The following is a 72,089-nucleotide window of genomic DNA, read 5'->3' on the forward strand; positions in this document are numbered from 1 at the left end:
AGGTGCTCCTCCAGTTGTCCGGAATCAGGGTTGATCCAGCGCTCGAGTTTTCATGATCGACACGGACATCTTATCTGGCGCCTATTGTTCCGAATCATGTCCTCCTTCGCGTCTATCTTGTATCTAGAGATTCGAGTGGAACTCATCGAGAGGACCATGCTTTCCTGCAAATGGTATACATAGAACAGGTAATTAGAACCGCACCAAATGCACACACATGCATGGGCCGTACCTCTCCTCAAGGTATTACATGGAGCGGAAAAATTCGGCATGACCTCTCCTCAAAGTAGGACATATGGGTAGTGCAAAATTTGCCGAAACGGAAATGAATCAACATTTCGGCAAACATCCATGCACCACACCGGCACACATACAAGCGCTTCACCTGCAACAAGCATCCATACACACGACGGCCACACAAGATCTACAAGCATATGCATGTCTCCTCCAAGCATATGTATGTCTCCTCCAACTACTCACCTTCTAGATTCGATACCGAGACGAGACCGCGATCGATGAGTTCGAGAGGAGGAGAGAGTATGGAGAGCCTTCTCCTCAACTCCAATTAAGTATCAACCAAAGTAAGTGCAATAAATACCCAAGCAAGTGAAAAGTAGAGCCAAAATGGTATGAGAGAGAATGGGGGGACGAGCTAGATGGAGGAAGAAGAATGGCTTGTGTAGTGTGGTAGGTGGGAGGTTGGCTCACTTTTGTATATCTGGTTCGCTAATTCTGTGGCGCACCGAACACAATGCGCCACAGAATACCTTATTTCTGTGGCGCACTGCAACCGCGCCACGTAATAGCTTATTTTTGTGGCGCACTGTTGCAGTGCGCCACATAATAGCTTATTTTTGTGGCGCACTGTCGCCGTGCGCCACAGAATAGCTTATTTTTGTGGCGCACTATGGTACGTGCGCCATAGAAATAGTAAAACCAATGATTGGGGGTGACAGCTTGTGGGGCCCACCAAGTTTTTGTGGCGCACGGTTCGCTGGTGCGCCACAAAATTAAGCTATTTTTGTGGCGCACCTTGCCTGGTGCGCCACAAACAAATTTCTGTGGCGCATGTTTCGAGGTGCGCCACAGAACTAAGCTCCGCCTATAAGGGTTTTCCTACTAGTGGCATGCTGAATAGCGGTCTATGTACTTTGTCGTAATGCCCAATTAAATCTCACACTACTCATCATAACATGTATGTGCATGGTCATGCCCTCTTTATTTGTCAATTGCCCAACTGTAATTTGTTCACCCAACATGCTTATTCTTATGGGAGAGACACCACTAGTGAACTGTGGACCCCGGTCCATTCTTTTACATCGAATACAATCTACTGCAATACTCGTTCTACTATTCTCTGCAAACATCATCATCCACACTATACATCTAATCCTTTGTTCTGACAAGCCGGTGAGATTGACAACCTCAGCACATTACGTTGGGACAAAGTATCTTGGTTGTGTTGTGCAGGTTCCACGTTGGCGCCGGAATCCCTGGTGTTGCGCCGCACTACACTCCGCCGCCATCAACCTTCAACGTGCTTCTTGGCTCCTACTGGTTTGATAAACCTTGGTTTCTTACTGAGGGAAAACTTGCCGCTGTACGCATCACACCTTCCTCTTGGGGTTCCCAACGGGCACGTTAACTGCGCGCCAGCATCAGTACTCTTTACTCGTACTGTGGTATATTGTCTCTTATGAACCATTCATATGCTTGCAAGCTATTTAGACGACATTCCACCGAGAGGACCCAGAGTATATCTATCCGTCATCGGGATGGAGAAATCCCACTGTTGATCTATATGCCTCAACTCATACTTTCCAGATACTTAATCCCACCTTTATAACCACCCATTTACGCAGTGGCGTTTGATGTAATCAAAGTACCTTTCCGGTATAAGTGATTTACATGATCTCATGGTCGAAAGGACTAGGTAACTATGTATCGAAAGCTTATAGCAAATAACTTAATGACGTGATCTTATGCTACGCTTAATTGGGTGTGTCCATTACATCATTCATATAATGATATAACCTTGTTATTAATAACATCCAATGTTCATGATTATGAAACTATAATCATCTATTAATCAACAAGCTAGTTAAGAGGCTTTACTAGGGACTCATTGTTGTTTACATAACACACATGTATCAATGTTTCGGTTAATACAATTATAGCATGGTATATAAACATTTATCATAAACACAAATATATATAATAACCACTTTTATTATTGCCTCTTGGGCATATCTCCAATAGTCTCCCACTTGCACTAGAGTCAATAATCTAGATTACATTGTAAGGTACCTAACACCCATGGCATTCTGGTGTTGGTCATGCTTTGCCCTAGGGAGAGTTTTAGTCAACGGATCTGCTACATTCAGATCAGTGTGTACTTTGCAAATCTTTACTTCTCCATCTTCGATGTACTCGTGAATCGAATGATAACACAGCTTGATATGCTTCAGCCTCTTGTGTGACCTTGGTTCTTGTGCATTGGCGATGACACCCATGTTGTCACAGTAGATGACTAGTGGGTCCAATGCACTAGGAACCACACCAAGCTCTACAATGAACCTCTTCATCCATACCGCTTCTGATGAAGCCTCTGAAGCCGCTATGTACTCTGATTCTGTTGAAGACTTCGCCACCGTGCACTGCTTCGAGCTTGCCTAGCTTCGCAAAGACCATTCAATATAAACACGTACCTGCATCGAGACTTAGAGTCATCAGGATCAGTGTTCCAACTTGCATCGGTGTAACTGGTTACAACGAGTTCTTGGTCACCTCCATAACAAAGAAACATATCCTTAGTTCTTTTTAAGTACTTCAGGATATTCTTGACCGCTGTCCATTGTTCCATTTCTGGATCACTTTGATATCTGCTAGTCAAACTAACTGCATGTGCTATATCTGGTCTAGTACATAGCATGGCATACATGATAGAGCCTACTGCTGAGGCATAGGGGATCTGATTCATCCTTTCTCTTTCTTGTGCCGTAGCCGGTCCTTGAGTACAAATAGCGCCGAAAAAAGGGAAGAAACCTACTGGTGCAACTGACCGAACAGGTCGTGGGCGGCGCGGAAGGGCGGCGCAACCGGGAGTGTTTGGCCCGAAAATAGCCGGCAGGTACGCGGCGGAGCCAAGCCCGAGTACGATCCTGCTCTCCCGCGCGGCGAGAACGGAGCCGATGGCGACTACTGCGGCGCTGCGGCGGGACGGCGGCGGGTGGGGTTGGGGTGGTGGCATCGCATTAGGGCAGCAAAGAAGGGGGAAAAGAAGCAAATCGAAGCGGTCGATTTCGCTGTCCCTGACTTGTGGGACTGGGTAACAAATGGAGGACGCTCCGCGCGACCGCCGAGTGTCCGCGGAGACGCAAACCTGGCGCATATTTGGACCAGGTTTGTGTCTACGCGGACGGCCCGGTCATTTTTCGTCGCCCCGCTGGAGCAGACCCCAGACGCATTTCCGGTCACGGCGGACGAAAACGGTCACTCAACGTCCGTTTGCATCGCGCCGCTGGAGATGCCCTTAGGCACTAAAAACAGTTAAGTGTATTCATTTGGCGTTGGACCATGGACACAAAAATAGTCTTGGGATCATGATTATTTGTTTACGCATAGGGATGCTCAAGAGGCCTGACGCATTTTGTTCGGCGAGTGGTGTTGAAATTGGTAGAGCGTGGCGTGCTTGTGTTGATCATGTGTTGCTGAGAAATTTTGCAGAGACAGTTAGAGCATCTCCAACAGGCGCGCTAAATCTTGGCGCTGTAAAAGCGCTTTACAGCGCGCTCTATCCATGTTTTGTGCGTGAGAGCATATTCACCTCCAACAGAAGCTCTAAATCTTGGAGCTGTAAAAATCTGTACCTGTTTTTGCGCGCGACGGATACATCGCGCTCTTTCCGGCGCGGTAGATATAGTGCATTAGGTTGCAAATCAGCACCCGATCATCCTTCTTGCTTCATAGTCAAAACTTCGTATTTTCAAAGCAATAAGAACATACCACTCGCGCGACCATGGCCGCGTCCAGGGACGGCGGCACTCCGCCTCGCTGATCTCCCAGCTCCGGCCTCCTCTGCGTCCACCCCGGCCAGATCCGGAGTCCTCTCGGCCCCTTCTTTCCGCCCATCTCGGAGTCCAGGACCGCCGTCGCCAGGGTCGTCGCAGAGCTTGACATGTGACGGGCTCGGGTTCCACCGCGCTCACGCCGGCCGCCGCGTGCCGCCTCCCACCTCCGTCCGTGGATTCCTCGCGTGGTCAGCCCGGCCACGCTGCTGACGCCCAGCTCTAGCGGCGTTCCCCCGGCCGGCAGTCCGGCACCTTCGCCTGCGTGTCGAGGCTGCCGCGCGCCATCTCCCGGCAAGCTCCCCTGCGCACTCCGGCTCCTCCACGCTCCGCCTCGAGCCACATCGTCGCCCTGCCTCTTCAGGCGAGATGGGCTCGCCCTTGGCCCCCCCTCGCTCGTTGCGGCTGCCTCCAGCTGGGAGGTTTCGCAAGCAGAACAGAGGAGTGGTCGTCCCCAAGCCTGCGACGACAGCCGCTCTAGGCCCAACGCTCGGCGTCAACGCTGCCTCGAGTTCTAAGGCCCATCCCATGGCTGCGTTGGCGGCGGGGGTGGACACTCCAGCGTCGTCCGCCGCCCCTGCTCCGGCTGCAACAACCCTGCTGGCAGGAGTTCATGTGCCGCCTCCGCGTTCGAACGTCGACAAGCTCGTCCCCGTGTCTTCCATACAAGAGCAGCGCCCCCAACACCTCACCGCGCCCTGTTTCGTGGTCCTCTGCTATTGATGACGATGAGTTCGATGATGAGGAAGATCTGTTGGCCCCCTGCACGCCGCCGGCTGCCACCAAGACCTTCGACGCTTCGTCTGACCCTGCCGTGTTGATAGAGGGCCTCGGGTTCTTGTCGCTACCGCCTGCTGCCTCGGGAGGCCCGATCTCTGCGGGGGTGTGCTCTGTCGAGGACCACGATGGTGAGGAGTTTGCTTCACCGTTGGCCTCTTCCAAAGGCACTGTTTCCGACTCGGAGCAGGTGATTGCGGAGCCATGCCGTGGCCTCTCTGCTGCTGCTGCCGCCGCTTTTGATGATGAGGAAGGATGGACCCAGGTGGGTCAGGGCTGCCGTCCCAGCCGGGCGCCATTGTCTCCGCTTCGTGAAGGTCTCGACCGTAGCCTCGCCTTCAAGCGCTGGGCTCGAGGGAGGTGTTTTCGGTGCCTTGAGCGTGGACACCAGGTCAGCTCATGTCGTGGGTCATTCAGATGCATCCGATGTCGTCGTCCTGGTCATCGGGAGCGTTTCTGCCGTGCACGCTCTCCTGCTGCTCGTTCTCGCTCTCCAGAGGCTCGGGCTCGTTCTCCGGCCGCTCGTGCTCCTTGCCAGCGGAGCCGCTCTCCGTCCGCTCAGCCTCGTCGCCCCTCGTTGCCTCTGAGTTGGGCTGGGGTTTTGGGCCACTCGTCGTTGCGTCCTATGGTGCAGCCGTGTTGCAAGGATTCAATCTCTTCCGTGGAGTCCCAGTTTGCCCTGCTACGCATGGAGGTCCTTCAGAAGTTTGAGTTGCTTCGCTCTGAGATTCAGGACGCTCTTGCCAAGCTTCAGGTTGCGTCGGTTGTGCCTCTACCACCTGAGATACAGACTGGTTCTGTTGATGAGGGGTTCGAGTGCTGCTTTGGAGAATTTTCTCCCCGTGCTCTACATGCGTCGTCGTCTGTCCTTACGACGATTGTCGCCACCGAGGTTGTGGCTCCAGTTGTGGAGAACTTGCCTGAGTTGCAGGATCATTGTGGGGAATCATCTGTGGTGCTTCCGGTTGAGCTAGGCCTTTTGGAGCCTTTGGCGGTGGACATCGCGCCATCCCCATCTCCGTCTGAGTCCTGCGAGTTGCCCTCCTCTGTGGATAGTGGAGGTCCGTCCATCCGGTTGCCCCTCTTCGACCGTGAAGCTACGTTGGCACGTATTGAACATGCGGTCTTCGTGAAAAAGCTTGGTGGCTTGCTCGCTTGCTTGGAGGCAACTAGCCCTGGATCTGGCGAGGCGATTGCTTGCCTCATAGCTGAGGAGGCTTCTACCGGCAAAATCAAAAAGGTGAAAAAGGCTCTTAGGAGCATAGGCAAGAAGGGTGGTGCCATTGGTAAGGCGCCTGCGACTGCTTAACAACAGCTGCGTGGTCCTAGGGTAGTCGTGAGCCTGCGGTTGCTTAGCTAGAGTGGGGTTGTCGCTTCGTGAGTTGCTGGTCTTAGGTGTTGCCCTTTGTGGTTGTGTTGCCTCATGTTGTTGGTGTTTGTTGTATGGTTTTCGCCCGATTTCTTCCATTAATAAACCGGGCACTTCCTTCTTAATAAATGGTTGGGGCAAAGCTTTTGCCCCACAGTTCAAAAAAAAAAACTTCGTATTTTAAAAAATAAATTGATCTAATTTGCAACTAAATAATGCTTCCCCCGGCTTACGGAGATAACCGATTGCCACCCTTTGCTAGTGCTTTCGTGTTGTCATCTCTCATCCATCTCTATAGATTTCTTTTCTCGATAAAGTCCATCTCTATAGATGCATGCAATTATGCAAATGATGTCTCCCTCAAGCTACCATGAACGCAGATGATGGAGCATGTTTAATGCCCGGTCATAATTTTATTGAATCCAAAGATTTATTGTAGTATGTATGTAGTCTTTAGTTACGCTTGTTCAGTTTCTATCCAATGCAATTATGTGTTGTTGAAATCTTTGTGTGATGTTAGTGTGTGGGGTGCATGTTGAAGCTAATCAGCTTTCATACGACCTACTTTTATAGTATGTCTCTTCTACCAAATGATTTGTTGTCATGGTGGAAGTTAAGTTCTGTATAGGTTTGAAATCGCAGTTTCCAAGCATGAACTCTATCAACTTCTGAAATGACGTGACACCTATAAAATCTCAGTCTGCTCTTTCATAATTCATATTGTGAACTGTTGTTGGCGCATGGCTAGATCTCGACTTCAATAAGTTTCATAAATAGGATTTTAGAAATAGTTCAATTTCCTTGGCATTCAGGAGAAATCCTGTGTAAAACATGCCTAGAGCTCTTATTCACACCCAAAATGCTACCATATTAATGCATGATACCCACTCACTTATTAATGCTACCATGTCAATATAATGTTACTTATTCATGCATGATACCTACATCCTTACTTTTTTCGATAAGGGGAGAGACCCCAGCCTCTGCATCAATTGATGCATACGGCCTCTTTATTAAACTTATTTAAAAGGTCTGAGTTACAATCTTAAACCAATTCATGGATCACATAAAGTTTCCACATGGATCAGCCATCTAAAAATAAAGAGTAGAACAAGCCTTACACACTTGCATAAAGGAGAACAATGTTGCATTGCATCGACTTGCACCATTTGCTGCCACTCTGCCCTTGTGTCTTTTTCTTGTGTGTGAAAGCTGGCCTTGCGTATATCTTTATGTGATCTCAGCCTCCATTTCATAGTTGCCGCCGAGGTACTCTCATATCTTTTTGTACTTTACGCTCCTCATTGATCAGGGCATGATAATGACCATTCCTTCAACACAAACAGAGCTCCTATTTCTCAAAACAGGCTTTCTTCCCGCTTTATAAATAAAGCAACAAATATAGTTCTAGTTAACCATGTGAAGAAGTAACTATTCTTGAAATGTGTTATTTCCTCCACCATTTCAACCAGGTGGCTGTTCATAATTTTCAGTTGTACGAAATTTCACTAACTCTGAATCTTCGGCTGTTCGATGATGCATCATCTAGGCATTGCGGATCGCCAACAGCCTCCTCATTAGGCAGTTCAACTCCACCTTGGTCGGCCTCGCCAACCTGCCCTTGCCATTCATTGTCGTTTGCATCACAACATTGATATGGTAGCATTAGGAAGCAAAAGGGAACAATGGTGGTTTTAGATGAGACTTAAGTGTCATCACACAAAGATTACATGAAAATAGCTGGAAGGTGTAAAACAGGTGAGTGCGTATCATGCATGAATACGTAACCAATCCAACAAGAATGGCACCAAGTGCCGCATAGTATAGAGTGCATATTATTGGAGGACCGGTGATCAAATACTTTTCATGGTAGGCGAAGATACGGATGAAAATGGTTCACATCTCTAAGGTCAGTACTCACTAATGAAAGCAATAGGAGGTAGTACATGTGTGAGAAGTGAAAAGGAGCAGCAATCATGTACTTGTTGAAAATTGATTTGATTTCCCCTATGCAAGTACTCTGTTGGATTGATTTTATCTCGAAGGGATAAGTACACTTACAACGCCAACACTCTATTGGATTGATTTTATCTCGTTGCGTTTGAAACTTTGAATGCAGAAACAACATACCTCAAGGAATAGATGAAGTAACTATTTGACATAGGCATCCCCAATGGGCCTGCCGAAGATAGTACCCGGGGTTTACTGAAGGCCCACTACCCGAAGAATAAGAAGATTCGGAAGCCCAAGATATTATTAAGGAAAGCTAGAGTTGTAATAGGAAGCATTATTTGTAATCTTGCGGGATGAGTTAGAAACCATCCCGGACTCTGTAACTTGTACAACACGAATCCCTCGGCTCCACCTCCTATATAAGGGGGAGCCGAGGGACAAAGAAAGCATCGAATCATTGTCTCTCAAACCCTAATTTTCATAATCGTCGAGTACTTTTCGGCTGAAACCTTCGAGATCTACTTGCCCTCTACTTCCAACTAAACCCTAGTCTACAACCCGTAGGCATTGACAAGTTAATACCTTGTCACTATTCACACCCAAAATCAAGTTGAGACTCATTTCTAACAAAAAAAATACTTGTAAATAGTAGGATATCGCAATTACAACTTACCAAAACATTTGTTTTTGGGAAAACACAATACATAATCACAAATTTATATATAGTTAATATATTAAGATGGACGCGCCGTAGGAACTCATCCCTTCTGGCGTGTCTCAAGATTCTTATCTCCATCATGCGTTCTCCACATCCTCCTCTTTTGTAATCGGGGTATTTTAAAAGTAGACATGCCGAAGAAATATTGTTAGAGAGTATCAGTTCGCCATTGGAGAAATACTATTAGGAAATTACCGCCGAAAAATTATGTACTGTCGAAAAACTACTTGCATCGAAAACTAATGTTGGGGTTGGAGAGTTGTGTAAAAAACTTCTCTCATGCGACGTTGAAGAAAGGCTGTTAAGAAATTCCGTCCACTAATTCCGTACCCTCGAAAAATTACTGTGAAGCCAATCCTTTTCCTCTGCCACGTCATCGAAACACACCAACCTCCCCAAACCCCTTCCCTCCTCCCACACAACCCCATGCCATGGCCTTAGCCACCGCCGCCGCGTCGCCGGCGACCGCCTCTACATCTCTCCCGCCTCTCACGCCGCTCCTGCAGTGCCACTTACCACGCAGCCGCCGGAAAGCCGCAACCTTTGCCTTCGCCCGGCGCTTCCGCGGCGCAAACCCTAGCCCCTTCCGCTCCGGCAGCAAGGTCGCCGCTCCCGCCCCCGTCCCCACCCCCGTCCTCGCCCCCGGAGACGACCTGGGAGCCCTAGAGGCAGAGCTCTGGCGTCTCCGCCGCCGCGTAGAGCTGCGCTTCCAGCGCCTCGCCGCGGAGGCCGACGAGGCCTACAGCGACCTCCGCTCCTCCGTCCGCGACGTCGGCGGGGACCGCGTGGTCCTCACCTTCCGCCGCTCGTCGCTACGCTTCGCCGCCTCCGCCCTGCTCTGGTCTCTCGCCCTCTCCGCCGCGGCGTGGGCGCTGCTGGGGCTGGTCTTCCGGGCCTGGCGCCAGCTATGGGGCCGGAGCTGGTGGGATGGGCCGGAAGGCGAACCTGTGGTGACGAAAAGGGACCGGAGCTTGGGAGGGAAGGAGGTGGTGGTTGCTAAGTCGTCGCCTGTGCTGCCTCCGGCCAGCCGCGTCCAGGAGCCAGCAAGGAAGGTCAGGAGGAGGGAACCACAGGCAAGGCTCCCAGAATGGTGGCCGGAGATGGGGACGGAGGTGGTGGAGCTGGGCCAGGAAGCGGAAAAGTGGACGAGATTGGCCAATAGATTGGTCCGAGGTGAATGCCTGTAAATTTCTGAAACTGATTTGTTTGGTTTCCTGTTTACATATAAAGCCAATACGAATATTGAACCTAACCAGATTGCATAGAAAATAAGCTTATCAATCAAAAAAGAGGATTATCATGAACATCCTGATTCATTTATTCTTTTCGTAAATAGTACAAGTGTATATCATTTGGAATGCCAGTAACACCGTTTATTGTTCTGATCATTACTTCCATTTGAAATCGAATTTCATAGCTCTGTCGAAAAAAAAGAAATCGAATTTCATAGAACCCCGACTTCAGGGGATCTTATGTCGGTTTACCTCAACAACTTACTACTTGTCAGGCCATGAAAATCTATAAAAACAGGTTCAACTTGTCACTTCTCGTGTTTCAATAACAAAAATTCACGACCAAGTCATGTTGTAGTACTAAGAACTGGTGCTCTAACTTTGCTTTAAGTTTCCTCTCACATGTATATGTACTTTTTTCTTTTGTCACTAGCATGTGTGAGATTTGGTTGAATTTTTGTTTGAGTCATAGTTACCAGATTTGCTGGATAAGATACTGACCCCGATCTGGAAATCCGGATTGGGGTTTGAAATTCCGTTTGCTGCCAATTCACTCCCTGGTTCGTTCAAGAAAAACGAACCAGGTCAAGCCACACACTTTACCATGCCACATCTGCCACCAGTCCACTTAAACCCACGCTGTGACGAGAAGCAAGGAATGACCAAGAAATAGGAGGTAATAGAGTAGGTGTAGGTGCACTAGTGCCTGCAACTTCAGTTTGGGAGGAGCTGCGGCTCTAGGTTCAGAGGAACAGCTGCTTGTTGAGAGGTGGAAGAGAGAGTGGTGGCTGCTGTCTTAGGTCAGAGAGGAAGAGGCATAAGAGGGAGGTGGCTGTTTGTTGGGCTGGACTGACCCAGCCACCCATGCCTCATTTTTTCCTTTTTGTTAATGCATACATGCAACTATTTTGTCTTCATTCTGGTAGTCCAAACTGCAAATATGAATCTTGAGATTGAGGCTGCTCATGAGACAATCAAACTACGTCTTATCGTACTTTGGTTACCACTTTCTTTTTCATGACATGACGGGGTGCAAAGTGCTAGATAACTAATAGTCTAATTGTGTTGTCCTCTTTCTTTGGCAGGTAATGTAGGGCATCTAATAATACCCCTGAGAACTTTCACAGTGCTTCATTTCTCATATCTTTAAATTTTTCCATGTTCCAGCAATCATTGACAATAGGATTGCGGGCAGGGATTATAGATATGATGATGCAATTCAAGTTAGTCTTTCTACCTGTTAACATTATGGCATTATTAACTTTCCAATTTTTATCACCTCCTTTCCTTGAATTTTAGGCTGGCATGTTCTTATTGTTATATAGTTTCTGTAGTAGGCAAGGGTCAGCATTTTTTATGGAAAAGTAGGTCAACATTCAGAGACATAACCTAAATTTGTGTCCTGATAAGATGGCCTGGTCCTGTAGATTATGTTCTAACTGTTTAATATTGCAATGTTATGGATTTCAATCCCTTCCGTTGGATTGCATTGTTAGCATCTATTTCTTGCTAGATCTTATTCCCAGTTGGTTGACCGGCTTCAAATTTTGAGCTTTAAAAGCCAATCCCGGAAGAATCTAGTCTTACAGTTCTGGTAGAAGTTAAGAGATGGTGAAGCTACCTATACAAATGCACATCCAGCTTGTCTGGCTCTGGCTTTAACATTGGTGGAACCTGTAGAGTTTGATATGCCAGCTTCAGCTTGTCTCCAGAAGCTAGAAGCCGGGAGCTGCAGCCTGGCATATATGCATGTAATTGCAGGAAAAATAACCCTAGCATAGCTTCTTGGTCTATTCTCTTTGAAAAGATATCTCTTTCTCCTCTCCTTTAGGATGAAAGAGGAGGTTGCAGCTCCTCTCTAAGGCTGGCTGGATCAGCTTCCTTAGTCTCTTTTTTCTGGTTCTTCCTTCCGTTCCCTATTCACTGTACTGTACAGGCATTTCTGAAATACCTTATTGCAAATATTATTTTCCAATGATTTAAGATTTATCTGTGTCAGATAAGTTCTCCAGTCTTTTGTGCATCAGAAATATTGTTGGAACAAATAAGGTTAGAGTTTCCAACATGCCTTTTTACGGTTGCTTAACCATGCCTTGTTTTTTTTTTAATGCAGCTAAGGCAGTTGTGCAAAATATCAGGTGTTAACGTCTCATTTGACACAGAGAATGCGCGTGATTCTTTCTATAGGGCAACAACAGGCTTTGTTCTTGATGATTGCAGCAGGTGTGTTTTGTTTCAGCTCAACTTTTTTGGGTTTCACATCACATAACTATCTGCTATAGAAGAACTTGTAGTTTTACTTATTTTTTCTTAAATAGTTATTTTACTTTTATCGCCTACATGATCTGCATGGTTCTGATATTTTCCTTTGTACTAAAGAACAGCAGAAGACATGGGAGTGGCACAAATCAATGGAGAGAATCCAAGAAATTTTCTCGCTGGTCTTGCTATTAGTATTGGGCTGGATAAGTTCCGTGCTGCCACACTTATTTGTGCATCAGTTGCTGCTCGCACTCGAGCATGCCTCTTGCAATGCTGGGTATGGATTTACCTAGGGTTTTAGACATGTCTATGATCTTACATATGTATCAGTCATGTTGATTATATCTATACATTTCCCGCAGGCTTTAGAGATTCAGGGAAAAAGAACAGAGGCACTAGATGAGCTTGTGAAGATTTGTAGAATTCATAATGTATTCCCTCCAGAAGAACATTCGGTATGTATTTTGCTTTTTAGCTTGCCAATTTGTTTTCCAGTGCTACTATTTTCTTCTTTCAATCCATTTCATTCCTTGGCTTCTTAAGAGTTGTGAACTTGTGATTCATCGGTCCGCATTGTGTTGTGCAAGTGGCCTACATTGTGCTATATGTTTTGACAACATGTAAATCCAAGGGAACAACTGTAGTAACTCTGAGACCAAGTTAAACTTTTTTCATGTGAGCTGAGGAAGAAAGCCCAGTTGAGTTGCCATGTTTTTCCATGGTTTGTCCTGCTGGGTCTATGGTAGGCTGTAGTGTGACCTTGAGGCCTTAAACAAGTCCCCCTTAGCATGAATATTAGGTTTCATGATCACTGGTGGCATGATATTATTTCCACCGGTAATATTTGGTTTGGGCTAACTTGCTTTCACGAAAATAAATGCTATTTGCTGATCACTACTCTCTTGTACTATGCATGTAACCTGAATTAAAAAACCCTAGGACTCAATTCTTGTGGCATGTTGCAATGTTGTTACGGCAAATTTATCCTCCTATTGGTGAGAAAAAACATGAGTCATGCAAGCTCCTTTTTCTTGTCTCCTGCAGGCAGAAATGGAAATGGTTGCTGGTGGACTAAAAAAGAACTTGGAAGTTTCAGAGAGGGTTCACCTTCTATCTCTATACAGGAGTGTTTGTACTGCTGGTAATGTCAAAACCGCTGCAGAAGCTCTTGGCCTGGTAAGTAGTACTTGCCATGACCTGAGATATACTTTGCAACAAAAATCAGTATGTTACCTTGTTTGTGAAAATTGCACATCTAAATAGTTGAATACTAAGTCCGTTAGCATAGTCTGTTTTGAGAATATCAGAGTTCAGTGGATGTGGTGATAGTCCAGTGAAATGCTATTCTAGAAACATTAAGCAGATGAATATGCCAAAGGGGCACAGATCCGCAGAGTAATTTCCTTTCACACCAGTATAAGACTTACGACTCTAAGAGGCATGTGCCCCAGTTTAACTCCTAGGGTACCTGTGTATATATGCGAATAAGTTGCCCACATTGACCATTTTTAGTTGAAATGAACCAGAACAAACTAGTGGATTTCAACGGCTCTGTTTGGACATTGCTGTGGCTTTCTCGAAGCAAATTGCAGAATACTCTTGGAATTAGTAGATTTCTGTAAGAGAAAGCAACTGCATACTTGCCCTAGAAGTAAACACTAAAAATGGATAGGTGCAAATTCCTGTTGGAAGAGAGATGAATGTTGAACCCATGAGGCCAGATCCTCAACATTCTAACCAACCAGAGCCTTCAGTTACAACTCTGATTGTAGTTTATCCTTCAAAATAGTTATGTTCTCCATAGAGTCCTACTCGCATATAGCTGGAATGGTATCATTATAGTACTATGATACGCCGTTTATCTAATGGTATTGTCTTCTTGTGCAGAGCTTGCGGGATCAGTGAGAAGACATACACAGTAGAAGCATTCATTTTGGCCATGATTTTTTTTTGTAGTTCCAACTACCTGTCGACGCAACCCAGTAACATTTTAAGGCTTATTCCTGCTAAAATATTCATAACTGAAGCTTCTGGCATCCTCAGTTTTTTCAGAAGTTGCATAATGCTGCTAGCACAAAAACCAGACAAGACAAACCACCAAGAGCATCTAATTTTGATTCACTACGGGGGCAATGAAGATAAATAATGTGAATGTAGGGCATAGCATATAGAGAAGCCCTTTTTACCCAGGTTTTTTTTTCCCGTTTGCACAATTGTATGAAATCGTGTACTCTAGTTAGTTTCCTTTGTTACAGGGGTATAACCCATTGGCAAATTAGATATATTAGGTTCTTTCTGGAACCTACATTTTTTGGATGGTTAAAACCGGTTCATGAGGAGCTCAAGGGTTTTTGGCCTCGGTGTGAGTATCATTTATTTCTGTTGGTGGTGACGCTTCCCCTCATGTTTTTTCATGAACTCCTGGGTATGGGGAACGTTGTCATGGATTGAGAAACGGGAAAAATAATCTTGTAGAGACAACTTTCTCAATCCCCACGAGGCCACGATAGCATCACCCGACCACGTTTTGGCAGCACATGGTGTGCCAGGTGTTCAGTCTACAACGATATGCCAGCCAAAGGAAGATCTTGTGCCTGTGAGGAATAACCGATAATCAAATTCAGTCCTTGGCAAGCCACATGGTGCCGAGATCACTGAACAACACCGTCACCGGCCCCTTAACCTGCACTGCGTCGACGTCCAGGAAGTGGAGTAGAAGATCAAGCTGCTGTTCCGCCGTGTGAGAGAGTGACAGTAGGTCTACCAAGCACTCCTCTCTTTGTTCTTCCAGGCAAAAGGCTATGGGCAGTTTGTCAATCGCGTCCATGCTTGCTGTATCTCGTTGGATGCAGAAAAAGTTTGCACCTCTAGATAGAACTGAGCTTATCATGGGCCACCTTGCAGATAGTAATCTCGGTATCCATCCTGGCACTCTGGCAGCCATCGATCTATCCATTGCTTTATAGGTTGTTAAGAGCCTCTCTAGCCACGTCCCTCAAAGCGGCCTTTAAAGATATTTGGGATGCGCCGGATAAATTTTCGTCCCAGCCGCGTGCTTCAAAGCTTTCTTCCGGCGCGGCCTAATACGGTGTCCGGCGCCCCGAGTCCATCCCGAGTCCACAGGGGACGCTCTAGTCATGCCGGACACAACGAAAAGCGAGGCGAGAAGTGGCGGGACCGACGCGTCAGCGACACATTCAAGTTTAACCTAACCGTCGCCTACCTCGCGATGAAAGTTATTGGCGCGCAGCGACGGTGCAGTTTCCGCAGAGGCGCAACGATGCGGCTCGTCGCGCCTAGCTCTCCATGTCGGTGTTAATGAGCGCCACCGCTCCCCCGCCTCCCTCCGACCTAAAAAAGGGGCGCTCTCGCATCGTCCCTCACACACAAACCCTAGCGGCTCTCTCTCCAACCCTAGCCGCCACCATCTCAAGAGTAATGTTCCTCCTCTCTATTGAAATGAAACTGCAAAAAATAATATTTTAATGTAAAAAAAGTTTGGGGGCCGCGTTTGGAGGACGCGGCTGGGGAGCGGCGTTCCCCAAATGCGGCACAAAGAAAACACGTCCCCCAAACGCTCGACCCGGCGCCGTTTGGGGGCCGCTTTGGGGGATGCAGCTGGAGATGCTCTAACAATTTTATAGCGTCGTGGTAGGAGAAACCAAAGCCACTTCATTTGGTCACATGCAAGTTGAGAGGTATTGTGTTTAACTAAACTAGTTTATTCTTAATCCCCTCTAATCTGTCCAACCATGCTTTGATCCGAGATAAGGTCTAAATAAAAAAGATGCGTATCGATGTTATGATATCATTCCCGTGACCGGTTCCTAGTTTTGGCTAGGGTTTGAAGCTCTATTTCATGTTTCTTTTGGAGCTTTTTTAGACAAATTTTATCAAATTCGTCACACAAGGTCGACCATTTGAAATTTCCTTGGACGGGTAGCTTCATCTCATCATCACACAACCTTCGTGTTCAAAGTTTTCGTTTTTGACATTCGTAGACGAGTAGATCATGAAGGGGAGCCAGCGACTTGTGCCAACGCCTAGGACGGGCGTTGCGGTATCTTGGGAGGGGCGTCCGTAATCATGCCCCACCAGAGTAGTCGAGTTCCTTGAACTACGTTATCAAATATCGTGCCTCGGTATCGTTTATGATCTTGCATGGCGATAATTACATAATATTCGACACAAACACAACATGCTATGGAATAGTTTAGTAGAATAAAACCTGGTTAATTTTTTTTTTTGCTTAGCTTCTTCGTCTTTGACTTCCCTTGTATAATAACACGAATCTGATCTTCTACCATCTTAAGCTGAGGTGATTTCCTTCGAGTGAGCAACGATCTCATTGCCGCTCCTCCTCATCGCCCGCGGCTCTGGTGTCCTGTCCGCGGTGGCTTGTGGGGCCTGTATGGCGTTGTGGCGCACCGGCACTCCGCCGGACTTACAACGTTGCTGCGGGCATGGTTCCCAGAAAAATATAAAGAAATCTGTCCTACCAAATGTGAGGTGTGTAGCTTGTTAGGTAGATTCTCAAGCTCGAGTCAAAACACAAGTCTCTACTACTTAGAAAGAAGGAACGTGTTTCCCTTCTCCCTACTTTTATCATCCCTTCGATCGTCCGCCGTCGCCCACTTGAACTTCGCAGACCTTCGTCTGAGTATCTGGGTCGTGTGGCTCGCACAAAATGGGCTGCCAAACCTGTGCTGCACTGAATAAAAGGAAACTAAAATAAAAAAGGAAATCTGAATAAAAGGAAACCTGATTAAAATCACATTAATCACCTTCTTTTACGAATTAAATCACATTAATCACCTGCCACGGGAAGCTGTCACCATCTTAGACAGGTAATCTGGGATCTAATGCATCCCTGAGGTCTTGTTTACTTCTCTCGTATTTTTCTTCCCAATGGGTATGGGGATGGAAGGGGATTTGGTGTTCACCCAATCCCCTCAAATACCCTTCCCCAAAAATACACTAGTATGATGGAGAGTTTTTGATTTAGGCAAAAAATGTGGGGATGGGAGGGGATGAGAGGGGATATCTCGGGATTATGTCGTTCAAAACCGGAGAAGTAAACGGACTAGTGGGGATTTTCCGGGATACGAAATAATCCCCTCCCATCCTCATAAATACCCTAGAAGTAAACAAGGCCTGATAGGGAAAAACGCACCCGCGGTCCCAATTCTTTAGCCTGCGCGTCAGTTTGATCCCAATTCTATGAAACTGCACATACAAGTCCTAACAGCCTGTTTGGATGCACTGAATTGGGGCATGGAATTGGAATTCGGAGCAAAATAGGCCCAATTCGGTTGTTTGGATGGCTTTAGAATTGAGGCGTGGAAACGTTGGGCAATTCCGAGCGGAGCCCCGCACGCTTAACTTTTCGCCTCGCTCGATTCAGAGGGTCAGACCTCGGAAACGCTCGGAAACGCGTCTGCTCGTACCCCTTCGTTCCAACGCGAGCGAGCATAGGAGCTCGGGCGGTTGTCTTCTCCGCCCGACAGCCTCGCGGAGGGCGGAGGTTCCGGCGGCGGCTCGAGCTCCTGTAAGCCACCCCCGCCCGATTTTCTTGCTCCACTGGTTCCCCGCCCTCGTCTCCGCATCTCGCGCCCCCTCCGAGCCTCTCCCTGTGTTGTCCTCTCCAGCTCCCCTAAACCTAGATGTGACCAGTTGGTTGGGGAACGACGACGGCGGGAGGAACATCAGCGGTAGGGAGAGGCGGGCTGCGGCAGGGGGAACTCCAAGGCGTCCTCTTCCTACCCTCTCCGTGCCTCTCTCCAAATCCACCGTGTGGAGGCAGTGACTTCCTTTTTTTTTTTTGCTCAATGTTTGTTTGATTTTACCTGCAGAATCCGACGAAATAAGCAACAACTCAGTCCAATTAAACTACTATCGACTACTATTCACTTGTGTTATGTGTGTGCTAAGTGAAGAGACATGAACTACCCACTTTATGTTATTTGCTGAGACACAATTATCATCCAAGTTGTAATTTTGGCTGTACTTCAAACCTATTTTGTGTCATGTGTCTTGTAGTTTCCGTCTTATTCCATTTTATTTAATGTTTTATTATGTGTGGAAAATAATATTTATACATTCAAATATACATATGCTATTTTTTAAACATTTGTACATATTTATATGTCCAAACTCAACAAATCATCCAATTCCATGGTTTGTACATCCAAACAGGAATTGGAATTTGGTACAACCCTTTGATTCCGACCAAAAATTCCAAGCACACCCAAACAACAGAATTCGAATTCGAAGCCAATTCATTTCCATCCTGGATTTGGAATTTTCTGTCCAATTCAATTCCACAACCAATTCAGTGCATCCAAACACAGCGTAATTGTTTTCTCTCCCTGATATCATCAATCAAAGTCAAGACCGAGCGTCCCAACGCGTCTTCCCAGTAGGCAGGTCGGCGTGATGGGCTCTCCCAAGATCGCCTCCTCTCGGACTCCGAGGCGGCGACGGTGATCATCCACTCAAAGACCCGCTTCGCCGCCCTTATCGTCCTTCTCCATGCCTCCACGACCGAGCGCCATCTCCTTCTCGAACGCCGTCACATAGGTCGACGAGAAGGGCTCGGTTGGGGCGCCATTGAGCCCATGATCCTACGCCACTTCCTCCTCCAGATTGCTCACGGAAGTTGGCGAGGAGGAGATCGATCGATGCGCCATTGACGCCTCCAGGGCGACGACGACAAAGCCCTGGTGCCGCTAGCGGTCTCGAGCCACGGCATCCCCGGAACTCGCCGTCCCAGGACCTGTGGAGGCGAATTGGTCGGAGGAGCTGATGATGCCACGATCGAGCATGAGGCGTCCGCCTCCGTGCACGTACCAGGTCAGTCCTGGCTTCCATTGTTCCTTGTGCTCGACCATGGAAGTGCCCCCAGATTGGATTCAGACGACTAGAACGGTGCTGCCATCCAGTGAACTACAGGTTGTGTGAATCTCAGTGAATATCCGTGGAAGTCTGATGCATGTTTGGTGTTGTGAATCTCAGTGTTTTCTTCGGAGGACAAAGATAAACTACATGGTGCGGTGGTACAGGTTACACTTCTGTATAACAACTATCTTCTTGGGCAGCTCTACCTCCGTCATGAACTTGGATGTGCAATCTTCCCTTGCTCCATTTGAGGTGAGAATGCTTTCATACAAGATACAACTACACGCTACATTTCAAAACTGAGGGAGTAATAATCAGACTATCTTTGTTGTATACTGAATGCATTTTTTGTAATGCTTGTTTGGAATTCTCGTGGTGGTGTATCTTCCTACCTTGGATTCCTACCATAGTTATACTCCAATCGTTCGGAGAGTTGTATGAATAAAGGAGATGCACTTCTGCCAAGAGTTATATGAATAAATGTTTGGTTAAGATAATATGTTCTCCATTGTACCACAGTTCACAAATATAGCGGAGATTCAAAGGACAGGTTATGATGCCTCCTTGTTGTTTTCACCGGTCATATGCTGCTGTTGTGTGTGTATTTAAGGCGAACAATACACCGTCATACTTTGATTTTTCTTTGGCATTAGTATGTTTCTGAATTTCCTGGCAAGCTTACTTCCTTTGTTACAGATGAGGCAATATAGCTATTGTATTTTCTTGCTTTGTCTGTTTTGCAGTTTTGGTTGATATCTTGGTTTGCTTTCTTCAGGGATGTGAGGTTTCACAGTTGGAGCCGAGAGTTGAGCAGTGGTAGTGAGTAACACAGTACATTGTTTGGTCCTATTTCATTTTTGAATGTTACTAGAGATTGGAAAACCATCCAACTACGACCCTATAGGTATAGCAGTGCACAATGAATTAACCGGGTTGCTTGCCTAATGAAATAGATATTTGTTATCTTGGTTCTGAAATAAACATGAGTGATTGAGATAAATAAGAGTTGAAATAGATATTTGGTAACTGGGTTTCTTGCCTAATGATCGATGCTCACATGTTGACAAATATTGCTTTTTGTTACTGAAATTTGGGTGCAGTATTCAAACAAAGAATTGTGAGTGTTGCATTGCACTATGGTTGCTGATCTGAAAAGTAATATTCGAAAATGCAGCTCCATAAAAATGGTGCAATTTCTAGCAACAAAGATTTTGATTTGTTTTCCCCTTGATTATCCTTTGATTTTTTTTTTCTATAGAATTGCTTATCTAGGCATTAAATAGTTTCCTATCCAAACATACATGGTATGGTTATTGTGTGATGTGACCTAACGCACATTAATCATTCGAAGTTAAAGCAATCCCAATAACTTCACTTCGAAACTCTGGTTTGAATGTTATTAGGACGATGCCACAATTCCAGAGAAAGGTAATAGCTTCTGTTTTTGTTGATGTTTAACTCTCTGGCTACCTTGTCAAAAAAGCTGAGGAAGAAAGGGACTGGAGTTTGTCAGCTGCAGATCTTTTTTAATTTGTTTTCCTTATATAGCTCGAAGTGCCGCTGGTTGAGCCTTGGACACCACCCTTAGCATCTGATTCATAGTTTTAGATTTTCGAATAAACCACCCTTAGAATTTGAGTCTGTTGAAAGGAAAATAACTTAAAGTTGGAATAATTTGTTTTTTATCTTTTGGTTGTTGCTCATTTAATTATTTTTAATTTCAGTAGATGATTCATTCATACTCCGTTGAGCAAGCTCCAATAGTTTACCCTTGCGTAATTTGTAATTCCACTTTTACCCATTCACGATTATGTTTGAATACTTTCAGATGCCTGTCTTAGTTAGCATAAATTAATTATTGGCACGTCTTCCCGTCTGTTATCAAGATTAGTGGTTTTCGCGGTCTAATTTGGCAAGAAAATGAAGGAGGCTGAGTTGGTGATGGCGGCATGGGAGAGTGGCGCTGATAGCGGGAAGCTTCTATGACATCGGAGACGGCGCCGAGCAAGGTATGGAACTGAATTATGAATGTTCTGAACTTAATTTACATTCCTATGTCTCAGACCATGTTTTCATATTACATACATATAAGAATTATATTGCAGAAAAATAGATACAATTCTTTTTTGTGAAACTGATATACATACAATTTAGGGCTTCTAATTGAGAAAGGCTTTGATAAACATTGCCTGTTTTTGGTGCGCATGTGTCCTAAAATGCCACTGTATGAGATAGTACTGCATGGCTCAGGTATCTATCCTGCAAACAATCCATTTTGCTTATTAAGTATGAGATAGTGCATGGCTCAGGTGCCTTTAGTTTTGCACTCCCTGGTGATAACGTAGGGTTCCGGCGTAGGTATACTGATTCGAGTCATGGTTAATTTCTTAATGGATTATGAGTGGGTTATATATACCCGTGGTATCCTGAATCAAAGGCCCCAACGATGCTTTGTACTGTGTATTTTATACCAACAAATTGCATAATTACTAATTGCTATTTTTTTTTTCATTTCATTTATCTTTACAATTTTGCAAAAGTTGGTCCAAAAGATTTGTTAGTTTTTGATATCTAGAATACAGAAACTTGATTCACAAGACTTTCTTCTTCTTCCATAGAAATGATGCTGTATTTGCCTTTTTACAGTGTGTAAACCAGTGTTAAGACAATATACATTGATGCTATGCGAGTATAACGTTAGTTTTACTCTGATATTTTTAGGTTGATGAATTCTTTGTCGTCCAAAGTTTTGTTTTTTCTGCCTGTGCGTTGGCGCGCTGCAAGGCATGGGGACATTATTAACTGGAAGTGGAAGTCTTGTATTAAAATAATCATGTCTAAATTAGCTCAACGCAAACTATATATACTCATGTCGTAGTTCATTGATTTATCTCTTCAATTATCCTCTCCTTCTCCGGTTTTTCTTTTCTTTTCGAGCAGCTAAAAAATTCAAGAAAAGTAAAAGCTTAGTTCAAACTCAATCAGTTGTTGGCTGCTTGTGTGCGGCTATTTTTCTTGCTTTTCCGTTTGACTGAGTTTGACTCTGCATTTGATGTCTGCCAAATACGTACATGTGCATTCTTCATATGATTTTTGATATTTTTTCAGGAAGGAAACGGAACACCAACTTTGCCCAAGTGTATTCTCTATAGCCTTCTGCACTAACCCCGGGGTCTACTGTATGATTATAATGGTTGTGGTGCTCAACATGTGTCAACACCCGGATTTTTAAGTCCAGATGCCTGTTATGCCATACATCGCAATCCCAGGAATATTGTTGTTGCGAGACATAACAGTTGAATATCATAAGTCATCATTCATTACATACCATAGCCGTCTTACAAATAGGGATCACATGCTCCATATTTCACAAATAGTTGATCTATTGATCAACATACACCAAGTTCATAGTTTCATAGCGGAAGCGTAAATAGAAGGGACTCTCTAGTCCACAGGCCAACGTCTGACGTCAGAAGATTTCCTAGTTGTCGTGGGCGTCCTGCTGGTCGTCCTCTTCGTACTGCTGTTCTGCTTCATAATCTGGCCATTTGAATAGCCAGGGACACAGCCGTGAGTACTTTAAAGTACTCGCAAACTAATACTAATGTACAGGCTAACAATTCTAGTAAGGGGTGCTAAGCTCTAGTTTATTTTGCGTAAAGCTAATTTTGTTTCACAAACCTTTTTGTAAACAACTCTTCATGTGCTAACCAACTCAAGTGGGAACATTAGTGTCATTCCCACAACTCTGTTGTGATTCCAAGTCAAGGTCTCCTTTCAAGTTCCAAAAAAAAAATCATAAGTCACCCTTCATCATTCATATTTTTTTGAAAAGTTCTGATGACGGAACAGTATGGCCTTTCCAACTGTCCATAACCGAGGACGCGGCTATTCGAATAGGTTTAACTCTGCAGAGGTTGTACACTTGTGCCACAACAATTGCAATAGCTCGTCAGGTAATCGGCTCGATTTATCGTACGCAGTACGCGAACTACCAATCATAACCTTTCATTTACATACCCTAGTATAGGCATCTCTCCCCATGAGCTTGGCCTCCCAGTGAAGACAGACAGTCAGCCTGGGAACTGCACAGGGCTTGGGCCGGACATTCACCTCATTTCGCATCATATCATATCGTTTTTAGTGTGGTAGAGGCAGCTTTCGGCATAACCCCGATGACGCTTGTTTAGAGGGAACCCATACTAGGACACACAAACTTCCAGTTAAGCCCTACCCAGATTCAGGTATTGTGGGGGTACATGTAAAATTGGAATGGTATCGCATCCGAACCCAACCATCAGTGTTTTTTTTTTTTGTAAAATTCACCAAGTCATTCACCAGTCATATTCACCTTCAAAAGCTCTCAATAGAATGACTCATCATTCCAAGGTTTTCCAAAGTCATTTCACACACACTTGTTCCCATCTAGACTAGTCACTTCCAATTTAGCACTAGCATCTATGTGTGAGGGGTGCTAAGTATTTTGCTTGGCTTCTAGGCTAACTTTGATACTCTTGTACTAATCCAATACTAACCAAGTGAATCATAAATCAAAACGTATTTTGGTAAAACACCAAAATAAAGCTCACAAGGTAAAGCTGTAATATATGATCATAAGCATAAAGTAAAAAGGGTAATGTCTTGCTCATGGTGAGCTTTGCACTTTGCGAGAGTATTATCTTGCTAAGCTTGGGGGAGACTAACTTTACTCCTCTAGTAACCACTTGTACTTTTGACCAAAGTTAACTATAAAGGTAACTCATTTAGAAAACACGTAAGAATTTGTAGAGTAAAAACTTGGGATGGGTTCATATAAGAAAAGGTAAGAAACATGGTGCCTTGCCCCAAAAGGGGCTTTGCACTTTGCAAGAATATTAGCCTGCAATAGGATAGTTTCTATCAGTATTAGCTTGCATAGTATTTTGGCTTGCCTTGGTTGAAGTGAGGGTCCAAGTTCTCTCCTCCTTTCTCCTTGTAGAAGTCCTCCTCTTCCTGATGGTCTCCGGTACTAGCGTCTAAAATACGAATACGGGGTACACCATTATCATACCAAACTTACATACTAAACTAAGCACACACAAGTTTTACACAACTTAAACAAGCATCACACACTACTATTAAGTGGGGGGGAGGTGTTCTTCTTATTTAAGAAAAATAATTTCCTCTCATACTAACTTCGGTGTTACTTTGAATTACTTAGAGGAATAATTTCCTCCCAGTATCTTATTAAGATTTAATTTCTTTCATGAACAATATATGACCTAGGTTGACCAAAGTCAACCTCTTCATACTCATCATGTAAGAAAATGATTTAAATGAGGTTCCATACCTCATACAATTTAATACTAACCAAGTAGGGATTTAATGTCACCAAATATTCAACATGAGATTATATAGATCATGGTCCATACCTCATGTTGGCTACTTGAGACCCAGATTTAAATGAGAGGGAAACCTCTCACATGATTTAACACCTAGTTGTCACTAGGTTAACAACTATCATTGAGGTGACTTCACATCATCAACTATTCATTGATGATTCTAACATTACTTGCACTCACACCAAATATGCTATTCACACAATTACTCTAGTTAGGGTGCAGTGGTTGGGTTGCTTGAGAAAAAAAATAATTTCCTCTCCTTGCATATGTAAGTGATAGTTTCCTTCTAGTGTTTGAGAGATACTTTTCTCTCATTGAAATCTTCTCAAGATTTAATTTCTCAAATAATCCTACATGAAATCATGTTGACTCAAGTCAACCATTCATCATCATTTGAGAAATAGATTTAAATGAGGTAGAGTACCTCATACCATTTAATAACACTACATATGATTTAAATCTCTAGGTAATTCATATATGTGAGTTTGGCCAGGGGTCCAAACATCACATGAATTCATTTGAGACAAGATTTAAATGAAGTATAAGACTTCATATGAATTACTTAATAGTTTTGGACAATATCCACTAGTTAAACTAGCCATATTATCCCCTACTTTAACTAGGGCATGATCATGCAAGGTGACCACACCATTTTATTGCATAAACAATTAGTGTAAGTCAAAAGTGAGCTATTAGAGTTGGAAAAGACTCAATAACTATTTTGGTTGATTTTTAAGAATTATTCTAAGACAGAAAAGTCCCTGTCTTGTTTATTTTGCTACATTAATTCTACAAACAATTTTGAGATGGGCCCAGTGGCATTTGATAGAGAATTTCACTAGCTTTCCAATAGTATAAACATCATCAAATTTGGATAAGCCAAACAGATTCCATTGAATTTTGAAAACAGGGTCAGTATTCAAATTTCTACTAAATTCATTTAACCAGATTTGAAAGATGGGCCGGCGGGAAAATAAACGGGCTCAAGGATTTAAAAACGCCCGGGGGCAGAGTTGGGCCAGCCCAGCAGTGCGTCCAGCGCGCAGCGGGCCAGCTGACAGGGGGAGGTCCACATGTCAGCGACTCAGGCTTACCGAAACGGTATGGAGGATCGTGGGCGGTTGGATTAGAGGCAGATCGTGCGGTCGAGGCGCGTCGTCTCCGTCGAGGGGAGGGCTGGCTGCCGCGGCGGAGGTAGGGGGTCGGCGGCGAGCTGGGACTCCGGCGAGGGTCAGCGGCGGCGCAGGACGGCGTTGTCGACGATGAGGAGTGCGCTGGTACCCGTGGCGTCGCTCGGGGAGGCGTCAATCGACGGCGGCTTCTGCGTCGGCTTGCGGGTCTCCGGCGTGCAATTGGGCGGCGGTGGTTGCTAATTCGAAGTGGAGAGGATGCGAGGAGATCGAGAGGAGGGAGAGGAGCAAGGTTGGTGTGGAGATGGAGGCGCGGGAGACGGTGTATTTATAGGGCGCGAGGTGGCCGTGAGGTGTGCGGCAGGGCGACAGCATCACGGCGGCTCCGGCGAGGGATTCGGTTCGGCGACGTAGGCGCTAGCTAGGTGACGTCGAGGCGGTACTAGGACGCTTGCTAGCTAGGTGGGGGACGGTCTGGTTGGTGCGCGCGACGTCGAGCTCTGGCGTCACGGGCGCGGGATGATGGCGAGTTGGTCGATGGCGACAGGCAGCGCGAGGACACGGGACCGTGTCAGGGGGGTTCTGGTCACGGCGGCGAGGCTCGACGTGCAGCATGGGGGTCCAGGGGAGGCGGCGTTCGTCGGCGTCGCACGCGGCCAGGGTCGGTCCGCGCGTGCACACTTGCGACGCGAGCGGTGTCCTGGACGTTTTGGGCGCGCGTTGTGCGGTCGTTGTCGACAGCGTCCGTGGCCGTGGCGGTGCTAGGCGTGGCTAGGGTGGTGAGGTGGTGCTCGTGGACATGGGGGGCCGAGCTGGGGATGAAGGAGAAGAGAGGGAGCACGGCATGGCCGGCATGCCATTGGCATGGCCATGTACATGCAAGCTAGGCTTGCTCCCTTAGGGTTTCTGTGGGTGGTGAGGCAGAGAGGGGACAAGGGAACAGGGTGGAGAGATTTGGGGCAGGGTAGGGTTGGCTAGGACACTATTTCAAATAGTGTGGTATTGTTCCATAATTGAATTTTGATGTAACTCACCCAATTTGGTTTGAATCAATTGATTTGAGAATTTGAGAATGGGCTGTTTGAATGAGTTGCCAAAGACCAGAGCCAAACATGTGTGGTGGTGAAATTTTGAAATTCAAAGAAAAGCAAAAAGAGACTAAGTGAGATTGTTTCCCCATAATAAAAAGTCTCAACTTTGGATGAACCTAGCTATTGATCCAAGATGATTTTGGCCAGGGGGTCTTTACCAAAGTTGCTCTCCTTGATGTGCTCTTGGATGACATGCAAAGAATTGGGAAAGTTTAGTTTGAAAAACTTGAAATAGAGAGGCTCAAAGTAGGGACCAGAATATAAATGGCAGATTTGACCATTATCACATGTGATCCCCAATTGAGTTTGAAAAACATTTGAATTGTGTTTCTTGGATTCCAATAGTTGTGATAAATGTTTAGTAACATTATACCACTAATGGTGAAGGCCAAAATGATCTAGGGTCAAAATTTATAAAGAATGGCATAAGCCATATGTGAGGGTTTTGTGATTTTCTCACTTTTATTCTTTTATTTTTCTTTGCTTCAATTTGACAAGAGTGAGGTTTAGTTGGTGTTAGATTGAGTTAGGTGAAAGGTTCCAACCATTTTGAGACAGGGTTGGTGCCTAGGTCAAGGTTTGATAAACGGTCCCTATGTGTATGTGAGGGAAAAAAATGGAATTACCCCACTATTGGATTTCTCTCCATTTGATTTGGACTTGTCTTGACTCTAATGTGATTCTTATTAGTTAGAAACATTTTCAAACCATTGAAACTATTCCAAAAGGTCTAGCTCAAAGATTTGTATAAATTGGCCAAAACAAAAGAGAGGGGACATGTCAAATCTTCTTATTCTTGTAAGGTGCTCCCCTTGCTTTACTTGAGCAAGGTTGAGGGTCAATTTAGGGTTAGATGAGGTTCAGAGATGGTTTCACACCATTTGGTTAAGGTAGAAGTGCATAGAACAAGAATTGGTGAAAATGGCTATGTGTCACCTATGCCTCTATGCATATGTGGCATTTGATTTTTAATTGGGCTAGGCTTGACCCAATTGATGTTGTTGAGAGTTGAAATGGTATATAGGAGGGATCCAACCATTCAATTTCAAGTCTTAGGGTCAAGATTCTCAATTTCACAAATTTGATATTTTGATCTCATATGCCTCTATGGCATTATTACTTTCTTTTTGAAATCTTTTGTTTCAATTTGGATTGGGTTGGAGAAGTACTAGATAAGGTTTAAGAAGGTTTTCCAGACCTCTAATAAAGTAGAAAGGCCTAGGGTAAAGTTTTACCAAATAGCCATAGGCACATATGCCTCTATGCATATGTTTGATTTTATTTTGTTTCACTTGAATTGGTTGTTAAGTGCTTTGTTGAGTGTGTTGGGGTATTTCAATTTATCTACTCAAGGTAGATAAGGCAAAGCTCCTCATTTTCAAAAAGTATCCCCAGGCTTGCATATGCCTTTTTCTTTTATTGAGGTTTCTCAAAATAGATCACTTTGAGTTTTGAGAAGGTTAGGGTTTAGGTTTTTTTTTCTTATTTGATTTCTTTCTCTTTTAAATTCATTTGGTTTGTGATCTTCACTTGATCACTTTAGGGTTTTAGGTTTTTATCACATAAGCATAATAACACTCATCATGGCAAAACACAAGTATTAGGTATGAGCACTATGCATAGCACTCTATTTAAGAAAAGTTTTTGTTGGTTCTCATTTTTGGAAAAAGGGAATTCATTTTTGCTTTGTTTTGAAATTTGGGGTGTTACAAACCCTTCCCCCTTAAACAAATCTCGTCCCGAGATTTTAAGAAGAGTTAGGTTCCTAAGAGAGATTGGGTGATAGGATTTAGCAGGAAACATACTTGGCATGTTCTGAGGTGCTTCTTGCGCTTCGGTGGCCGTCATGTTGTAGTAGCGACCGTTGCGGTTGTTCGGGTATTTTGGAGCAAACTTTCTTCTAGTTGCGATACGGCGCTGCTGCTGTGCAGGTGCAGCGGGGTTGGCGGCAATCTTGGCAAGCTTCTTGGGGCATTCATTGGAGTAATGACCCACAGTTCCACATTCATAGCAGGTTACCGTTGACTTGTCTTTTTGTGTAATGGGTACAGCATTGCTTCCAGTCCTTGGGGCATTGTTGACGGCTTTCACCGGGCACTTGCTAGAGTAATGACCAGTAACACCACATTCATAGCAAGTCACATTGGACTTGCCTCTGGGAGCATGGTGAGGTATTGGGATGAGCTGCTCCAGTGATGCTATCTTCACGCGGAGGCGAGCCATGAGGTAGTCCTTCTTGGCGTGCTGATGGCGAAGTGCCTTGCGCTCCATTGCAAAGATGTTGATGGTGTCGGTCATCTTGGCGTGCTCAGTGTGTATCTGATTGGCCTGGGCACGGGAGTTGTTGCGGGTAGGAGGGGCCATCTGAACATTGAAGTAGATGATAAGATAAGAGGGAAACTTCTATGGTTTGTTTGAGTTAAAGTTCAAAAGTTCAAAACTTGAAAACTTGAGTAGTGTTGAGGGGGTAAAAACCAGCAACACTTTTTCATTCATACCAAACATCACACATTACAAATCTAACACACTGTTGGTTTGAAGAACCATTCATTCGTTCTACGATACAAGGGGATCCTGATACAACTCACACCTACTTAAGTGCTGGGGAGGATACTACTCTTCCGGGTGGATTCTTTCTCTTCACGGGTGAGGTGCTTGGCGAGAGGCGAGGGCGTTGTCCAAATCCCTGCGGGTTTTGTACTGCTTGAAGTCCTGAGGTGCTTCATAGGGGTTCATCTTTGGTTGTGGTGGGGGCATGGTCATCGGTCTTCCCATGGAGTCATGTCTTGGGTAGTAGAGGAAACGAGTGTTCTTGATCTTGTCCTCATTTTGTCCACACAGACGGGAAATTGCTTCTTTCATAGCTTTGTCTAGTCCTTCCTTCCAAGTGCTTCCCTTTACAGAAAACCATATGGTTTCCCATACCGGGGCATCAAGCTTCCTTCGTAGATCCGTAGAAACGTCCCACTGAGGTGGTTCTCCTGACTGAGCTTTGAGTGGTATCCCGAAAAACTCGGGATACGGGTGTCCTAGATAGTCCACGAGTTGCTTCAACTCCTTTTCGAACCTTTGTTCGCCTCCGGAACCAAGCTGATAGGACTCCCATTGGTACGTCATCTGTGAGCAAAGAGGAGGAGTAAATTAGAGAAGTAGTCAAGTGTGCAAAATTTTTATGTAGGCTTGCAAAGAAAGTAGAGTATTGATTTCTCATTTTTGCAAAAGATCTCAAGGATAAGAGTAAGAACAAGTTTTCACAAATATTCACTTCATTGGTTTTTGAAACTAAGTTTTTCAGACGTCCATTCTAACTAGGGTCTCCTAAGGTCAAACAATGGCTCTGATACCAACTTGTCAACACCCGGATTTTTAAGTCCAGATGCCTGTTATGCCATACATCGCAATCCCAGGAATATTGTTGTTGCGAGACATAACAGTTGAATATCATAAGTCATCATTCATTACATACCATAGCCGTCTTACAAATAGGGATCACATGCTCCATATTTCACAAATAGTTGATCTATTGATCAACATACACCAAGTTCATAGTTTCATAGCGGAAGCGTAAATAGAAGGGACTCTCTAGTCCACAGGCCAACGTCTGACGTCAGAAGATTTCCTAGTTGTCGTGGGCGTCCTGCTGGTCGTCCTCTTCGTACTGCTGTTCTGCTTCATAATCTGGCCATTTGAATAGCCAGGGACACAGCCGTGAGTACTTTAAAGTACTCGCAAACTAATACTAATGTACAGGCTAACAATTCTAGTAAGGGGTGCTAAGCTCTAGTTTATTTTGTGTAAAGCTAGTTTTGTTTCACAAACCTTTTTGTAAACAACTCTTCATGTGCTAACCAACTCAAGTGGGAACATTAGTGTCATTCCCACAACTCTGTTGTGATTCCAAGTCAAGGTCTCCTTTCAAGTTCCAAAAAAAAAAATCATAAGTCACCCTTCATCATTCATATTTTTTTGAAAAGTTCTGATGACGGAACAGTATGGCCTTTCCAACTGTCCATAACCGAGGACGCGGCTATTCGAATAGGTTTAACTCTGCAGAGGTTGTACACTTGTGCCACAACAATTGCAATAGCTCGTCAGGGGTAACTGGCCCTGATTTATCGTACGCAGTACGCGAACTACCAATCATAACCTTTCATTTACATACCCTAGTATAGGCATCTCTCCCCATGAGCTTGGCCTCCCAGTGAAGACAGATACACTGGGAACTGCACAGGGCTTGGGCCGGACATTCACCTCATTTCGCATCATATCATATCGTTTTTAGTGTGGTAGAGGCAGCTTTCGGCATAACCCCGATGACGCTTGTTTAGAGGGAACCCATACTAGGACACACAAACTTCCAGTTAAGCCCGACCCAGATTCAGGTATTGTGGGGGTACATGTAAAATTGGAATGGTATCGCATCCGAACCCAACCATCAGTGTTTTTTTTTTTTTGTAAAATTCACCAAGTCATTCACCAGTCATATTCACCTTCAAAAGCTCTCAATAGAATGACTCATCATTCCAAGGTTTTCCAAAGTCATTTCACACACACTTGTTCCCATCTAGACTAGTCACTTCCAATTTAGCACTAGCATCTATGTGTGAGGGGTGCTAAGTATTTTGCTTGGCTTCTAGGCTAACTTTGATACTCTTGTACTAATCCAATACTAACCAAGTGAATCATAAATCAAAACGTATTTTGGTAAAACACCAGTAAATAAAGCTGTCAAGGTAAAGCTGGAAGATAGGATCATAAGCATAAAGTAAAAAGGGTAATGTCTTGCTCATGGTGAGCTTTGCACTTTGCGAGAGTATTATCTTGCTAAGCTTGGGGGAGACTAACTTTACTCCTCTAGTAACCACTTGTACTTTTGACCAAAGTTAACTATAAAGGTAACTCATTTAGAAAACACGTAAGAATTTGTAGAGTAAAAACTTGGGATGGGTTCATATAAGAAAAGGTAAGAAACATGGTGCCTTGCCCCAAAAGGGGCTTTGCACTTTGCAAGAATATTAGCCTGCAATAGGATAGTTTCTATCAGTATTAGCTTGCATAGTATTTTGGCTTGCCTTGGTTGAAGTGAGGGTCCAAGTTCTCTCCTCCTTTCTCCTTGTAGAAGTCCTCCTCTTCCTGATGGTCTCCGGTACTAGCGTCTAAAATACGAATACGGGGTACACCATTATCATACCAAACTTACATACTAAACTAAGCACACACAAGTTTTACACAACTTAAACAAGCATCACACACTACTATTAAGTGGGGGGGAGGTGTTCTTCTTATTTAAGAAAAATAATTTCCTCTCATACTAACTTCGGTGTTACTTTGAATTACTTAGAGGAATAATTTCCTCCCAGTATCTTATTAAGATTTAATTTCTTTCATGAACAATATATGACCTAGGTTGACCAAAGTCAACCTCTTCATACTCATCATGTAAGAAAATGATTTAAATGAGGTTCCATACCTCATACAATTTAATACTAACCAAGTAGGGATTTAATGTCACCAAATATTCAACATGAGATTATATAGATCATGGTCCATACCTCATGTTGGCTACTTGAGACCCAGATTTAAATGAGAGGGAAACCTCTCACATGATTTAACACCTAGTTGTCACTAGGTTAACAACTATCATTGAGGTGACTTCACATCATCAACTATTCATTGATGATTCTAACATTACTTGCACTCACACCAAATATGCTATTCACACAATTACTCTAGTTAGGGTGCAGTGGTTGGGTTGCTTGAGAAAAAAAAAAATTTCCTCTCCTTGCATATGTAAGTGATAGTTTCCTTCTAGTGTTTGAGAGATACTTTTCTCTCATTGAAATCTTCTCAAGATTTAATTTCTCAAATAATCCTACATGAAATCATGTTGACTCAAGTCAACCATTCATCATCATTTGAGAAATAGATTTAAATGAGGTAGAGTACCTCATACCATTTAATAACACTACATATGATTTAAATCTCTAGGTAATTCATATAGGTGAGTTTGGCCAGGGGTCCAAACATCACATGAATTCATTTGAGACAAGATTTAAATGAAGTATAAGACTTCATATGAATTACTTAATAGTTTTGGACAATATCCACTAGTTAAACTAGCCATATTATCCCCTACTTTAACTAGGGCATGATCATGCAAGGTGACCACACCATTTTATTGCATAAACAATTAGTGTAAGTCAAAAGTGAGCTATTAGAGTTGGAAAAGACTCAATAACTATTTTGGTTGATTTTTAAGAATTATTCTAAGACAGAAAAGTCCCTGTCTTGTTTATTTTGCTACATTAATTCTACAAACAATTTTGAGATGGGCCCAGTGGCATTTGATAGAGAATTTCACTAGCTTTCCAATAGTATAAACATCATAAAATTTGGATAAGCCAAACAGATTCCATTGAATTTTGAAAACAGGGTCAGTATTCAAATTTCTACTAAATTCATTTAACCAGATTTGAAAGATGGGCCGGCGGGAAAATAAACGGGCTCAAGGATTTAAAAACACCCGGGGGCAGAGTTGGGCCGGCCCAGCAGTGCGTCCAGCGCGCAGCGGGCCAGCTGACAGGGGGAGGTCCACATGTCAGCGACTCAGGCTTACCGAAACGGTATGGAGGATCGTGGGCGGTTGGATTAGAGGCAGATCGTGCGGTCGAGGCGCGTCGTCTCCGTCGAGGGGAGGACTGGCTGCCGCGGCGGAGGTAGGGGGTCGGCGGCGAGCTGGGACTCCGGCGAGGGTCAGCGGCGGCGCAGGACGGCGTTGTCGACGATGAGGAGTGCGCTGGTACCCGTGGCGTCGCTCGGGGAGGCGTCAATCGACGGCGGCTTCTGCGTCGGCTTGCGGGTCTCCGGCGTGCAATTGGGCGGCGGTGGTTGCTAATTCGAAGTGGAGAGGATGCGAGGAGATCGAGAGGAGGGAGAGGAGCAAGGTTGGTGTGGAGATGGAGGCGCGGGAGACGGTGTATTTATAGGGCGCGAGGTGGCCGTGAGGTGTGCGGCAGGGCGACAGCATCGCGGCGGCTCCGGCGAGGGATTCGGTTCGGCGACGTAGGCGCTAGCTAGGTGACGTCGAGGCGGTACTAGGACGCTTGCTAGCTAGGTGGGGGACGGTCTGGTTGGTGCGCGCGACGTCGAGCTCTGGCGGCACGGGCGCGGGATGATGGCGAGTTGGTCGACGGCGACAGGCAGCGCGAGGACATGGGACCGTGTCAGGGGGGTTCTGGTCACGGCGGCGAGGCTCGACGTGCAGCATGGGGGTCCAGGGGAGGCGGCGTTCGTCGGCGTCGCACGCGGCCAGGGTCGGTCCGCGCGTGCACACTTGCGACGCGAGCGGCGTCCTGGACGTTTTGGGCGCGCGTTGTGCGGTTGTTGTCGACAACGTCCATGGCCGTGGCGGTGCTAGGCGTGGCTAGGGTGGTGAGGTGGTGCTCGTGGACATGGGGGGCCGAGCTGGGCATGAAGGAGAAGAGAGGGAGCACGGCATGGCCGGCATGCCATTGGCATGGCCATGTACATGCAAGCTAGGCTTGCTCCCTTAGGGTTTCTGTGGGTGGTGAGGCAGAGAGGGGACAAGGGAACAGGGTGGAGAGATTTGGGGCAGGGTAGGGTTGGCTAGGACACTATTTCAAATAGTGTGGTATTGTTCCATAATTGAATTTTGATGTAACTCACCCAATTTGGTTTGAATCAATTGATTTGAGAATTTGAGAATGGGCTGTTTGAATGAGTTGCCAAAGACCAGAGCCAAACATGTGTGGTGGTGAAATTTTGAAATTCAAAGAAAAGCAAAAAGAGACTAAGTGAGATTGTTTCCCCATAATAAAAAGTCTCAACTTTGGATGAACCTAGCTATTGATCCAAGATGATTTTGGCCAGGGGGTCTTTACCAAAGTTGCTCTCCTTGATGTGCTCTTGGATGACATGCAAAGAATTGGGAAAGTTTAGTTTGAAAAACTTGAAATAGAGAGGCTCAAAGTAGGGACCAGAATATAAATGGCAGATTTGACCATTATCACATGTGATCCCCAATTGAGTTTGAAAAACATTTGAATTGTGTTTCTTGGATTCCAATAGTTGTGATAAATGTTTAGTAACATTATACCACTAATGGTGAAGGCCACAATGATCTAGGGTCAAAATTTATAAAGAATGGCATAAGCCATATGTGAGGGTTTTGTGATTTTCTCACTTTTATTCTTTTATTTTTCTTTGCTTCAATTTGACAAGAGTGAGGTTTAGTTGGTGTTAGATTGAGTTAGGTGAAAGGTTCCAACCATTTTGAGACAGGGTTGGTGCCTAGGTCAAGGTTTGATAAACGGTCCCTATGTGTATGTGAGGGAAAAAAATGGAATTACCCCACTATTGGATTTCTCTCCATTTGATTTGGACTTGTCTTGACTCTAATGTGATTCTTATTAGTTAGAAACATTTTCAAACCATTGAAACTATTCCAAAAGGTCTAGCTCAAAGATTTGTATAAATTGGCCAAAACAAAAGAGAGGGGACATGTCAAATCTTCTTATTCTTGTAAGGTGCTCCCTTGCTTTACTTGAGCAAGGTTGAGGGTCAATTTAGGGTTAGATGAGGTTCAGAGATGGTTTCACACCATTTGGTTAAGGTAGAAGTGCATAGAACAAGAATTGGTGAAAATGGCTATGTGTCACCTATGCCTCTATGCATATGTGGCATTTGATTTTTAATTGGGCTAGGCTTGACCCAATTGATGTTGTTGAGAGTTGAAATGGTATATAGGAGGGATCCAACCATTCAATTTCAAGTCTTAGGGTCAAGATTCTCAATTTCACAAATTTGATATTTTGATCTCATATGCCTCTATGGCATTATTACTTTCTTTTTGAAATCTTTTGTTTCAATTTGGATTGGGTTGGAGAAGTACTAGATAAGGTTTAAGAAGGTTTTCCAGACCTCTAATAAAGTAGAAAGGCCTAGGGTAAAGTTTTACCAAATAGCCATAGGCACATATGCCTCTATGCATATGTTTGATTTTATTTTGTTTCACTTGAATTGGTTGTTAAGTGCTTTGTTGAGTGTGTTGGGGTATTTCAATTTATCTACTCAAGGTAGATAAGGCAAAGCTCCTCATTTTCAAAAAGTATCCCCAGGCTTGCATATGCCTTTTTCTTTTATTGAGGTTTCTCAAAATAGATCACTTTGAGTTTTGAGAAGGTTAGGGTTTAGGTTTTTTTTTCTTATTTGATTTCTTTCTCTTTTAAATTCATTTGGTTTGTGATCTTCACTTGATCACTTTAGGGTTTTAGGTTTTTATCACATAAGCATAATAACACTCATCATGGCAAAACACAAGTATTAGGTATGAGCACTATGCATAGGACTCTATTTAAGAAAAGTTTTTGTTGGTTCTCATTTTTAGAAAAAGGGAATTCATTTTTGCTTTGTTTTGAAATTTGGGGTGTTACAACATGGCCATTAAATTAAAACAAAGCCCCAACTCTTGCAGCTAGGGTGGGGCGCGAGGGTGCGGATGGGCGGCGGCGTCGGCCGGATCTGGGCCAGGGGGGCCGATCTGGATCTGGCTGCCATGCTCAGCACCTGCCCAGAGGTTGCTATGCCATCCCACGGGGGGATCTGCTGGCACGCTGGGCCGGCGACATGGAGGGCTGTGTCTGTCGGAGTGCCGTTCACCTGCGGTCTACTGGCCTCGGCCATCTTCGGGGGTGTCTCGAGTCCTGTCAAGGTGGTGCCTTTCTCCGCGCGGTGGCAAGATCATGGATGCCGGGGCGGCGGCCCTGGATGGTGGGAACCTTGTGGGTTGGCGGGCGAGCCCGAGGTTCTGGTGCTGGCTGGGGCCATGGACAGGGGGCTGTCATGGTGCTTAGCGGGCTGCGGTTTGTGGGGGCGTGGTGGCTGCCACCTCGGTGGCGTCCCTTGCCATGTTTGGGTGGTGGAGAGATCATGCCGAGAGGAAACTCTTGCCCTGGACCTTCTAGGGCCACGACGGCGGCGTCCATGGACGTCGCTTCCTTCTTGAAGGCGTCGTTCTGGCTTCTCCCTGCCCCCTTTCGTGCTCCGGGTGAAAACCCAAGATCCCCGGATCGGGTGGTGGCGGCACTCCGGTGTCGTGCTCTTCTTGAAGACACCGTCTTGGAGCCCACAACCCGAGGCTCTCCGATGGTTGTGTCGGAGGTGTTTCTTCGGCGATCTTCGGCAAGGCTTGCTCCGTGCCCCTTCCCTTGTCGAGCTCCCTTGGCGTTGTTGTTCGGTTTGTGAGCAACGAGGGTTGGCCCCCGGTGGTGGTCGGGTTCCGGTGACGTTTCTGCGATGAAGGAGTTCTGTTGAGGCGCGCGTGAAAATGGCTCGCTCTCGAGTGAGATCCGGCCCGACATTGTAGACTCCAGCTCTTCTCCGAGCCTCGTAGGCGCTTTGGCTGAGCTCGTTGATCACGCTTCCGGTTGTAGCTTCTTCGGTAGTTCGTGTGGGTGTGTGGTGTCGTTCTGTAAGTCGGGTTCAGCACTTTGTATCGTTTTCGCCGTTGGTGGCTTTGTTAATTCAAAGTTGGGCACTTGAGTGCCTTTTATCTAAAAATAATAATTCTTGCAGCTATGGTAAAGTGAGTCCTTCAGGCATTTTACAGGAAAAGCACATACTTTCCTGATTTTAGATTTTGGGAAAATAGTAGGCGTGGTAATTGGTAAAATGCTACAGTTTGTGAGTCTGACAGAGTTGCAAATAAAAATATCCATCAGTCTTGTGCCATGTTCTAAAATCACTGGCATATTGTGTCGGAACTTGCATGTGCATTTATCAGCCATGCTTGCCACCGCGATGTCGTAATCCTCTTGCAGTAGCACAAATTTTATTTTCTTCGTTTAACTACTATTAGAATTTAGGTTTTTTTTCCTGTTCAAGACAAAGACCGGTAGCATCATGCGAATAATTGCTTATTTTGTTTTGAGATGAATAATTGCTTATGAATCAGGCTATTTTTCTGTTCAGCAGTTCTGTGGCTTTCAACCAGGATTCTCCTTCATCCAAGCTCTATAGTGAACTGGTTTAGTTGGTACATGCAGCTCATTGTATGTAGTTCGTTCAACATTTGGTTGGTCACTGTATGTAGAACCTACCGACCTTGGCTGCACCTTCTCCCATCAGCATAAGTATATTTATTCATATCTATGTGAGAATAAAATGCTTCCTGTGGGAGTCGTTATCTTGTGTATGAACTTCTGTTACCGACTTGTTATTGGGCTAAGTGATCCTATTTTTCTTTAAGTATCACAGTTCATGTAGTCTTAATAATGCCAATAAATTGATAGATTTACAATAGAAATTAAATAGAAATTAAAATGTTCCTTTCCTTTATGTGATAACCTTGATCCCGATAATTCTTTTGGAATGACAATAGAACTTAAAAGGTTTCTTTCCTTTATGCGATGATTCTTTCCATTCAATTCATGCCAGCTTAAAGTGAAGCATGTATGACTACAAATAATTAGGAAACAAGCAAGTACCATTCTGCAAGTATTCTCTTTTGAAATTGTCCCCGGCATGCAATAAAGCATTCTTGTAACTTGATTTTGGATAGAGAAGGAATATGACATGTCGTTGCAAGGTTGGGATAAAGAGGTGTGAGGTGAAAACTGATTACATTTGTGAAATAAAATCCAGATGGTACATTTATGCACCGCACCCGTGGCAACGCACGGGTATTTGTACTAGTATACTTAGAAGGCAAAGTCCAAAGAAAATCAAAATTAAGACTAACCAACCACCAGCCCCTCCACACACAGAGTTCAGATTGACGAGAATTTTAGTATGAACTGAGCTCGCCGTAATATAACTTGAGCTCGACCTGTTTATGACCCTAGACATGGCTGCCTCAATGTAGATTAATTAGTCTCGTTCCGGAAAAAAGGGCACACATGCGCACAATTTGATCTTCCAATAATAGTCCAAAAAAGCTAATGTCAGCCAGTTGCCTTCCTCGTGCCGACGTGGCACACCACACACCACTTTTCTTCTCTTCCTGCGTTTTGTTTCCTACTAGCCGCTCGTTGGCTGCCTCTCGCTGATGCTCCTCCGCATGCTGCAATTTTCGCAATGCAGAGACCATCGTTGCTACTCACTGGCCACATGTACTGCAGATCTCCCCACAAGATCTTACAGGTTGCACATGGTGATGGCTAGCTAGAGAGCTCGCCACAGATGCCATGGTAGAGCTCGCCATGGACACCATCGACGACACCCTCCCCCCATACATTGTCAAACCTGGAGAGGACGATGAGTCATAGCTTCAACTCAGTTGTCTCCCACAGACCTCAGCATGGCGGCGACGACTCGATGCATCCATGGTCGATACTCAATAGCACGGGTAGTGTTTCCTAGGAATACCGGAGGTCGCAAAGCTTGTTTCAAAATGCTACAAGTGCCTATCTTTTTTGTTATGTAAGTATGAGTAAAATGCTGCAATGATTTTTGGCCATACGTTAGAAGAGAATTCTCAAATGTTGCATTTGTGTTTCCGTGATGTGTTGATGTTTTTGTTGCAAATGACGTCATACCTTCCCACATATGCTGCAATCCAATAGGAATTTGTTGCATACATTAATTTTTGGTGCAACCTTTCACAAGTTTAGAGACGATAGGGTGAAAATGTTGCAAGCAATGTTACATACGCATGTAAAACATGTGCTCAGGGGTTTTAAGTAAATCGGACGGCTGGCCAGCTGGATTTTCTCCACGAGGGGCCATAATAGTGTGTCATTTATTTCTCGCCTGATTTCCTTGGGACGTAATTAATTCATTCCCTCAATACATTGCTCAAAACTGGAAAGGGCACGATCACGCCCATCCTCATCATCCCCTGTTCTGGGATTGACCACCGGGTACAGGTAGCACTATTTGCTGATCTGACACAAGATGGGACGGGCTTGAGTAGGACTTGCTAATTTCGATTCTTGCCATATATCACCACAATCCTCCCTATAAACGGCCAAGCTGCAGTGATCGATCCAAACCAATGGCGTGCGGATACGGTGCGGCTCGCGACGTGATCATGCGCCTGATACCTCTCCTTCTCCTCATCGTGGCCTCTCTATCTACGGTTACGAGTAAGCAAGCAGCAAAAGCTGCCACCAGCCATGGATCTTCCTCTATTTCTTTTTTGACTGTAGATCTTCCTCTATTTCTCTTGTATGGAGTTGTGAATTGCTAACGCGTGGTTTCCGTTGTGGTTTTGCGTTGGTACGCAGGGTCGGCATGGGTGGGCGACTACGCGTCCAACCACGGGTGCGGGGAGACGTTCGTGGAGGAGCTGTGCGACCCGGGTGAGACGGCGGCGAACCGCGCCTGCAGCGACGCGTGCCACTACAACGGATGCCGCGGCGGCCGGTGCGTCTACCTCGGCTCCGGCGGCATCGGCACCGCCCGGGGATGCCACTGCGGACGCTAGCTACCTGCTAGGCTAGGTGGGACATCGATCGATATGATGTGTTGTTTGAATTTCAGATATGTCTAGAACTTACAGAGGATGCTTTGGCAAATTTCATGCATGTTTGTTAATTTACACCATTTTCCTAGCTATACAAGTGTGATCGATCGATACCTTCAGCATGCATAGTCTTGATGGGAATGTGCGGATGCATGAGATCTTTTTCATTAACTGCAGATATTCGATGAGCATATATGGAAAACATTACTTCTTGTATGCGCTGTCTGACATGCACAAAGAAGGATGGTAGGAAGTATGACCATTTATTTTGGCAAGGAAAGATATCTATTTTTGTTGCTCGCACACGTCGATAAAAGGCAGGAAATCTCTACTTGCTTAAAAAGAAGGAACTGGTTCCGTCGTCGTTCCACCTCCCAATAAGTTAAAACTTTCGTCGAGCCCTCGTCGATGCTTCCGCTCGCCCTCACCGCCTACATGGGCCATGCTCCCAACACCACATCTCGTCGGCCAACATCACCGGATTGGCACGACTAGGCATCACAAATCCCTCTCCTAACCGATAGCATCCGCCTCTCCTAACCGATAGCATCTACACACTACGCCGCTCATTCAATCCCCATTTAACCAAGGCTCTCCCGCATGTACGTTTCCTGGACACTCAAATTCCACCAACAAATATGGAAGGGGAAATCGTTGCCAAGATCACGCACAGTAAATCGCATGGGAGAAATCACGTGCCAAAAAATCGTTTTTCGCCTACTAGAACTCACGCACCAAGATTAAAATTGCCGCCTATCCAATGGGATATAAGGTGTTCCGATGTTACCCTTGAGCTGCCCCAGACATACACCTGCTTTATTCTTCTAGAAGATACCAATTATCAAGCTAACGCCATGTCGACTCAATACAAGCTCGATCGCCGAGGCCCAAAGACGGTGATTGCACCATCAACAGTTCATACACCCATCATGCAGGTTTCTCCAATCAACAAGCAACCTCGATATCCTAACAACAATGTGTACCTTTCTATAGCAATATGTTAGGATTTTTGTTTCTAAAATTTATGCCATTATGGAATGGTAAATAAGTTGCATAAGCATATGCCATTGTGAGTATTTAATATTCATATTAGCTGTAAATGCTTCCTGATAGTTACATACAATGCATGTGCAAGACGGTTGTGACCGACAGAACAAAGTGTTGGTACACTAACGTACAAAGACAACGAGTGTGAAGCCAACATCCCGCAAGCTGTTAAGGATTTGGCTAAGTTCCTACGGATACATTATTTCATTTGAAGTTGTAGGTTCATTTATTTGGAGCATGACCTAAATGTTTCAAGTTCATAGGGATATGTGTGAAAATTTTGTTATATTGCTAGTTTTCAGCTTGATTTGTATATTTTGACCAGCTCGCTTTATTTATATTTGGCACCTTTATTTAGTTGTTTTAGTGTACTTGTGAAAGAACAAGATGTCTCCTAGAGGGAAGGGGTGAATATGCGGTTTTAAAAATAATAATGGGTTTGGCTTTTAAGAATATGGAATTAACTAACATTTATTTTAAAAGCATAAAATCCAAATAGGATAGGATCAACTAAGTGCACCAACAACAACTAGAGGTAAGCAAGATAGACACAAGATATAAAGCACAAAGGCTATCACAAGGAAGTAAACTAGGGTATAGAGATAATCGAGGCACGCCAAGACGAAGATGTATTTCCATGTTCCCTCACACGAAGTGAGGTACGTCATGTTGGAGAGATGCGGGTGACCACGAAGATCTCCTGAACGCCATGAAGGATCACCTTCTTCTCCATCCAATTTCCACGAAGGACAAAGGACCTTTTCTTATGTATAGGTTTTCCTCCATTCCGAACATGGAAATCTCCACAATCACTTCACAAGGTCCACGAAGGAGAAGCCGGAACCTCTTCACAATCTTCCACAAAGAGGTTACTGGAACACCAACCGACAACCCAACTGAAATGGCACCCTACAAGAGTAACAAGCTCACGGTCTCTCACTCAAACAAATCATAATGGAGGCCTCAACACTATGCAAGGATGCAAAGTAATAACTCCAAGAAAAGTGCTCAAATCCTTCTCTCTCAAATCCTACCAAAGCAACAAATGATATGGAGAAACTAGAGAGGAAAAACAATGGTCTAGATCTAGATCCTAACAATTCCCACACTTAGAAGAGGAATGGATTGGTGAAGGTTGTAGATATAGATCTCTTGTTTTAAAGACCTCATAAAGATGCAATAATCATATAAGGGAAGAGAGAGGAAGAAAACTCAAGGGGTTCAACAATGGTGCTAAAAAAACATGCTCAAGAACCCTAGCTAAGCAATGGGGAAGAAAAATCCTCTTATAGGAAAAGCAAATATGACCATTGGGACAAAAAAATGAGCAGTACAATCAAGATTGGCAAAAATTCCGGTTCGCTAGTCTCCACGCCGGAATGATTAGCGTACAAACAGGCGTCCTCGGTGAGAAGGGATTAACTTATCAATGCCTACGGATCGTAGACTAGGGTTTAGTTGGAAGTAGAGGGTCAGTAGATCTCGAGGGTTTCAGCCGAAAAGTACTCGACGATTAAGAAACAAGGGTTCTGTTGACAATGGATTCAATCCTCTCTTTGTCCCTCGACTCCCCCTTATATAAGAGGCGGAGCCGAGGGTACCGTGTTACACAAGATTACAGATTCCGGGAGACTCTCTGAGTTCAACCCGTAAAGTTACAAACTCTATATTTCCTAATACAACTCTATCTTTCCTTAAAACTAATTGGGCTTCCGAAACTTCATATTCTTCATCTTGTGGGCCTTCAGTAAACCCCGGGTACTATCTTCGGCAGGCCAATTGGGGATGCCTATGTCAGTAGCCCCCGAGATTTTGCTTGAATCGTAGATTCAGGAAAATCTCCAACTTTATAATCATCAGTTAATTTCTTCGAATTAACATATTTCTTTAAATAAACAGTCATATATTGTACAGGGATAATGGTAATTGGGGCTAGTTTATCTGACGGATCAGGTACTAGTTAACTGCTCTAGTGGCAATCCGCAAAAACCTACTTCAAGATCACGTCCCTGGACATGATCTCGGGATACTGGCGTAACTCGACATGTGTCGCTTAAGGTCTTACCGTATGCCGAGTTCCAGTCATGTTTTATCGGGTACCAAACGCGTCTGTTAGGATTTTTCTTCATATTTGTTGATACGGAAAAAAAGTAGCAAACCGACGTCAGAGACGGTGCTACGCTGCTCAGGACGGATCCGAGGGCTTACCTTCGCAGAGTTTTGCGGCATTCAGAGATTATTCGCAACTATGGCGCTCTGAGAATATATTGTCGAGTGCTTTTTCGGCTGTTGGAATAGCACATTTTATCCAGTCAATGGATGACTTGTCTTATCCTCCCGATGGGAGTATATGAAGAGTTATTTGTATAACTCGAAATATGCTCATCGAACTTTTTTTTATAACTTCATCGAGATACGCGAACAGCGTTCCCGATGGGAGTAGCCCCCCGAGGCTACAGCCAAGGACTTGTACTTGGTTGTAAGCTCAACATATTTACGCCTCTTGTCGCTATATTATCATCTCTCTTTTTTTTTATTTCTCTCGGGTGCGCAACTAGCGCTCCCGATGGGAGTAGCCCCCGAGGCTATGGACGATGCTTGCATTTGATCATAGGCTCTCGCCTTTTCTTTCTTGCCACACCCAAAATTTCTTTTTCAAGAGTGGCTCCCGAGCATTTGATCAAAAACTTGTATTTGACCAAAGGCTCCCGAAATTATCATCACTTGTATTCTTTGACCGGTCTTCATATCCGCACTGTCGAGAATTTCCTCTGTCAAAGTGACATCAATGCTGACGTTAGTCACGACCTCTATATCTGAAAAACACAAGCTCTGTCCTGTCACTGACTGGTGGACCCAAAATCTGCGGCAGTTTGACACGTTGCGCAAGTGGGGGGCACACGTCCTCCACTTTTTCTGGCACGCGCGATGTAGCGCCTGTCCAGTTCCATCCTCGTGAAAATACAATTTTACCCCTTAAGACACGTGTAACCCATCAAGTTCATTGCCGCTCCATCCAACGGTGCGTCGATTCGCATGCTTCCTATAAAGGGTCGTCTTCCTCCTCTGTTCGCTGCTTCGCCACGCTGCACCTCTGTTCTCTCTCCAAAAATCCCCCATTGCGCCCAACACCTCCCGAGCTCAACCACACTCTCACTCACGCCTACGCCATTGTTGATGCAACCACGCGCAAGACTCGCAAGGCACAACACTCTTGAATCGAAGATGGCGGCGCAAGATCTGGGAACGGCGGAGTGGGAAAGATCCAAGATTTCCAATCAGGACATCAACCTGATGAAGAAACTTGGGCTGATGAAGAAGAAGAACGCGCTGCGCTTCCCCAGCGAGGAGAGCTACCCGACGCCTCCTATGGAATATCGGGTTAGTTTCGTTGACCATCTCATCCGCGGCCTTTCTGCTCCTATCCATGATTTCCTCCGTGGTCTTCTCTTTGTGTATGGGTTGCAGCTTCATCAGCTGACTCCCAACTCCATCCTCCATGTCTCTATTTTCATCACTCTTTGTGAATGCTTCCTTGGAGTTCATCCTTATTGGGCTCTGTGGAAACGCATCTTCTGCCTCCGCCGCAATGGCTCCCACAACATCGCCTACAACATAGGGTGGCGCCCTGATGTCGAATATTTTGACGTCAAATTTCCCGACTCCATCCAAGGGTGGCGCAAAAGATGGTTGTACATCCACGAGGAGTGTCCCGACTCGGTGGAGTAAAATATCGCTCCCTTCGACGGGGGTGCTAATACGTCTCCGATGTATCGATAATTTCTTATGTTCCATGCCACATTATTGATGATATCTACATGTTTTATGCATACTTTATGTCATATTTATGCATTTTCCGGCACTAACCTATTAACGAGATGCCGAAGAGCCGATTCTTGTCATTGTTTTTGGTTTCAGAAATCCTAGTAAGGAAATATTCTCGGAATTGGACGAAATCAACGCCCAGGGGCCTATTTTGCCACGAAGCTTCCAGAAGACCGAAGGGAAGACGAAGTGGGGCCACGGGGTGCCGCCACACTAGGGCGGCGCGGCCCAGGGGGGCCCGCGCGGCCCTAACGTGTGGGGCCCCCGTGTGGCCCCCTGACCTGCCCTTCCACCTACATATAGCCTTCGTCGCGAAACCCCCAGTACCGAGAGCCACGATACGGAAAACCTTCCAGAGACGCCGCCGCCGCCAATCCCATCTCGGGGGATTCAGGAGATCGCCTCCGGCACCCTGCCAGAGAGGGGAATCATCTCCCGGAGGACTCTACACCGCCATGATCGCCTCCGGAGTGATGAGTGAGTAGTTCACCCCTGGACTATGGGTCCATAGCAGTAGCTAGATGGTCGTCTTCTCCTCATTATGCTTCATTGTCGGGTCTTGTGAGCTGCCTAACATGATCAAGATCATCTATCTGTAATGCTATATGTTGTGTTTGTTGGGATCCGATGGATAGAGAATACTATGTTATGTTGATTATCAATCTATTACCTATGTGTTGTTTATGATCTTGCATGCTCTCCGTTATTAGTAGAGGCTCTGGCCAAGTTTTTACTCTTAACTCCAAGAGGGAGTATTTATGCTCGATAGTGGGTTCATGCCTCCATTAAATCTGGGACAGTGACAGAAAGTTCTAAGGTTGTGGATGTGCTGTTGCCACTAGGGATAAAACATTGATGCTATGTTCGAGGATGTAGTTATTGATTACATTACGCACCATACTTAATGCAATTGTCTGTTGCTTGCAACTTAATACTGGAAGGGGTTCGGATGATAACCTGAAGGTGGACTTTTTAGGCATAGATGCATGCTGGATAGCGGTCTATGTACTTTGTCGTAATGCCCAATTAAATCTCACAATACTCATCATATCATGTATGTGCATTGTCATGCCCTCTCTATTTGTCAATTGCCCAACTGTAATTTGTTCACCCAACATGCTATTTATCTTATGGGAGAGACACCACTAGTGAACTGTGGACCCCGGTCCATTCTTTTAATCGAATACAATCTACTGCAATACTTGTTCTACTGTTTTCTGCAAACAATCATCATCCACACTATACATCTAATCCTTTGTTACAGCAAGCCGGTGAGATTGACAACCTCACTGTTTCGTTGGGGCAAAGTACTTTGGTTGTGTTGTGCAGGTTCCACGTTGGCGCCGGAATCCCTGGTGTTGCGCCGCACTACATCTCGCCGCCATCAACCTTCAACGTGCTTCTTGGCTCCTACTGGTTCGATAAACCTTGGTTTCTTACTGAGGGAAAACTTGCTGCTGTACGCATCACACCTTCCTCTTGGGGTTCCCAACGGACGCGTGATGTACGCGTATCAAGCTCTTTTTCTGGCGCCGTTGCCGGGGAGATCAAGACACGCTGCAAGGGGAGTCTCCACATCCCAATCTCTTTACTTTGTTTTTGTCTTGCTTTATTTTATTTACTATTTTGTTTGCTGCACTAAATCAAAATACAAAAAAATTAGTTGCTAGCTTTACTATATTTACTGTCTTGTTTGCCATATTAAAAACACAAAAAAATTAGTTACTCGCATTTACTTTATCTAGTTTGCTTTATTTACTATTGCTAAAATAGGTACTCCTGAAAATACTAAGTTGTGTGACTTCACAACCACAAATAATAATGATTTCTTATGCACACCTATTGCTCCACCTGCTACTACAGCGGACTTTGAAATTAAACCTGCTTTACTAAATCTTGTTATGCGAGAGCAATTTTCTGGTGTTAGTTCTGATGATGCTGCTGCACATCTCAATAATTTTGTTGAATTATGTGAAATGCAAAAGTATAAGGATGTAGATGGTGACATTATAAAATTAAAATTGTTCCCTTTCTCACTAAGAGGAAGAGCTAAAGATTGGTTGCTATCTCTGCCTAAGAATAGTATTGATTCATGGACTAAATGCAAGGATGCTTTTATTGGTAGATATTATCCCCCTGCTAAAATTATATCTTTGAGGAGTAGCATAATGAATTTTAAACAATTAGATACTGAGCATGTTGCGCAAGCATGGGAAAGAATGAAATCTTTGGTTAAAAATTGCCCAACACATGGACTGACTACTTGGATGATCATCCAAACCTTTTATGCAGGACTGAATTTTTCTTCACGGAACCTATTGGATTCAGCTGCTGGAGGTACCTTTATGTCCATCACTCTTGGTGAAGCAACAAAGCTTCTTGATAATATGATGATTAATTACTCTGAATGGCACACGGAAAGGGCTCCACAAGGTAAGAAGGTAAATTCTGTCGAAGAAACCTCTTCCTTGAGTGATAAGATTGATGCTATTATGACTATGCTTGTGAATGATAGGACAAATATTGATCCTAATAATGTTCCGTTAGCTTCATTAGTTTCTCAAGAAGAACATGTTGATGTAAACTACATTAAAAATAATAATTTCAACAACAATGCTTATCGGAACAATTCTAGTAACAACTATAGGCCATATCCTTATAATAATGGCAACGGCTATGGTAATTCTTATGGGAATTCTTACAACAATAATAGGAACACACCCCCTGGACTTGAAGCTATGCTTAAAGAATTTATTAGTACACAAACTGCTTTTAACAAATCTGTTGAAGAAAAGCTTGGGAAAATTGATATACTTGCTTCTAAAGTCGATAGTCTTGCTGTTGATGTTGATCTTTTGAAATCGAAAGTTATGCCTCATGATAATCATAATAATAAAATTGTTACTACAGCAAATTCCATCCAAGTTAGAATTAATGAGAATATAAGATTGATGGCCGAATTGCGAGCTAGGTGGGAGAAAGAAGAAAATGAGAAAGAAGATAATATAGCTAAAGTTTGGACTATTACCACCACTAGTAATGCTAATGCTACACATGTTGCTGCACCTCCTACTATTAATGGTAAAATAATTGGTGTTGGCAATGTTTCCACTTCTAATGCAAAGCGCGAAAAACTGCCTGAAACTGCTAAAACTCGAAATCGCTGTGATAAAACTGCTGATTTTTTTTCCAACATTGGGGACAATGATCCCATTGCTTTAGATCATAATGGTTTGGATTTTGATGATTGCCACATCTCTGAAGTTATAAAGTTCTTACAAAAACTTGCTAAGAGTCCTAATGCTAGTGCTATAAATTTGGCTTTCACGAAACATATTACAAATGCTCTCATAAAAGCTAGAGAAGAGAAACTAAATCGCGAAACTTCTATTCCTAGGAAGCTTGAGGATGGTTGGGAGCCCATCATTAAGATGAAGGTCAATAACTTTGATTGTAATGATTTATGTGATCTTGGTGCAAGTATTTCCGTTATGCCTAGAAAGATCTATAATATGCTTGACTTGCCACCATTGAAAAATTGTTATTTGGATGTTAATCTTGCTGATAACTCTACAAAGAAACCTTTGGGGAGAGTTGATAATGTTCACATTACCGTTAACAATAACCTTGTCCCCGTTGATTTTGTTGTCTTGGATATTGAATGCAATGCATCTTGTCCCATTATATTGGGAAGACCTTTTCTTCGAACTGTTGGTGCTATCATTGATATGAAGGAAGGTAATATTAAATATCAATTTCCTCTCAAGAAAGGTATGGAACACTTCCCTAGAAAGATAATGAAGTTACCTTTTGATTCTATTATTAGAACAAATTATGATGTTGACGCTTCGTCTCTTGATGTTACTTGATACACACTTTCTGCGGCTAGCTGAAAGGCGTTAAAGAAAAGCGCTTATGGGAGACAACCCATGTTTTTACTACAGTAATTTTATTTTATATTTGAGTCTTGGAAGTTGTTACTACTGTAGCAACCTCTCCTTATCTTAGTTTTGTGTATTGTTGTGCCAAGTAAAGTCGTTGATAGTAAGGTTCATACTAGATTTGGATTACTGTGCAGAAACAGATTTCTTTGCTGTCACGAATCTGGGACTAATTCTCTGTAGGTAACTCAGAAAATTATGCCAATTTACGTGAGTGATCCTCAGATATGTACGCAACTTTCATTCAATTTGAGAATTTTCATTTGAGCAAGTCTGGTGCCTCCATAAAATTCGTCTTTACGAACTGTTCTGTTTTGACAGATTCTGTCTTTTATTTCGCATTGCCTGTTTTGCTATGCTTGATGGATTTTTCGATTCCATTGACTTTCAGTAGCTTTGTGCAATGTCCAGAAGTGTTAAGAATGATCATGTCACCTCTGAACATGTAAATTTTAATTGTGCGCTAACCCTCTAATGAGTTGTTTTGAGTTTGGTGTGGAGGAAGTTTTCAAGGATCAAGAGAGGAAGATGATACAACATGATCAAGGAGAGTGAAAGCTCTAAGCTTGGGGATGCCCCGGTGGTTCACCCCTGCATATATCAAGAAGACTCAAGCGTCTAAGCTTGGGGATGCCCAAGGCATCCCCTTCTTCATCGACAACATTATCAGGTTCCTCTAGTGAAACTATATTTTTATTCCATCACATCTTATGTACTTTGCTTGGAGCGTCGGTTTGTTTTTGTTTTTGTTTTGTTTGAATAAAATGGATCCTAGCATTCTTTGTGTGGGAGAGAGACATGCTCCGCTGTTGCATATGGACAAGTATGTCCTTAGGCTTTACTCATAATATTCATGGCGAAAGTTTCTTCTTCGTTAAATTGTTATATGGTTGGAATCGGGAAATGCTACATGTAGTAATTGCTAAAATGTCTTGGATAATGTGATACTTGGCAATTGTTGTGCTCATGTTTAAGCTCTTGCATCATATACTTTGCACCTATTAATGAAGAAATACATAGAGCTTGCTAAAATTTGGTTTGCATATTTGGTCTCTCTAAAGTCTAGATAATTTCTAGTATTGAGTTTGAACAACAAGGAAGATGGTGTAGAGTCTTATAATGTTTACAATATGTCTTTTATGTGAGTTTTGTTGCACCGCTTCATCCTTGTGTTTGTTTCAAATAAACCTTGCTAGCCTAAACCTTGTATCGAGAGGGAATACTTCTCATGCATCCAAAATCCTTGAGCCAACCACTATGCCATTTGTGTCCACCATACCTACCTACTACATGGTATTTCTCCGCCATTCCAAAGTAAATTGCTTGAGTGCTACCTTTAAAATTTCCATTCTTTATCTTTACAATATATAGCTCATGGGACAAATAGCCTAAAAACTATTGTGGTATTGAATATGTACTTATGCACTTTATCTCTTATATATTAAGTTGCTTGTTGTGCGATAACCATGTTCCTGGGGACGCCATCAACTACTCTTTGTTGAATATCATGTGAGTTGCTATGCATGTCCGTCTTGTCTGAAGTAAGGGAGATTTACCACTAAAATAGTTAGAGCATGCATAATGTTAGAGAAGAACATTGGGCCGCTAACTAAAGCCATGATCCATGGTGGAAGTTTCAGTTTTGGACAAATATCCTCAATCTCATATGAGAAAATTAACTGTTGTTGAATGCTTATGCATAAAAGAGGAGTCCATTATCTGTTGTCTATGTTGTCCCGGTATGGATGTCTAAGTTGAGAATAATCAATAGCGAGAAATCCAATGCGAGCTTTCTCCTTAGACCTTTGTACATGCGGCATAGAGGTACCCCTTTGTGACACTTGGTTAAAACATGTGCATTGCGGTGATAATCCAGGTAATCCGAGCTAATTAGGACAAGGTGCGGGCACTATTAGTATACTATGCACGAGGCTTGCAACTTGTAGGATATAATTTACATAACACATATGCTTTATTACTACCGTTGACAAAATTGTTTCTTGTTTTCAAAATAAAAGCTCTAGCACAAATACAGCAATCGATGCTTCCCTCTGCGAAGGGCCATTCTTTTAATTTTATTGTTGAGTCAGTTCACCTATCTCTCTCCACCTCAAGAAGCAAACACTTGTGTGAACTGTGCATTGATTCTTACATACTTGCATATTGCACTTGTTATATTACTTTACATTGACAACTATCCATGAGATATACATGTTACAAGTTGAAAGCAACCGCTGAAACTTAATCTTCCTTTGTGTTGCTTCAATGCCTTTACTATGAATTATTGCTTTATGAGTTAACTCTTATGTAAGACTTATTGATTTTTGTCTTGAAGTACTATTCATGAAAAGTCTTTGCTATATGATTCATTTGTTTACTCATGTCATTTACATTGTTTGGATCGCTGCATTCATTACATATGCTTACAATAGTATGATCAAGGTTATGATGGCATGTCACTCCAGAAATTATCTTTGTTATCGTTTACCTGCTCGGGACGAGCAGAAACTAAGCTTGGGGATGCTGATACGTCTCCGACGTATCGATAATTTCTTATGTTCCATGCCACATTATTGATGATATCTACATGTTTTATGCATACTTTATGTCATATTTATGCATTTTCCGGCACTAACCTATTAACGAGATGCCGAAGAGCCAGTTGCTGTTTTCTGCTGTTTTTGGTTTCAGAAATCCTAGTAAGGAAATATTCTCGGAATTGGACGAAATCAACGCCCAGGGGCCTATTTTGCCACGAAGCTTCCAGAAGACCGAAGGGAAGACGAAGTGGGGCCACGGGGCGCCGCCACACTAGGGCGGCGCGGCCCAGGGGGGGCCCGCGCGGCCCTAACGTGTGGGGCCCCCGTGTGGCCCCCTGACCTGCCCTTCCGCCTACATATAGCCTTCGTCGCGAAACCCCCAGTACCGAGAGCCACGATACGGAAAACCTTCCAGAGACGCCGCCGCCGCCAATCCCATCTCGGGGGATTCAGGAGATCGCCTCCGGCACCCTGCCGGAGAGGGGAATCATCTCCCGGAGGACTCTACACCGCCATGGTCGCCTCCGGAGTGATGAGTGAGTAGTTCACCCCTGGACTATGGGTCCATAGCAGTAGCTAGATGGTCGTCTTCTCCTCATTATGCTTCATTGTCGGGTCTTGTGAGCTGCCTAACATGATCAAGATCATCTATCTATAATGCTATATGTTGTGTTTGTTGGGATCCGATGGATAGAGAATACTATGTTATGTTGATTATCAATCTATTACCTATGTGTTGTTTATGATCTTGCATGCTCTCCGTTATTAGTAGAGGCTCTGGCCAAGTTTTTACTCTTAACTCCAAGAGGGAGTATTTATGCTCGATAGTGGGTTCATGCCTCCATTAAATCTGGGACGGTGATGTAAAGTTCTAAGGTTGTGGATGTGCTGTTGCCACTAGGGATAAAACATTGATGCTATGTCCGAGGATGTAGTTATTGATTACATTACGCACCATACTTAATGCAATTGTCTGTTGCTTGCAACTTAATACTGGAAGGGGTTCGGATGATATCCTGAAGGTGGACTTTTTAGGCATAGATGCATGCTGGATAGCGGTCTATGTACTTTGTCGTAATGCCCAATTAAATCTCACAATACTCATCATATCATGTATGTGCATTGTCATGCCCTCTCTATTTTTCAATTGCCCAACTGTAATTTTTTCACCCAACATGCTATTTATCTTATGGGAGAGACACCACTAGTGAACTGTGGACCCTGGTCCATTCTTTTAATCGAATACAATCTACTACAATACTTGTTCTACTGTTTTCTGCAAACAGTCATCATCCATACTATACATCTAATCCTTTGTTACAGCAAGCCGGTGAGATTGACAACCTCACTATTTCGTTGGGGCAAAGTACTTTGGTTGTGTTGTGCAGGTTCCACGTTGGCGCCGGAATCCCTGGTGTTGCACCGCACTACATCTCGCCGCCATCAACCTTCAACGTGCTTCTTGGCTCCTACTGGTTCGATAAACCTTGGTTTCTTACTGAGGGAAAACTTGATGCTGTACGCATCACACCTTTCTCTTGGGGTTCCCAACGGACGCGTGTTGTACGCGTATCAGGTGCCGAAATTCTTCGCCGCCGATCCTGGGACGCAGTGGCCACCGAAGAAGAGAAAACGGCGACAGAGGCTCTAATGTCCCGTACCCGCGAGCTCCAAAATACCCGAGGCAGGGAACTGTCGGGTATCCAAATCACAACGTATTTCCTTAGGATTAGGGTGCAGCCTCTGCAGGCTCGCAAAATTCCCCTCTGGATGTACGTTGGCGAGGAAGACATCAACCGGCTCTCCAAGGACCTTGCAGTGAAGGACTTGGAAAAGCTTGTCCGAAGAATCTCATCGCTCAGCAAGAAAGATGTTGTTCCATCCTCTTGCCGCGTGGAGCCATATAGCAGCACCAACGTCCTCCCCCAGGTAAATTACCATTATTCATACTGCTATTTTATCGACTGCTTTTGTCGACTGCTTATTGCTGACTTCCCTGGTATAACTTATGATCGATGTATTTTGTCTTCTATAAAACATCAGGTTTTATCTTCTCTGCCCCCTCTTCCTGAAGGCGGAGAAGTCGAAGAACGAACCGTCATCGCCGATGAAAACCAGGGCACTTCTCGCCCTGAGAGCGAAGTTGCGGGTTCTCACAAATCTGCGGCTTCCTCTGAAAGAGAAGCTGAATCTGAGGCCTCCGAGTCTACGCACTCCCTCTCGTCTGTTGTTTCTCCAAGGAACAAAAGAAAAAGGGATGAAGTCACAGACTCCGGCACCTCCAAGGCCGGCAAATCTCCTGTCGAAGAAGTTGTTCCCGAAGAAGAGGGGACAACTTTGAACCCTTATGATGATGCCCTTGTCAGCTCGTAAGTTATTATCACCGCCGCTTTTTTTATGCACCCGATGTTTTCCCTGTGAATCGCTTCTTATATTCTTTCCTTATGCTCAGTGGCGACGAGGAAGAAGATCCTCCTGTTAACGTGACGGCTCTAACGGGTACGTCTCGTACATTAGTGATCTCCGAATCCCATCCTACTACAGATGAAACCTCGCCTCCTGAACAAGTCACAGGACATTCGACTCCTGTCGGGAGCCCCCGTGCCCCTTTAGCGAAGAAGGCGAGGATTGAGCTGGGCAGAGAAGCAAGTCTGTTGACTGGTAGCTCAGCAACTCCTTCGATGGATGATGTAAGGCCTCCTTTTATTCACACTTCTCGAACTTTTCAGCCCTTTCGGCCCTCCTTTGTTTTTTGTTTGCTGTCGAGCTTTTTATTTCCTATGTTGATTTTTACTCCTCCATTTTCGTTGTCAGCCTTTAATGAAGGAATTTATTCGTCTCGGTACCCAATTCATCGGGTACCGTGACCATGCTAATAAGCTGGAAGGTATTCTCTTCTTTCATCTTTCCATTGAGTAGATTCTCCTCTTCTATTTTGTCATAACTTATGTCACCCTTTATTTTGGTAGAGTCCCTTTCTGAGGCGAATAAGCGCCCTGATGATCTTGCTCGCAAGCTTGAACAAAGTGAAAAAGCTCGCGAAAAGGCTGAATCAGATGCTACCGCCTGTCGAGGATCTTCGATAGAAACTCCATGATGCGGAAAATACCTTGAGCGAAAACACGGCTCGGCAGTCTGCTCGCGAGGAAAACATCGTCACTCGCTTGGAGTTGCAGAACCGGCGCTTCGTTAGTAAGTGCTTGAATTATTTTGATTCATCGTAGATGTTTGCTTTTCCATGCGTTTCTTGAGAACTCGAAGATCTTGTTTCAGCGGGAAAAACGCACCAAGATTTTGAGCTGGAAACTCCTGAAGATGACCGCCTTCTAGACGCGCTGTCTCTCCTGGAAATTCATGGAGACGAAGTTTGCCAAAGCATCGCTGATGCCAGGTCGGGGTTGTCGCGGCTTTTTCCCTACTTTTTCGCGAAGAAAGAAGAGCTCGACACTTTTGCTGCCCTGACCAAGTGCTTCATCCCCAAGGAAGATCTTGGGCTGGGCCTCTGTCAAGAGGGTTTGAAGATTGGCGTTGAAGGCACCATCGCATTGGTTGCTGACAGCCAACAAAACGTCGACTGGGCGAAGGTTGGCGATGCGAAGAAGATGGAGACGAAGAGGTGGCAATCCTTGATTAAGGCTGCCAAGCCTAACTCAAAGAAGATCCTCTCCTTCCTTGGATGCAAACCAACTCCTTCCCCTAGTTCGTTGAAGCCGGAGGTCAAGTAGACCGTCTTGTCTTTGATTTTGCCTTTGTTTTCTTCTTTTGTTGCTGTCGCCGTAGTAGCTTTTGCGACAGCTTACCGCTGATTCACTAGGGATCTTCTTTTGTAATGCTCATGTAAATATCCACAATGAATCAATACAATGCTATCTTTGCCAAGTTATTGATGTCGAAATATTTCTCTCCAGTTGGTTTTTGACAACTATACCACGGTGCCTTGTTCTTCGGATACATTACCGGCCGCGGCCTACTCGAGAAAAACCCCCGTTGACGAGTTTACTGGAGGTTCTTCAAGTGCTGCACAGAATGAGGAGTTGAACGAGCTTCGACAACAACTTCAGTCGATGAAGAAACAAGCTCTCGTGATAATGGAACAGTCTCGAAAATCTTCGGAAAGGGAGACATTTGCTCTTCAACAAGCTCAGGAAGCCCTAGTGTTGAAGGAAGCCGCAGTTATTGAAGCTGCCGAAGCTGCCTCGCGGGAAAATCATATGCTTCAACTGATGAATGACGCGAGCTTGGATATGGCGGGTACACTTCTTGAACTTGCCCATATTTGACTGTATTCTTTCTGTTTTCTCTTTCTCGCTGATGCTTCCATTGGATAGGTTCTTTTTTGGATACTGCTGCCGAAGATCAACGTGTTGAGGCTCGGTCTAACGTGCTTCTCAAGCTTGCACGGGAGCATGGTTCTAATTTCTGGGCTACGCCTGAACGCACCCGACAAATTGTCAGATTTCAAGATCGCGCGTGCCAAGTCCGCAATTTTCTCGACTTCTGCACAAGAACATTATCTTTAGTTTATAACACCATGTTTCCACGCAACTCTCCCCCAGAAACTCTTCCTGCTTTGATGGACAAATTCCGGGATGCCCCTCGAATCCACGAATTGTGCGGGCCCAACTGTCTGCTGGGGCAAGATTTGCCATGATTATGATGCAGGTCTGCTACCCGAAGATGGACATGTCCCAAATTGTCGCCAAGTGTCAAGCTAAACTGACTAGGAGGAGGAGGAACATTGACAAAATCAACGATGCTGAGACCCCTGTAGCGGAAGAGATGATGGACAAATTACTTCGACTTGATGTCGAATTCTTCGTAAGAGGCAGCTATGCTGAACATAGGACTGGTGCTGCAAGCAATGAGGGTGTAAACATAGATGATATACTTGGGCAGAACTAAAACTTTTCTTTTCCTTTGTCAAGTTTTCTTTGATAGTAAAGATATATATATTGCAAGCATAATGTATATTGTAAAATATCTTGTATGTTTTTTCTTTTACCAAGCCCCCGAGCGTTTTGTCGGCTGGTGCTTATATCTTTGTTGACGTGTAAACTATTTTTATGCCAAGGTGAATAACTGTTTTGTGCAGAAGTCTATATATATTGTTTTTTGCGGGTTACGAGCCCCCAAGCCAGTCGACGAAAAAATATGTATATCACCAATATCTTTATTATATTGCAGCACCGCGAGCCCGCCTCATTAAAAACCTTTCAGCCCCACTCGGTGCCCTGAAAGGAAAAGAGTGCGTCTGAAAACTCGCGGGTGTTTCAGTACATTGTATGTTTACAGAGAGGACTATATTTCGACTTCAAGCATAAAAACGCCTAAGTTGCGCCACGTTCCAGGGATTTGGCTCAGCGACTCCTGTCTTCTTGTCCTTTATTTTGTACGCTCCTCCTTCAATTACTTCTGTGACGATGTATGGGCCAACCCATGGCGACTCAAGTTTCTCATGACTATTTTGCATGAGCCGAAGAACTAAGTCGCCTACCTGGAAGGATCTTGGTCGCAAACGCCGACTGTGGTAGTTTTTCAGATCTTGCTGGTACTTGGTGACTCGTGATAGTACTTCTTCTCGAGCTTCGTCGAGCGTGTCGACATCGTCCTCTAGTGCCTTTCCTGAAGTTTCTTCGTCATACTCCGCCACTCTCGGAGAATTGTGTTCTATTTCTATTGGCAACACTGCCTCAGCTCCGTGAACCAGAAAAAACGGTGTTTCTTGTGTCACTGTATTTGGTGTTGTTCGGATACTCCATAGAACACTATCCAACTCTTCTGGTCATGTGTGTCGAGCTTATTCCAATGGTGTGAGCAGACGTTTCTTGATGCCGTTGCAGATGATACCATTTGCTTTCTCGACTTGCCCATTGGTTTGAGGGTGCGCAACTGATGCAAAGTGTAGTTTGATACCTACCTCTGCGCAATAAGCTTTGAATTCCTTGGATGTGAAATTGCTGCCATTGTCTGTGACTATGCTATGAGGGACTCCAAACCGAAAGACGATGCTTTTCACAAACTTGATTGCAGATGCTGCATCTGGTGAGTTTATCGGCTTTGCTTCTATCCACTTTGTGAACTTGTCGACAACTACGAGCATATACTCGTATCCTCCTGGCCAGGCCTTGTGCAATTTTCCCACCATATCGAGACCCCATTGAGCAAAGGGCCATGACAATGGTATTAGCATCAACTCTGCTGCTGGAGAGTGCGGTTTTGCGGCAAACCTTTGGCACGCGTCACAAGTGCGTACTATGTCCTTTGCATCCTCGATTGTTGTTAGCCAATAAAACCCTGCTCTGAAAACCTTGGTTGCTATAGCTCGACTGCTTGCGTGGAGCCCGCATACTCCTTCGTGTACATCTTTCAAGATTAGCCTTCCCTCCTCGGGTGTGACGCATCTTTGAAACACTCCCGAAATACTTTGTTTGTATAGCTCTCCTTTGACCACAGTAAAGGCTTTAGAACGTCTGATAACTCGCCTTGCTTCAACTGGATCGTCGGGTATTTCTTTTCTTAGGATGTATGCTATGTATGCTTGCATCCAAGGAATTTGTACAATCATCACTACGTCTGGTTCCTCTTCTTCTTCCTGTGATACTATTTTAGCCCCCGAGGGTTTCTCATCCTTCTCCTTCTTCTGTTGTTTCTTCGGCTTGGTAGATCTCTCAGCTATCTCCTCCCAAAACACGCCAGGTGGAATCACGAGGCATTGCGACCCGATGTTTGCGAGAACATCGGCTTCATCATTGCTGAGCCTGCTGATATGATTACTTCGCACCCGTCGAATAACTTCTCGAGCTCGTTATACACCTCTTTATATGCTATCATGCTATCATTGACTGCGTCGCATTGATTCATCACTTGTTGGGCCACCAACTATGAGTCGCCAAAGATTTTTAGTCGGGTTGCTCCACAAGCTTTCGCCATCTTCATCACGTGTATGAGTGCTTCATACTATGCTTCATTATTGGATGCGTTTGGAAACGTCATCTGTAACACATACTTCAACTTGTCGCCTTGAGGTGATACTAATATCACGCCTGCTCCTGCTCCTTCTAATCTCTTGGACCCGTCGAAGTTCATAGTCCAGGTTCTCAACAAATCTGGAGGTCCCGTGTTTTATAACTCCATCCACTCAGCGATGAAGTCTGGCAGGATCTGTGACTTTATTGCTTTTCTTTTCTCGTATGTGATGTCCCGAGGGGAAAGTTCTATTCCCCAAAGGGAGACACGACCCGTGGCTTCTGGATTGTTTAGTATGTTGGATAAAGGCACTTCATTGACCACTATTATCGGATGTGCCGAAAAATAGTGTCGTAGTTTTGTTGCTGTTGTAAATACTCCATATGCCAACTTCTTATACTGCAGGTACCTCTGTTTTGAAGGCGATAAAACTTCGCTGGCGAAGTATACCGGCCGCTGTACTCCGTGGAGTTTTCCCTCTTCTTCTCTTTCAACCACAAGGACTGTGCTGACCACCTGGGGTGTGGCTGCTATATATAACAGGAGAGACTCCTTCTCATTAGGTGCCACCAGTATTGGTGGTGTCGAGATTGTGCGCTTAAGGTCTTCGAAAGCTCTGTCTGCTTCTTCGTTCCACTGAAATTTTTCGCCTTGTTTGATTAAAGCGTAAAATGGCAACGCCTTTTCTCCTAGCCTGGCGATGAATCTGCTTAGAGCTGCAACTCGCCCAGTCAATTGTTGTATTTTCTTCAGCTTTGTTGGCTTCCTCATTGTTACGATAGCTTGGATTTTCTCTGGATTAGTTTCAATTCCTCTTGCTGAGACTAGGAAATCGAGAAGTTCTCCCGCAGGGACGCCAAAGGAGCACTTTGTCGGGTTCAACTTGAGGCAGAACTTATCGAGGTTGTCGAAAGTTTCCTTCAGATCTTCGATTAAAGTTGACCCCTTCTTTGTTGTTATGATGACATCGTCGATGTACACTTGTACATTTTTGCCAATCTGTGTTGCAAGACACTTCTGCATCATCCGCTGGTATGTTGCTCCTGCGTTTTTCAAACCAAAAGGCATTGTTCTGTAGCAGAACACGCCATAAGGTGTTATAAAAGTTGTTTTGACCTCATCATCTTCTTTTAATCTGATCTGGTTATAACCAGACTATGCATCCAGGAAGGAAAAATGTTCGCAACCTGCCGTGGAGTCGATAATTTGATCGATCCTTGGGAGGGGAAAGTGATCCTTTGGACAATGTTTATTGAGACACGGGAAGTCGACGCACATGCGAAGGACCTTCGTGTTTTTCTTTCGGACCAGTACGGGGTTAGCTACCCACGTGGCCTCTGTGTGTAACTCTTTGATAAAGCTAGCCTCTCTGAGTCTATTGATTTCGGACAGCATAGCTTTGGGTTTGGTTCCGAAAAACGCCGCAAAGGTTGTTTTATTGGTCTCACCACTAGATCCAAGTTAAGGTGGTGCTCGGCAAGTTCCCTGGGTACTCCTGGCATGTCAGCTGGGCACCATGCAAAGATTTCCCAGCGCTCACAGAGGAACTTGACGAGCGCGCTTTCCTATGCGAGGTCCATGTTTGCTGCGATGGATGTTGTTTTCTTGGGATCTGTCGGGTGGATCTGTACCTCCTTAGAATTCTTGGTAGTGTGGTGTCTACGCACGCTTCTATTCCTGTAGACAGTGTTGGGCCTCCAAGAGCAGAGGTTTGTAGAACAGCAGCAAGTTTCCCTTAAGTGAATCACACAAGGTTTATCGAACTCAGGGAGGTAGAGGTCAAAGATATCCCTCTCAAGCAACCCTGCAATTACGATACAAGAAGTCTCTTGTGTCCCCAACACACCTAATACACTTGTCAGATGTATAGGTGCACTAGTTCGGCAAAGAGATAGTAAGATGCAAGTGATATGGATGAATATGAGTGGTAATAACAATCTGAAATAAATATGGAAGCAAGTAAACATGCAGTAGAACAGTAAATAAACGGTGATTCGATATTTGGAAACAAGGCCTAGGGATCATACTTTCACTAGTGGACACTCTCAACAATGATCACATAAATAAATAACTTCTCTTCACTTGTGCTACTTTCTCACACTCTCTTGTTGGATAACAAACACCATTCATTGTGTAGGGCTATAAAAGCACACCTCAAGCCGGAGTAAACAAGCTCCACAACATCCGAAGTTCATATTAAAGTAACCTCTAGAGTGCATAATAGACCGTTGCAATTTAGACCGTTGCAATTTAGACCGAGTACTAACATAGCATACACACTGTCACCAATAGCTATGAAAGGGGGAATAGATCACATCAATACTATCATAGTAATAGTTAACTTCATAATCTACAAGAGATTACAATCATAACCTACGCCATGTACTTCATGATGCACACACTGTCAACTTTACATCATGGAGGAGGAATAGACTACTTTAATAACATCATTAGAGTAGCACATAGATTAATAGTGATACAAAGCTCATGATCACATAAAGATCACACCATGGGAGAGAGATGACCACATAGCTACCGGTAGAGCCCTCAGCCTCGGGGGAGAACTACTCCCTCCTCATCATGGGAGACAGCAACGGCGATGAAGATGGCGGTGGTGTCGATGGAGATGACTTCCGGGGGCACTTCCCCGTCCCGGCGGCGTGCCGGAACAGAGACTTCTGTCCCCCGAAACGGAGTTTCGCGATGGCGGTGGCGCCCCTGGAGTCTTTCTGGAGTTTCGTCGATTGTTGTAGGGTTTTTACGTCGCGAGGGATTTTATAGGCGAAGAGGCGGCGCAAGGGGGTGCCTGGGGGCCCACACCACACCTGGGCGTGCCCCCCTCCTAGGCCGCGCCGCCCTGTGGTCTGGAGGCCCTGGGCCTCCTCTCCGTCTCTCCTTCGGTGTTCTGGTCCGTCCCGGTAAAATAAGATGTTTGGCTTTTGTTTCGTCGAATTTCGAGAATATTGCCCAAACAGCTTTTCTGGAACCAAAAACAGCAGAAAATAGGAACTGGCACCTCGGCATCTTGTTAATAGGTTAGTCCCGGAAAATGCATAAAATCATTATAAAGTGTGAGAAAAAAATGTAGGTATTGTCATAAAACTAGCATGGAACATCAGAAATTATAGATACGTTGGAGACGTATCAAGCATCCCCAAGCTTAGTTCCTACTCGCCCTCGAGTAGGTAAACGATAACAAGGATAATTTCTGAAGTGACATGCTACTTACATAATCTTGATCATACTATTGTAAAGCATATGAAATGAATGAAGTGATTCGAAGCAATGGTAAAGACAATGACTAAACAACTGAATCATATAGCAAAGACTTTTCATGAATAGTACTTTCAAGACAAGCATCAATAAGACTTGCATAGGAGTTAACTCATAAAGCAATAAATTCTTAGTAGAAGGTTTTGAAGCAACATAAAGGAAGATATAAGTTTCAGCAGTTGCTTTCAACTTCAACATGTATATCTCATGGATAATTGTCAACACAAAGTAATATGACGAATGCAAATAAGCAAGTATGTAAGAATCAATGCACACAGTTGACACAAGTGTTTGCTTCTAAGATAGAAAGAAATAGGTAAACTGACTCAACATAAAGTAAAAGAAAGGCCCTTCACAGAGGGAAGCAGGGATTTCTATTTTTGTGCTAGAGCTTTTATTTTGAAATCATAGAAACAATTTTGTCAACGGTAGTAATAATTCATATGTGTTATGCATAAGACATCCTATAAGTTGCAAGCCTCATGCATCGAATACCAATAGTGCTCGCACCTTGTCCTAATTAGCTTGGATTTCCATGGATTATCATTGCATTACATATGTTTCAACCAAGTGTCACAAAGGGGTACCTCTATGCCGCCTGTACAAAGGTCCAAGGAGATAGATCGCATTTGATTTCTCGTTTTTGATAGATCTCAACTCGAGGACATCCATACCGGGAAAACATAGAAAACAGATAATTGACTCCTCTTTAATGCATAAGCATTCAACAACAGATAATATTATCATAAGAGATTGAGGATTAATGTCCAAACTGAAACTTCCACCATGATACATGGCTTTGGTTAGCGGCCCAATGTTCTTCTCTAACAATATGCATACTCAAACCATTTAATCATGATAAATCTCCCTTACTTCAGACAATACGAACATGCATAGCAACTCACATGATATTCAACAAAGGTGTGATAGTTGATGGCGTCCCCAGAAACATGGCTACCGCTCAACAAGCAACTTATAAGAAATAAGAACATAAGTTACATATTCTTTACCACAATAGTTTTTAAGGCTACTTTCCCATGAGCTATGTATTGCAAAGACAAGGAATGAAGTTTTAAAGGTAGCACGCAAGCAATTTAGTTTGGAATGGCAGAGAAATACCACATAGTAGGTAGGTATGGTGGACACAAATGGCATAGGTTTTGGCTCAAGGTTTTGGATGCACGAGAAGCATTCCCTCTCAGTACAAGGCTTTGGCTAGCAAGGTTGTTTGAAGCAAACACAAGTATGAACAGGTACAGCAAAACTTACATAAGAACATATTGCAAGCATTATAAGACTTTACACTATCTTCCTTGTTGTTCAAACACTTTTACCAGAAAATATCTAGACTTTTAGAGAGATCAATCATGCAAACCAAATTTCAACAAGCTCTACAGTAATTCTCCATTAATAGGTTCAAAGTACATGATGCAAGAGCTTAAACATGATCTATTTGAGAACTCAAAATAATTGCCAAGTATGAAATAATTCAAGACCATATACCAATTACCACATGAAGAATTTTCTGTTTCCAACCAAATAGCAATAAATGCAGCAGCTTTTAACTTTTGTCATGAACATTAAAAGTAAAACTAAGAACACTAGTGTTCAATATGAAAAAGTGGAGCCTGTCTCTCTCCCACACATGGATTGCTAGGATCCGAATTTATTCAGAGAATGAAAATAACAAAACGAAAATAAAACACACAGACGCTCCAAGTAAAGCACATAAGATGTGACAGAATAAAAATATAGTTTCACTAGAGGTGACCTGATAAGTTGTTGATGAAGAAGGGGATGCCCAAGGCATCCCCAAGCTTAGATGCTTGAGTCTTCTTGAAATATGCAGGGATGAACCACGGGGGTATCCCCAAGCTTAGACTTTTCACTCTTCTTGATCATATTATATCATCCTCCTCTCTTGACCCTTGAAAACTTCCTCCACACCAGACTCAAAACAAACTCATTAGAGGGTTAGTGCATAATCAAAAATTCACATGTTCAGAGGTGACACAATCATTCCTAACACTTATGGACATTACCCAAAGCTACTGAAAGTTAATGGAACAAAGAAATCCATTCAACACAGTAAAAGAGGCAATGCGAAATAAAAGGTAGAATCTGTCAAAACAGAACAGTCCGTAAAGATGAATTTTTTCGAGACACTTAACTTTCTCAGATGAAAAAGCTCAAATTGAATGAAAGTTGCGTACATATCTGAGGATCACTCATGAATTTTCGCAGATTTTTCTGAGTTTCCTACAGGGAGATCTACCCAAATTCGTGACGGCTAGAAATCTGTTTCTGCGTAGAAATCCAAATCTAGTATCAGCCTTACTATCAAAGACTTTACTTGCCACAACAATGCAATAAAATAAAGATAAGGAGAGGTTGCTACAGTAGTAACAACTTCAAGACACAACAAAACAGTAGCAAAATAAAAACATGGGTTATCTCCCAAGAAGTGCTTTCTTTATAGCCATTTAGATGGGCTCAGTAATTTTAATGATGCTCACATAAGGATGAGAGTTGAAGCAAATAGAGCATCAAAAAGCAAGTATGAAACAAATTTAAGCCTAACCCACTTCCTATGAAAAGGAATCTTGTAAATAAACAAGTCATGTAAGCATAATGCAATAAGCATAGAAAGGCAACACAAGCGCAACTTCAAGATTCTCAACATAAAGAGGGGAAACTTAATATTATTAAGATGCATATAACCATGTTTCCCTCTCTCATAATAACTTTCAGTAGCATCATGAACAAACTCAACAATATAACTATCACATAAAGCATTCTTATCATGAGTCTCATGCATAAAATAATTACTACTCCCAACATAAGCATAGTCATTCTTATTAATTGTAGTGGGAGCAAATTCAACAAAGTAGCTATCATTATTATTCTCATCACCATAATCATCAAATATTTGAGGCATAGTATAATCATAATAAACTTTATGCTCCATAGTAGGTGGCACCAAAATACCACTATCATTATAATCATCATAAATGGGAGGCAAAGTATCATCAAAGAAAATTTTCTCCTCAAAACTTGGGGGACTAAAAATATCATGCTCATCAAAACCAGCTTCCCCAAGCTTAAATTCTTCCATAGCATTAGCAATAATAGTGTTCAAAGAGTTCATGCTAATAACATTGCTACAACTATTTTGCAAACAAAGTTCCATGGGTTTTTTAATTCTCTCTTCAAACACATCATGTCCTAATTCAATATAAAGTTCATAAAGATCTCTAATTTTATTTTTGTTTTCCATTAAGCCTAACTAGTGAAAAATAAAAACAAGAAACAAAAAGATATAATTGCAGGATCTAAAGGAAATAGCTTCGAGCACTCACACACCGGCAACAGTGCTAGGAAATAGCTTAGTAGTCGGAGGATGTGAATACCTTTTACCTTACCTCCCCGGCAACGGCGCCAGAAAATAGCTTGATGTCTACGCACGCTTCTATTCCTGTAGACAGTGTTGGGCCTCCAAGAGCAAAGGTTTGTAGAACAGCAGCAAGTTTCCCTTAGGTGAATCACCCAAGGTTTATCGAACTCACAGAGGTAGAGGTCAAAGATATGCCTCTCAAGCAACCCTGCAATTACGATACAAGAAGTCTCTTATGTCTCCAACACACCTAATACACTTGTCAGATGTATAGGTGCACTAGTTCGGCGAAGAGATAGTAAGATGCAAGTGATATGGATGAATATGAGTGGTAATAACAATCTGAAATAAATATGGCAGCAAGTAAACATGCAGTAGAACAGTAAATAAACGGTGATTCGATATTTGGAAACAAGGCCTAGGGATCATACTTTCACTAGTGGACACTCTCAACAATGATCACATAAATAAATAACTTCTCTTCACTTGTGCTACTTTCTCACACTCTCTTGTTGGATAAGAAACACCATTCATTGTGTAGGGCTATAAAAGCACACCTCAAATCGGAGTAAACAAGCTCCACAACATCCGGAGTTCATACTAAAGTAACCTCTAGAGTGCATAATAGACCGTTGCAATTTAGACCGAGTACTAACATAGCATACACACTGTCACCAATAGCTATGAAAGGGGGAATAGATCACATTAATACTATCATAGTAATAGTTAACTTCATAATCTACAAGAGATTACAATCATAACCTACGCCAAGTACTTCATGATGCACACACTATAACTTTACATCATGGAGGAGGAATAGACTACTTTAATAACATCATTAGAGTAGCACATAGATTAATAGTGATACAAAGCTCATGATCACATAAAGATCACACCATGGGAGAGAGAGATGACCACATAGCTACCGGTAGAGCCCTCAGCCTTGGGGGAGAACTACTCCCTCCTCATCATGGGAGACAACAACGGCGATGAAGATGGAGGTGGTGTCGATGGAGATGACTTCTGGGGGCACTTCCCCGTCCCGGCGGCGTGCCAGAACAGAGATTTCTGTCCCCCGAAATGGAGTTTCGCGATGGCGGCGGCGCCCCTGGAGTCTTTCTGGAGTTTCGTCGATTGTTGTAGGGTTTTTACGTCGCGAGGGATTTTATAGGCGAAGAGGCGTGATACGTCTCCAATGTATCGATAATTTCTTATGTTCCATGCTTGTTTTATGACAATACCTACATGTTTTATACATACTTTATGTCATATTTATGCATTTTCCGGCACTAACCTATTAACAAGATGCCGAAGAGCCAGTTGCTGTTTTCTGCTATTTTTGGTTTCAGAAATCCTAGTAAGGAAATATTCTCGGAATTGGACGAAATCAACGCCCAGGATCTTATTTTTCCACGAAGCTTCCAGAACACCGAAAGGGAAACGAAGTGGGGCGACGAGGTGCCCACACAACAGGGCGGCGCGGCCTGGGCTTGGGCCGCACGGCCCTGGCGTGTGGGGCCCTCGTGGCACCCCCTGACCTACCCTTCCGCCTACATAAGCCTTCGTCGATAATAACTCCAGTACCGAGAGCCACGATACGGAAAACCTTCCAGAGACGCCGCCGCCGCCAATCCCATCTCGGGGGATTCAGGAGATCGCCTCTGGCACCCTGCCGAAGAGGGGAATCATCTCCCGGAGGACTCTTCACCGCCATGGTCGCCTCCGGAGTGATGTGTGAGTAGTTCACCCCTGGACTATGGGTCCATAGCAGTAGCTAGATGGCCGTCTTCTCCTAATTGTGCTATCATTGTTGGATCTTGTGAGCTGCCTAACATGATCAAGATCATCTATTTGTAATGCTACATGTTGCGTTTGTTGGGATCCGATGAATATTGAATGCTATGTTATGTTGATTATCAATCTATCATCTATGTGTTGTTTATGATCTTGCATGCTCTCCGTTTCTAGTAGAGGCTCTGGCCAAGTCGTTACTTGTATCTCCAAGAGGGAGTATTTATGCTCGATAGTGGGTTCATGCCTCCATTAAATCTGGGACAGTGACAGAAAGTTCTAAGGTTGTGGATGTGCTGTTGCCACTAGGGATAAAACATCAATGCTATGTCTAAGGATATTTGTGTTGATTACATTACGCACCATACTTAATGCAATTGTCTGTTGTTTGCAACTTAATAATGGAAGGAGTTCGGATGATAACCTCAAGGTGGACTTTTTAGGCATAGATGCATGCTGGATAGCGGTCTATGTACTTTGTCGTAATGCCCAATTAAATCTCACACTACTCATCATAACATGTATGTGCATTGTCATTCCATCTTTATTTGTCAATTGCCCAACTATAATTTGTTCACCCAACATGCTATTTCTTATGGGAGAGACACCACTAGTGAACTGTGGACCCCGGTACATTTTTTTACATCGAATACAATCTACTGCAATACTCGTTCTTACTGTTCTCTGCAAACATCATCATTCACACTATACATCTAATCCTTTATTACAGCAAGCCGGTGAGATTGACAACCTCACTTTCACGTTGGGGCAAAGTACTTTGGTTGTGTTGTGCAGGTTCCACGTTGGCGCCGGAATCCCTGGTGTTGCGCCACAATACACTCCGCCGCCATCAACCTTCAACGTGCTTCTTGACTCCTACTGGTTCGATAAACCTTGGTTTCTTACTGAGGGAAACTTATTGTTGTACGCATCACACCTTCCACTTGGGGTTCCCAACGGTCGCGTGTTGTACGCGTGTCAAGCTAAATTTCTGGCGTCGTTGCCGGGGAGATCAAGACACACTGCAAGGGGAGTCTCCACTTCCAATCTATTTACTTTGTTTTTGTCTTGCTTTATTTTATTTACTTCTTTGTTTGCTGCATTATATCAAAACACAAAAAAATTAGTTGCTAGCTTTACTTTATTTACTATCTTGTTTGTGTTCTCCATATTAAAAACACAAAAAAAATAGTTACTTGTATTTACTTTATCTAGTTTGCTTTATTTACTGTTGCTAAAATGGGTACTCCTGAAAATACTAAGTTGTGTGACTTCACAAACACAAATAATAATGATTTCCTATGCACACCTATTGCTCCACCCGCTACTACAGCAGAATTCTTTGAAATTAAACCTGCTTTACTGAATCTTGTTATGAGAGAGCAATTTTCTGGTGTTAGTTCTGATGATGCTGCTGCCCATCTTAATAATTTTGTGGAATTATGTGAAATGAAAAAGTATAAGGATGTAGATGGTGACATTATAAAATTAAAATTGTTTCCTTTCTCATTAAGAGGAAGAGCTAAAGATTGGTTGCTATCTTTGCCTAAGAATAGTATTGATTCATGGACTAAATGTAAGGATGCTTTCATTGGTAGATATTATCCTCCTGCTAAAATTATATCTTTGAGAAGTAACATAATGAATTTTAAACAATTGGATAATGAGCATGTTGCCCAAGCATGGGAAAGAATGAAATCTTTGGTTAAAAATTGCCCAACCCATGGACTGACTACTTGGATGATCATCCAAACCTTTTATGCAGGATTGAATTTTTCTTCACGGAACTTATTGATACGTCCAAAACGTATCTACTTTCCCGAACACTTTTGCTATTGTTTTGCCTCTAATTTGTGTATTTTGGATACAACTAACACGGACTAACGCTGTTTTCAGCAGAATTGCTCTGGTGTCTCGTTTTTGTACAGAAATTCAACTTTCGGGAAAATCCTCGGAATTTATACCAAAGGGCTTATTTTACCAGAAGAATCACGGAGCCAGAAGGGAAGGCCTGGGGGAGGCCCAGGGCCCCCAGACGCTAGGCCGGCGCGGCCTGGAGGGGGCGCGCCGCCCTAGCGTGTGGCCCCCTCGGCTGCCCTCTGACGCCCTCCTCTGGACTACTTAAAGGTTTCGATCTAAAAACGCGAGCCAGGAAGTCGAAGTCGCCAGAAACCCTCCAGTACGCCGCCACATCGCGAAACTCCGTCTCGGGACCAGAAACTCCGTTCTGGCACTCCGCCGGGACGGGGAATTGGAGGAGATCATCGCCATCATCACCACCGACGCCTCTCCATCGACCAGCCATGTTTCCCCCATCCATGTGTGAGTAATTCCCCCGCTGTAGGCTGAAGGGGATGGTAGGGATTGGATGAGATTGGTCATGTAATAGCATAAGATTGTTAGGGCATAGTGCCTAGTGTCCGTAATTGGTACTTTGATGATATTGTTGCAACTTGTTATGCTTAATGCTTGTCACTAGGGCCCAAGTGCCATGATCTCAGATCTGAACATGTTATTGTTTCATGATGATATTCATTGTTTTATGATCTTACCTGCAAGTTGTATACACATGGCGCTGTCCGGAACCCGAGGCCCCGAAGTGACAGAAATCGGGATAACATGTGTTCACGGAGTGTTAATGCTTTGCTCCGGTACTTTATTAAAAGGAGTACCTTAATATCCAGTAGATTCCCTAGAGGCCCGCCTGCCATCGGCTGGTAGGACAAAAGATGTTGTGCAAGTTTCTCATTGCGAGCACGTACAACTATATACGGAACACATGCCTATGGATTGTTTAGTACTTGTACACCGTTTTATTATTATCTGCAAATGCCCTGCTTTGATTGTTACATGAGTTTCTCTCATCCATGCAACGCCTGTCATCCATCCCTGTGCCTACAGTATTTTAATCCAGCTGTTTACTATAATCACTACTGATGTCTTTGTTCCACTGCTGCTGTTATTTCACTACTGCTACTATTATAAAACTGTCGCTACTGATAAACTCTTGCGAGCAAGTCTGTTTCCAGGTGCGGCTGAATTGACAACTCCGCTGTTAAGGCTTTCAAGTATTCTTTGTCTCCCCTTGTGTCGAATCAATAAATTGGGTTTTACTGCCCGCGAAGACTGTTGCGATCCCCTATACTTGTGGGTTATCAAGACTATTTTCTGGCACCGTTGCCGGGGAGCATAGCTTTATTTGGAAGTTCACTTGGATTGATATTGTTCGCTGCAAATTCTCCATCATGGGTAAATCTCGCGATTCTAAAGTCGCCATATTACCATCCACTACAAGAAAAGGTACAACTCTGAGTACCTCTGCTGCTCTTGATTCACCATCTGTGATAAGTCAACTTGTTTCACCACCGCAAGCTTCACTTGCTGGTACTTCTGCTGAATTAGAAAATTCTCATAATATTGATGATGTTTCTGCTGTGCTTGATGATAGTGGTTCATTGGGATCTTTTCTAGATGCTACAATTGCTAGGTCTAGACAAATTGAAAATGCTGAAACTCCTAATGCTGGTACACCTGTTAATTCACCTGAGTCTGTTGATTATTCTAGTGATGATCCTGATGAGGATTATGTGGATCTTAATGATGATTTTATTGATAAATGCAATGCTATTACTGATGCAAGAAAATTAGAAAGTTTCTCGCACAACATACTGTTAGATATAAGCTATCTCCTGATCCTAAATTTGCCACATCTCCTATAAACATTAAGGATAAAGATTATGATTTTTCTCTTGATCTATCTCATATAGCTATTGTCGAGAAAACACCCTTTTGTGGTACTGAAAAAGAAAGTGTTGTAGAACACATGAATGAACTCTCTTCTATGAGTAGCTTGTTTTCTGATGATGTCAAGATGCGCACTTATTTTGTTGCTAAAATTTTTCCTTTCTCATTAAAGGATGACGCTAAAACTTGGTATAATAATTTGCCTCCTGGCTCTATTAAAAGTCCAGGTGATTTGATTGATGTTTTCTTTCGGAAATACTTTCCTGCTAGTGCTCAACATGCTGCTTTACAGAAAATTTATAGCTTTGACCAGGAAGATGGAGAGAAATTGCCTAAAGCTTGGGCAAGATTTTGCTCTCTTATCAGAGCTCGGCCTGGACATGATTTGGAAAAGCATGATTTACTTGATATATTTTATAGTGGACTAATCGTTGAGTCTAGAGCATATTTGGATAGTTGTGCTGGTTGTGTTTTTAGGAAAAGAACTCCAGACGAAGCTGAAGAATTATTGGCTAAAATAGGCCGGAATCATGATGATTGGACTACACCTAAACCAACTCCGACGCCGATATTGAAGAAAAGGGGTTTAATTAAATTGAATGATGAAGATATGAGGGAAGCCAAGAAGTCTCTCAAGGAGAAAGGTATTAAATCCGAAGATGTGAAGAATTTACCTCCCATAGAAGATATATGTGAGAGAATTCCCCCTTCATCCATGATCGAGGTAAACTCTCTTCAACGCTTTACTAGGGAAGATATTCCGTATTCAAAACCTCCTCCTCAATGCTTAGATGAGTTTGATAATTATATTGTTAAGCAAGAAAATTTTAATATGAGAGTAGAGAATCATCTAATGGAAAATTCTCAAGCTATTAGCAATTTGCATGATATTGTGGAGAGAACCTCCAATGATGTTAAGATGCTTGTTAAACATTTTCAAATGGTTCAAACTCAAATTGATCAACTCACTAAAGTGCAAAATGACTTGTTAAAAAATAATTCTAAAGAGAAACATGCTTATGAAGTAACAACTAGAGGCGGTGTCTCTACCCAGGATCCTCTATATCCTGAAGGGCACCCCAAAAGAGTTGAACAAGATTCTCAACGAATTGAAACTAGTGCTCCTTCTAAGAAAAAGAAGAAGAAACATAAAAATGTTGTAGAATCCTCTGAACATGTTAATCATCCAAATAGTATTTCTATTTTTG

The 72,089-nt window shown here is 43.8% G+C and overlaps 1 protein-coding gene across 1 annotated transcript; it reads left to right on the forward strand.

The window, feature by feature from the left end:
• The first annotated feature begins 9,254 nt into the window (after nucleotides 1–9,254).
• Nucleotides 9,255–14,821, forward strand: LOC127294055 (uncharacterized). The gene is made up of 7 exons (XM_051323806.2): nucleotides 9,255–10,057; nucleotides 11,284–11,339; nucleotides 12,230–12,339; nucleotides 12,496–12,655; nucleotides 12,741–12,833; nucleotides 13,423–13,554; nucleotides 14,266–14,821. The coding sequence occupies exons 1-7, from the start codon at nucleotides 9,316–9,318 to the stop codon at nucleotides 14,281–14,283; spliced, it is 1,311 nt and encodes a 436-aa protein (XP_051179766.1). The 5' UTR covers nucleotides 9,255–9,315; the 3' UTR covers nucleotides 14,284–14,821.
• Nucleotides 14,822–72,089: the final 57,268 nt, after the last annotated feature.

Source organism: Lolium perenne, chromosome 1 (assembly GCF_019359855.2).
Source record: "Lolium perenne isolate Kyuss_39 chromosome 1, Kyuss_2.0, whole genome shotgun sequence".
Taxonomy (NCBI): domain Eukaryota; kingdom Viridiplantae; phylum Streptophyta; class Magnoliopsida; order Poales; family Poaceae; genus Lolium; species Lolium perenne.

Bases quoted from the DNA above. Each gene is read 5' to 3' on its own strand.
- LOC127294055 (XM_051323806.2), top strand. From the start codon at position 9,316: ATGGCCTTAGCCACCGCCGCCGCGTCGCCGGCGACCGCCTCTACATCT. The intron at 11,340-12,229 runs GTTAGTCTTTCT...TTTTTAATGCAG, and splicing joins GATATGATGATGCAATTCAA to CTAAGGCAGTTGTGCAAAAT. The intron at 12,656-12,740 runs GTATGGATTTAC...CATTTCCCGCAG, and splicing joins CATGCCTCTTGCAATGCTGG to GCTTTAGAGATTCAGGGAAA.